Source organism: Dendrobates tinctorius, unplaced genomic scaffold (genome assembly GCF_039654945.1).
Source record: "Dendrobates tinctorius isolate UK_male_01 unplaced genomic scaffold, ASM3965494v1 ptg000122l, whole genome shotgun sequence".
Classification (NCBI taxonomy): Eukaryota; Metazoa; Chordata; class Amphibia; order Anura; family Dendrobatidae; genus Dendrobates; species Dendrobates tinctorius.
The window spans coordinates 2,655,242-2,727,330 of NW_027361790.1; the positions used below are offsets into that span (position 1 = coordinate 2,655,242).

At 44.2% G+C, this 72,089-nt stretch overlaps 1 protein-coding gene across 1 annotated transcript; it reads left to right on the forward strand.

The window, feature by feature from the left end:
- The first annotated feature begins 17,389 nt into the window (after positions 1-17,389).
- Positions 17,390-57,100, forward strand: LOC141046860 (uncharacterized). The gene is made up of 3 exons (XM_073541531.1): positions 17,390-17,641; positions 17,754-18,865; positions 56,523-57,100. The coding sequence occupies exons 1-3, from the start codon at positions 17,424-17,426 to the stop codon at positions 57,098-57,100; spliced, it is 1,908 nt and encodes a 635-aa protein (XP_073397632.1). The 5' UTR covers positions 17,390-17,423.
- Positions 57,101-72,089: the final 14,989 nt, after the last annotated feature.

Below are 72,089 nucleotides of genomic sequence, written 5' to 3' on the forward strand. Positions count from 1 at the left end.
TAAGTGCCAAGCGGCACTTAGAAACCGGCTGTTTACCTTGGATACCAGCTTGCAGCGCCTGCACACTGGTATCTAAGGTACACAGCGGGTAACTAAGCGACGTGCACTCTTGTTACCCGCGTCGTCGCTGGTCCTGATCTCTGGTGAGATATGCCTGTTTGGCAGCTCAGCAGCGATCATGTAGGGACACACCAGCTATCCTGATTAGGTCATATCGTTGTCGGGATCGTTGGTGCATCGCTATGTGTGACGGGGGCCTTAGGCTACAAGTCTGCAGTCACTCTAAGTAAGTGCAGACTTGTGAATCCACACTGTCTGGTTTGAGGATTCTCTGGTGCTCAGAGTGGCAGCTACATGACTGCAAGTATGTGATTTCCTTACATAACTTTGAATATACAGTAACTTGGAGACCTCTGTGCCAATGGTTGGACTCTGTCATTAAGCCATTCACAAATGTTCCCTAGCAAGTATCTGATTCCAGACACTATAAGTCTGAATGGGGGTGGAAATTTCTCTGTGTGCATTTTTGGGAGAACATAAAAAAAGAGGTATTTTTGGAAATAAAGGATTTAGATATTCAGTTTTTTGATGTTTATGAAAAAGGTGTAATCTTTGTTTGAGGAGTTTTAACAAAGATTCCCTTATTTGTTAAGTGGGATCAGAAGGAATAGAGTGGTAAACCTTTCAATCCTTTAACATATTCAGAATTTCCTTTTCATACAGTCCTTTATAAATGAGTACAATAAAGTACTAGAGTTGAGCGAAACAGGTCGGCCAGATTCATAAGTCGTCGACTTATGCCAATGTCGGGTTTCGCCGACCGAAACCCGACCACAGCGTGAAGTCAGCCATGCAGTCGGCAAAACGAGCGCCAAAGTCGGATTTCCCAGAATGATTGCACGTGACTTTTTTTCAGCCAACGAGCAAGGATGTACACTGTGGGCAACGAGATGACATGTGCAGCGTCCGGAGAGAGAGAGTTTTCGCGCACTTTAAAAAAGCGGTCCGGCATGTAGGTGTGTTTACTGTCCTCCACTTCCTGCCGAGTTTGCTTCCCCATTGATTTGCATTGAGTTTCGTGTTTCAGTCGGACCTTCGACTTTTCCCGATAGTCAGACGATTTCGTTCGACTCGACTTTCGAGAAAGTCGGGTTTCATGAAACCCGACTCGACCCTAAAAAAGGCAAAGTCGCTCATCTCTATAGAGCACCCTTTGTCAGATTTTTTCTTATGATGATATTGTCATTGGAGTGTATACAGTGTCTTGTGAAAGTATTCGGCTCCCTGGAACTTTTCAACCTTTTCCCACATATCATGCTTCAAACATAAAGATATCAAATGTAAATTTTGGTGAAGAATCAACAACAAGTGGGACACAATTGTGAAGTTGAATGAAATGTATTGGTTATTTTAAATTTTTGTGGAAATTCAAAAACTGAAAAGTGAGGCGTGCAATATTATTCGGCCCCTTTACTTTCAGTACAGCAAACTCACTCCAGAAGTTCATTATGCATCTCTGAATGATTCAGTGTTGTCATAAAGGACTAATGATGATAAATATTATCCACCTGTGTGTATTCAAGTGTCCGTATAAATTTACCTGCTCTGTGATAGTCTCAGGGTTCTGTTTGAAGCACAAAGAGCATCATGAAGACCAAGGAACACAACAGGCCGGTCCATGATACTGTTGTGGAGAAGTTTAAAGCCATATTAGGATACAAATGATTTCAAAAGCTTTAAACATCCCAAGGAGCACTGTGCAAGCGATCATATTGAAATGGAAGGCGTCTCATACCACTGCAAATCTACTAAGACCTGGCCGTCACTCGAAACTTTCATCTCAAACAAGGAGAAGACTAATCAGAGATGCAGCCAAGAGGCCCATAATCACTCTGGATGAACTGCAGAGATCTACAGGTGAGGTGGGACAGTCTGTCCATAGGACAACAATCAGTCGTACACTACACAAATATGGCCTTTATAAAAGAGTGGCAAGAAGAAAGCCATTTCTCAAAGATATCCATAAAAAGTGTAATTTAAAGTTTGCAACAAGCCACCTGGGAGACACACCAAACATGTGAAAGAAGGTGCTCTGGTCAGATTAATCCAAAATCGAACTTTTTGGCAACAATGCCAAACGATATGTTTGACGTAAAGACAACACAGCTCATCACCCTGAACTCACCATCCCCACTGTCAAACATAGTGGTGGCAGCATCATGGTTTGGGCCTGCTTTTCTTCAGCAGGGACAGGGAAGATGGTCAAAACTGATGGGAAAATGGATGGAGTCAAATACAGGACCATTGTTGAAGAAAACCTGTTGGAGTCTGCAAAACACCTGAGACTGGGACAGAGATTTGTCTTCCAACAAGACAATGATCCCAAACATAAAGCACAATCTACAATGGAATGGTTCACAAATAAACATATCAAGGTGTTAGAATGGCCAAGTCAAAGTCCAGGCCTGAATCAAATTGAGAATCTGTGGAAAGAGCTGAAAACTGCTGTTCAGAAGAGATCTCCATCAACCTCACTGAGCTCGAGCTGTTTGCCAAGGAAGAATGGGCAAGAATTTCATTCTCTCGATGTACAAAACTGATAGAGACATACCCCAAGCGAATTGCAGCTGTAATCGCAGCAAAAGGTAGCGCAACAAAGTATTAAGTTAAAGGAGCCGAATAATATTGCACGCCCCACTTTTCAGTTTTTGAATTTCCACGAAAATTTAAAATAACCAATACATTTCGTCCAACTTCACAATTGTGTCCCACTTGTTGATTCTTCACCAAAAATTTACATTTGGTATCTTTATGTTTGAAGCATGATATGTGGGAAAAGGTTGAAAAGTTCCAGGGAGCCGAATACTTTCGCAAGGCACTGTATTTTTCAACTCTTGTTTATCTCTAGTAAGATTTTGTTGGGAATGTTTTTTTGCTGTTATGAAGCTTTTTTTAACTTTTCTTGGCACAGATGTCTTCAAGTTATATTCAAGACTCAAAACATGTTGTCATGAGGGTGTAACTTCCCGCTGAAATACCTGGAGTTAAATGGTCACATGGGGTAATGAATCAGAGGTCTTCTTTTAAGATGGTGTAATTTGTGTCCCATATGAAATGGATTTATTTTTTCTGGTGCTGAAGAGGTTAACGACCCTTTCTATGCTGGTCAGAAGCATGCATCTCCATTTCAGTTGCTTCTGATCTGGTCATTACCTCATCCTATATAAACTGGTCAGACTGTCTTGTCCCTGCCAGTGAAAGGTTTGTCTTCCTGTGCTGAGTGCTAACGCTATGTGGTTGGAATAAAATTGTTGTAGAAGTAGAAAGGAATGTTCTCCAACATAGAAAGAAAAAATTTAAAGTTTATTCAGTACTTGTTTAAAAAAGGACATGATGGCAACACAAAGGGAATCCCAGGGGGTGCAAGACCACCTTGTTTCAACTAGATAGCCTTAGTCATGGTCTGTCGCATTATTCTGAGATAATGACTTAAATGCTTTCTTGTGAGGTTAACAGCTGTTTCAAGGTACAATCAAGAAAGGGATACAGTTTAATTCTATATTGGATGCCAAATGAGAGCAAAATAGATATATAACAAAAAAAATTATATAAACATCACAGTATCAAAGGAGAGAAAAATGAACAAGATTATGCCAGTTACTGTATATTGAAGTATCAAATCATGTTGTTAAGACCGAGTGGTACTCTGGTTTGTAAATTAAAAATCCAATAGGATTCTCTGTTAATAATTTTCCCTCTTAAGTCCCCACCTCTAAGTGATTTAAATATTTTTTTCTATGCCTGTGACTTTTAAACAGCTGGTATTACCTTTATACATGTGTGAACAGTATCTTGAAACCGCAGATGGATTGACTGCTGTAGTGCAAGTCGCATCAGAAAGGTGTCTTCTGATGCATGTTTTTAGTGGTGCTGAAGTGCATCCAACATATTAGAGCTTGAATAAAGTGCAGTCTACAAGGTATACCACACCGGTGTGGTAGCATTGCAGTTGATGAAACTTTTTAGAGGGGAATTCTTGCCCTGTCACATTAGAAGAAGAGGAAAAGGTAGTAGTTTTATTAACATGATTGCATGTTTTGCATGGAGTATGGCCGCATTGGTAGAAGCCTTTGTGTGTCAGCCATGTTTTCCCTATCGCCAGGTTATTACTTTTAAATAACCTGAGTGACAACATGCCTCCTAGTGTGGGTGTTTTTTTTTGCTACAAAGCGTATATCAGACTTCCTTGTGATATTTGCAAGTTATTCATCTTGATATAAAATAGGGACGTGTTTTTTTTATTATAGCTGTAATTTTCTGGTATTGATGACTAAAGGTAGTGGATAAAGTGATAGGTACATTCGGTTTAATATTTTTATGCCAATTTTCTTCGAGTGTTATTAATTTTATTTGTTGAATTGTCTAATAAGGTGCTTCTATCAATGTGACTGACAATAGATTTGGCTCTATGTAAAGATCCTTGCAAATAGCCTCTTCACCTCAATCTATTCACCACCATGTTTTACTCCTTCTCATATGTGATGGAAGAAGAGCAATTTCTTTTAGTTCAGATTAATTCCCCAATAGGTACATTGTTAATAACATGTTTGTTATGAAAGGAATGTGCTTCTTGAATGGAATTAGTATCAGTGGGTTTTTTGTAAGGGAGAATAACTCTGGATTGCGTATGTACCTCCCCAGTTAAAGTAATATCTATATAGCTAGCTTTGGCATTGGAGAGATGATAAGTAAATGTGAGATTGTAATCATTACATATTTAGCAAATTTATCAGCTTCTTCTTCAGTACCCTTCCATACCATGATTACGTCGTCTATGTAACGGCCATAAAAGGTAATAAGATGTTTGAAAGTATTAAGATCAGTAACAATATATTTCTCTTCCCAAACTGTTATGGTAATTTTGGCCAAGGAGGGGGAGCATTTTCCACCCATACTGACTCCCAATTTTGAAGAAAAAAATGTCCATCGAAAGAAAAATAATTGTGAGTTAATAATAAAAAAACGCATCTAGAATAAATTCTTGGATCTCACTTTTATATGAACTGTATTTGTGAAGAAAATATGAAAGGCTGGAGAGAGTCATATGGTAGGGAAAAGATGGATAGAGCCTGATAATGTCACATGTAAGCCATTTAAAAGAAGGAAGACAGGTAAATTTATCAAAGATGGATACACTCATTTTCATGTTCCTAATATTTTCTGGGAGATGTACCACGAGAGTTTGGAGGCAATGGTCCACCCATTCCTCAAGTTTCTCACTCAGCGATCCGATCCCTGAAATTATGGGTCTAGGGGTTTGAAAAATTTAAATACTCCCTTGTGGATTTTGGGTAATGTGTGGTAAACAGGGATAGCCAGGAGTTGGATATAAAGATAATCAAAAATGTTTTGGTCAATGGCATTCATACTCAGTCCTGTATTAAGAAGTGATTTCAATGCTGAAATAGATACATTTTCCCTGCAATATAGTGAGGTGAATCTAACTGCCCTGAGTGATCTGGAAGCGGAATCACTTACTAAAGAGAGTAGTCTTAATGCATTTTTTCATATGTCCAATCCAGCAATTTATCCTGTCCAATCCAGACCTTCCATTCTCGATTTCTTCCAAAAATGTATTGAAAAAGAACTGATTCTCTTGGATGAGCAAAAATCCACATTGACTTACAGTTTGACTAAGGCTACTTTCACACATCAGTTTTTTGCCGTCAGGCAGGATCCGGCTTTTTTTAGAAAAAACGGATCCGGCATAAATTTTGGAGAACTGTAGAATCTAGTGTTGAGCATTCCGATACCGCAAGTATCGGGTATCGGCCGATACTTGCTGTATCGGAATTCCGATACCGACTTCCGATATTTTTTCAATATCGGAAGTCGGCATCGGAATCGGAAGTTCAAAGTTGATTGACAGCCGAAATTACGTCATCATGATGCGCGGTGTGTGCGCATCATGATGCGCCGTCATTTCGGGCCTTCCGGGGGTCTCTGCCGGCCTGCCGGGGGGCTGTGTGGACTGCCCGGGGTCTGTACCGGCCTGCCGGGGGGCTGTGCCGGCCTGCCGGTGGTCTGTGCACCCTGTGGGGGTCTGTACCGGCCTGCCGGGGGGCTGTGCCGGCCTGCCGGTGGTCTGTGCACCCTGTGGGGGTCTGTACCGGCCTGTCGGGGGGCTGTGCCGGCCTGCCGGGGGGCTGTGCTGATGTCCGGGGGTCTGTGCAAGCATCGTCCGATGGGACTATAAGTCCCATCTGGCAATGCCTGCTACCATGACAGTGATTGGCACATTAGCCAATGATGGGACAGTAGTAGTCCCATCATCCGGCTAATGTGTTAAATGTTAAAAAAAAAAAAAATACTACATACATACTACATGCATGCTACATACATACTACATGCTACATACATACTACATATATACTACATGCATGCTACATACATACTACATGCTACATACATACTACATATATACTACATGCATGCTACATACATACTACATGCTACATACATACTACATATATACTACATGCATGCTACATATATACTGCATGCTACATACATACTACATACATACTACATACCACATATATACTACATACATACTACATGCATGCTACATACATACTACATACATACTACATACATACCACATATATACTACATACATACTACATGCATGCTACATACATACTACATACATACTACATACATACTACATGCATGCTACATACATAACACATATATACTACATGCATGCTACATACATACTACATGCTACATACATACTACATATATACTACATACATACTACATACATACTACATGCATGCTACATACATACTACATGCTACATACATACTACATATATACTACATGCATGCTACATACATACTACATGCTACATACATACTACATATATACTACATACATACTACATACATACTACATGCATGCTACATACATACTACATGCTACATACATACTACATATATACTACATGCATGCTACATACATACTACATGCTACATACATACTACATACATACTACATACATACTACATACATGCTACATACATACTGCATGCTACATACATACTACATACATACTACATACATACTACATACAGTGCCTACAAGTAGTATTCAACCCCCTGCAGATTTAGCAGGTTTGATAAGATGCAAATAAGTTAGAGCCTTCAAACTTCACACAACAGCAGGATTTATTAACAGATGCATAAATCTTACAAACCAAAAAATTATGTTGCTCAGTTAAATTTTAATACATTTTAAACATAAAAGTGTGGGTCAATTATTATTCAACCCCTAGGTTTAATATTTTGTGGAATAACCCTTGTTTGCAATTACAGCTAATAATCGTCTTTTATAAGACCTGATCAGGCCGGCACAGGTCTCTGGAGTTATCTTGGCCCACTCCTCCATGCAGATCTTCTCCAAGTTATCTAGGTTCTTTGGGTGTCTCATGTGGACTTTAATCTTGAGCTCCTTCCACAAGTTTTCAGTTGGGTTAAGGTCAGGAGACTGACTAGGCCACTCCAACACCTTGATTTTTTGCCTCTTGAACCAGGCCTTGGTTTTCTTGGCTGTGTGCTTTGGGTCGTTGTCTTGTTGGAAGATGAAATGACGACCCATCTTAAGATCCTTGATGGAGGAGCGGAGGTTCTTGGCCAAAATCTCCAGGTAGGCCGTGCTATCCATCTTCCCATGGATGCGGACCAGATGGCCAGGCCCCTTGGCTGAGAAACAGCCCCACAGCATGATGCTGCCACCACCATGCTTGACTGTAGGGATGGTATTCTTGGGGTCGTATGCAGTGCCATCCAGTCTCCAAACGTCACGTGTGTGGTTGGCACCAAAGATCTCGATCTTGGTCTCATCAGACCAGAGAACCTTGAACCAGTCTGTCTCAGAGTCCTCCAAGTGATCATGAGCAAACTGTAGACGAGCCTTGACATGACGCTTTGAAAGTAAAGGTACCTTATGGGCTCGTCTGGAACGGAGACCATTGCGGTGGAGTACGTTACTTATGGTATTGACTGAAACCAATGTCCCCACTGCCATGAGATCTTCCCGGAGCTCCTTCCTTGTTGTCCTTGGGTTAGCCTTGACTCTTCGGACAAGCCTGGCCTCGGCACGGGAGGAAACTTTCAAAGGCGGTCCAGGCCGTGGAAGGCTAACAGTAGTTCCATAAGCCTTCCACTTCCGGATGATGCTCCCAACAGTGGAGACAGGTAGGCCCAAATCCTTGGAAAGGGTTTTGTACCCCTTGCCAGCCTTGTGACCCTCCACGATCTTGTCTCTGATGGCCTTGGAATGCTCCTTTGTCTTTCCCATGTTGACCATGTATGAGTGCTGTTCACAAGTTTGGGGAGGGTCTTAAATAGTCAGAAAAGGCTGGAAAAAGAGATAATTAATCCAAACATGTGAAGCTCATTGTTCTTTGTGCCTGAAATACTTCTTAATACTTTAGGGGAACCAAACAGAATTCTGGTGGTTTGAGGGGTTGAATAATAAATGACCCTCTGAATAAACTTTTCACAATTTAAAAAAAAATTAAACAAAGAAATAACATTCTTTTTTGCTGCAGTGCATTTCACACTTCCAGGCTGATCTACAGTCCAAATGTCACAATGCCAAGTTAATTCCGAATGTGTAAACCTGCTAAATCTGCAGGGGGTTGAATACTACTTGTAGGCACTGTACATACCACAAATATACTACATACATACTACATGCATGCTACATACATACCACATACATACTACATACGTACTACATACATACTACATGCATGCTACATACATAACACATATATACTACATGCATGCTACATACATACTACATGCTACATACATACCACATACATACTACATACATACTACATACATACTACATGCATGCTACATACATACTACATGCTACATACATACTACATATATACTACATGCATGCTACATACATACTACATGCTACATACATACTACATATATACTACATACATACTACATACATACTACATGCATGCTACATACATACTACATGCTACATACATACCACATACATACTACATACATACTACATGCTACATACATACTACATATATACTACATGCATGCTACATACATACTGCATGCTACATGCATGCTACATACATACTACATACATACTACATGCTACATACATACCACATATATACTACATACATACTACATACAATACATTCATACAATACATACATAGACATACAGTACATATAACATAGAGTAACATACTTACCAATACTTGTCACATTGTTCCCCGAAGCCATTGTCTTTTACGGAATAAATATTAACATAACAAACCACAAAAATACTCACCCACGATCCGAAGCAGTCCACGAGTGTGTCCCACGACGATCTTGGGTAGAGAACTGCAGCATCAGCTGATGCTGCCGTTCTCTACGGGCTGCAGGAATCCAATGACGGAAGGTAGGTATCCTTCCGCACTGTATTCCTCCGCCACTTAAAAAAAAAAAGTCCCTAGTCTCACTTTATGCCATTGCTGTGTGGGAATTTCCCACGCAGCAATGGCATAAAGTGAGACTAGGGACTTTTTTTTTTTAAGTGGCGGAGGAATACAGTGCGGAAGGATACCTACCTTCCGTCATTGGATTCCTGCAGCCCGTAGAGAACGGCAGCATCAGCTGATGCTGCAGTTCTCTACCCAAGATCGTCGTGGGACACACTCGTGGACTGCTTCGGATCGTGGGTGAGTATTTTTGTGGTTTGTTATGTTAATATTTATTCCGTAAAAGACAATGGCTTCGGGGAACAATGTGACAAGTATTGGTAAGTATGTTACTCTATGTTATATGTACTGTATGTCTATGTATGTATTGTATGAATGTATTGTATGTAGTATGTATGTAGTATATATGTGGTATGTATGTAGCATGTAGTATGTATGTAGTATGTATGTAGCATGCATGTAGCATGCAGTATGTATGTAGCATGCATGTAGTATATATGTAGTATGTATGTGGTATGTATGTAGCATGTAGCATGCATGTAGTATGTATGTAGTATGTATGTAGCATGCATGTAGTATATATGTAATATGTATGTAGCATGTAGTATGTATGTATGTAGCATGCATGTAGTATATATGTAGTATGTATGTAGCATGTAGTATGTATGTAGCATGCATGTAGTATGTATGTAGTATGTATGTGGTATGTATGTAGCATGTAGTATGTATGTAGCATGCATGTAGTATATATGTGTTATGTATGTAGCATGTAGCATGCATGTAGCATGCATGTAGTATGTATGTAGTATGTATGTAGTATGTATGTGGTATGTATGTAGCATGTAGCATGCATGTAGTATGTATGTAGTATATATGTGGTATGTATGTAGCATGTAGTATGTATGTAGCATGCAGTATGTATGTAGCATGCATGTAGTATATATGTAGTATGTATGTAGCATATATGTAGTATGTATGTAGTATGTATGTAGCATGCAGTATGTATGTAGCATGCATGTAGTATATATGTAGTATGTATGTAGCATATATGTAGTATGTATGTAGCATGTAGTATATATGTAGTATGCATGTTGCATGCATGTAGTATATATGTAGTATGTATGTTGCATGTAGTATATATGTAGTATGCATGTTGCATGCATATAGTATATATGTAGTATGTATGTTGCATGTAGTATATATGTAGTATGAATGTAGCATGTATGTAGTATGAATGTAGCATGTATGTAGTATGCATGTTGTATGTATGTAGCATGTATGTAGCATGTAATTTTTTTTTTTTTTTACATTCAACACATTAGCCGGATGATGGGACTACTACTGTCCCATCATTGGCTAATGTGTCAATCACTGTCATGGTAGCAGGCATCGCCCGATGGGACTTGTAGTCCCATCGGACGATGCCTGCACAGACCCCCGAAGCCTGCACAGACCACCGGCAGGCCGGCACAGCCCTCCGGCAGGCCGGCACAGCCCACCGGAGCCTGCACAGACCACCGGCAGGCCGGCACAGCCCCCCGGCAGGCCGGCACAGCCCACCGGAGCCTGCACAGACCACCGGCAGGCCGGCACAGCCCCCCGGCAGGCCGGCACAGACCACCGGAGCCTGCACAGACCCCCTGGCAGGCCAGCACAGCCCCCCAGAGAGGCTGTACAAGGCAAAAACAGGGTTTTTCTTATTCCGATACCGGAAGTCCCATAGACTTGAATGGGACTTCCGGTATCGGAATTGGCGATACCGATACTTTTTTTTAAGATCGGCCGATCCATTCCGATCCGATACTTTGAAGTATCGGACGGTATCGCTCAACTCTAGTAGAAACGGATCCGTTTTTTTGCTGGATCCGTCTCTGTTCCTGGAGGCTGGCCAATTGGATCTGAGCATGCGCAGACTTAAAAAAACCGGATCCGGTGGCTGGATCCATCTTTTTCTGGATCCGGCGCATTCCGGCGCCCATAGACTTTCATTGTAGCAAAAAGCTGGAAGCGCCGGATCCGGCGCTTCCGGCTTTTTCGCAGGAGACAAAAAACGTTTTTTCCAGACGCCGGAATGAGACAAGTTGCCGGATCCGGCAAAAAACGGATGAAACGCAATGCCATCCGGCACGATCCGGCGCTAATGCAAGTCAATGGGGAAAAACCGGATCCGGCATTGCATTTTGCCGGATCCGGTTTTACAAAAAAAAGCCGGATCGCGCCTGAAGGCAAAAAACTGATGTGTGAAAGAGGCCTAAGGAAGAAAAATTAGCTTCACAAGAACTATCTGACAACAGTGAATTCCTCATTCGAGCTGCAGACAAGGGGTAGGCATTGTCATTTTGGATGCCTCACTATATCACAAGGAAAATTTCAAGCTAGTGTTATAAAGTATTCTAATTTCCTGAGTTAATGACTTGTGGGTTTTCATTGCCTGTAAGCCATAATCATCAACATTAACAGAAAGAAACACATGAAATAGATCACTCTGTTTGTAATGACTCTATATAATGTATGAGTTTCATTTTTTGTATTGAAGAAGTGAAATAAATTAACTTTTTGATGATATTCGAATTTTGTGAGAAGCACCTGTAAGTGTGGAAAAAAAATCACATGGTTTATGCACCTATAAAGTTAATGCTAATACATGCACCTCCAGTTCTACTAATTAAGAATCTAATATATAAAGCTCAATGTGTATGTATGTGTGTATGTCCGGGATTGGCATCTGCTCCGTCACAGCTACAGCCACAAAATTTTGCACAGTCACACGTCTGGACCCCGAGAGCGTCATAGGCTATGTTGTGAGGCAAAATTTTAATCCCGCATGTTCCAATTCACCAAACAATTTTGCCCCTATCTACATACTGGGGAAAAAGTGAAAGGAAAAGTGTTGGAGGCAAATTGACAGCCGCCAGATGTGAACAAGGGGGACTTAAAGAATGAGAGCGATGGCGTTAAAGAGTATATACCATACAGTTGCTAAGGTGGGGCCCTGACATGGGATACTCACCACACACGGGGATATAAACACACACACAAAATGCACCACACACTACCACGTGCTTCAACACATATACCACCCTCAGCACACATTTCACCACACATACACCAACCTCGCCACATAAAAGTCAAAACACAAAAGTCGCCACTCAAAACTCGCCACACTGTCCCAGAGCTGTTTAAAAGATGAAAAATGAGCTGTAATTGGTTGCTATCAGCAACAGCTTTCTTTGTAGACAGTTGTGATAACTGAGGCCTATTATTCTTATCATTTCTATGGTGTTATCGTCCTTCTGTAAAGCTGGAAATAACACAATTTATTACCGTGCCAACACAGACCACCCTCTGACACAGACTGCAGGGGGAGCCCAGTATCACACAGGATAGGATTAGATACACAGCTCAGCAGTCAGTATCACACAGGATAGGATTAGATACACGGCTCAGCAGGCAGTATCACACAGGATAGGATTAGATATGCAGCTCAGCACACAGTATAAACAGAATAGTATTAGATACACGGCTCAGCAGACAGTACCATACAGAATAGGATTAGATACACGGCTCAGCAGTCAGTATCACGCAGGATAGGATTAGATACACAGCTCAGCAGATGGTATCACACAGGATAGGATTAGATACGCTGCTCAGCAGACAGTATCACATAGGATAGGATTAGATACACGGCTCAGCAGTCAGTATCACACAGGATAGGATTAGATACACAGCTCAGCAGTCTGTATCACACAGAAGAGGATTAGACACAAGGCTCAGCAGGCAGTATCACACAGGATAGGATTAGATACGCAGCTCAGCACACTGTATCACACAGAATAGTATTAGATACACGGCTCAGCAGACAGTATCATACAGAATAGGATTAGATACACGGCTCAGCAGTCAGTATCACACAGGATAGGGTTAGATACACAGCTCAGCAGATGGTATCACACAGGATAGGATTAGATACGCTGCTCAGCAGACAGTATCACACAGGATAGGATTAGATACACGGCTCAGCAGTCAGTATCAAACAGGATAGGATTAGATACACGGCTGAGCAGTCAGTAACACACGATAGGATTAGATACACAGCTCAGCAGAAAGTATCACACAGGATAGGGTTAGATACACAGCTCAGAAACAGGATGTGCCAAAGGAGAGTAAATTTCATTCCAAAAATTCCACTCATTCCATCTGATTTGTATTTTATTTTAAACGCCTCCAGTTTCCAGTTCAACTGCTATTTGCAATGTCCATTAACAATGCTCAGGGACAGTCCTTGAAAGTAGTAGGGATCGATTTAAGTAGCAGGGATCGATTTGCAATCTCCATGCTTTTCTCATGGTCAACTTTACGTGATCTGTTCAAGAGTTGGAACTGCCAAAAATCTGTTAATCTTTGCACCGAAAGGAAAAACCAAAAATGTTGTTTATCAAAAGGCTCTTGAATGAGTTGAAAATAAAATACTATCAATACTTGGGTAATCGTTTAGGTAATTTGTGTTGCAAATCTGTAGTGTTGAATATATGATGTGAAATGGTTTTATGTGCAATATAATCATTATAATTTGTTATAACTAACCACAGATGGTTACTATGCCCAGGCAACGCCAGGCTCTTCAGCTAGTATAAAATAAAATCTTTTATTAATTGTGAAACTGCCTACTCTATTTATGTGATCACACGTGAATCATGTAAACTACAATACATAGGTTGCACCATACGTCGACTTAGACGGATAGTTAAACATATTTACAATGCGCAAAATAAAACTACATAAAGTTTACCTGGTGTTTCTCAAAACTTCTTACAAATCGGGTTCTCAGACAGACCAACGAGCCCAATATAAGTCTATGGGAGACCCGTGCATTTTTAACGCGATCCCCCGTGGGGTCCTTTTAAGATTTGAAAACATCCAAAAATGATGGAAACACTGCTCAAATGACACAGGGACATCATGGGGATCGCCCCTGAAAGCATTCCTGACGCCTAGTTCACAGCTTTAAACAATTTTTTCAGAGTTTCATGCCATTTTTACCGGTGTACTAAAAAACATACCAAAACTAAACCAAAACAGATTTTGCTGGGAAATACGTTACGGTACATCCTTTCCAGGTTAATGACTTGTATAAAAGCCAAAATAAATAACCCCAGACCAAAATGTTTCTCCACCACTATGTTCAGATGCAGAGTTTTTGAAGCGTTTTTTCAACTTTAACATTGCTTTCAACCAAAACAAATGCATTCACTGGGAAATGTCATTGTAACATTTACCAACCCTAGCTGGCCATGTGGTGTGTGACACATAAGCAGACACATCTTGTTTCATTTTCGAAGGAGGGACTCTTAAAGTCACAGAGCCTATTTTTACAGGGGCATCAGGCAGCATTAATCTTCTTAAAGGGCCATTATTAAACAGTGGGTCTCCTAAACTGTTATAGCCTATGCAGTGATATGGATGGGCTGCCAAGAATTATGATGCACCACAATACCCCTTTCAGGAGATGTCCAGGAGGGCTTCCATAAAAAATGTTGCATAGAATGCAAGGTCTGCCCTGCTACCAAGTCATATGCACTCCAATAAGCCTTTGAACCCACATACTGAATGGGGCCAGGAAAATCCACCTTATATTATTCATTTTGTACTTCCATACTCTTTTCTTATGCATTGACTGTAAGGCCTGCCCTGCTGCCAAGTCATCTGCACCCCAATATGCCTTTGAACCCGGGTACTGGATGGCCACAGGAAACAAAAGTTTCCATTATTATTTTATTTTTTATTACAATAAAGTTTGTGCATGAAGTAAATGCAAGGCCTGGCCCTAATTTGCGTGTACCACAATCCCCCTTGGAAGAAATGTGGGGGAGGATTTTATAAAAAATTCACATTGTAAAGGAGCATTTCAACTATACTTGGAACGCCCATACACTAAGTGTATGGGCTGACAAACATTTCCCCCTGGGGGTACATATCAACATAGTGTGTAAATTTTTTTTAGGGGCATCATATACAACTTGCAAAACTGTAATGTGGTTTCCTACACAGTTGCTGCTGGGAAGGTGCAGGTTTTTAGTTAAAATATGGCAGACGAATCGTTGGATGAAGTGATCAGGAAAAGCGGCATGGTGATGACAGGAATGGGAACGTACATGATTAATAGCAGCAGTGGCTATGGGAGGTATGAGATCCAGGATACAGCCTACAATGATTCGTCGTTTAGCCACCATCAATTACCAGAATGGGTTTCATGCCCTTCAGAAGATCGGTGTAACAGATGCACGTGTGAGACTCTGCCTTAGGCCTCTTTCACACATCAGGTTTTCGCCGTCAGGCGCGATCCGGCGCTTTTGACAGAAACCGGATCCGGCGAAATGCAATGCCGGATCCGGTTTCCCCCCATTGACTTGCATTTGCGCCGGATCGCGCCGGATGGCCATGCGTTTCATCCGGTTTTCGCCGGATCCGGCAATGTGTCGCAATCCGGCGTCTGGAAAAAACGGCTACTGTAACGTTTTTTGTCTCCGGCGAAAAAGCCGGACACACCGGATCCGGCGCGTCCGTCTTTTTCACACAATGAAAGCCTATGAGCGCCGCAATGTGCCTGATCCGGCGAAAGCCGGATCCGGTGGCCGGATCCGGTTTTTTTGGTCTGAGCATGCTCAGTAGCTCTGCCCACAAGACATATATAAAAGCAAGACAGTGGGACCCACAGCCACACCCAACATGCCACCCAAGAAAGCAACCAAGCGCAGCAGGAGAAGGCAGGAGACCACTGCAGCACCATCAGCACCACCACCACCCCAAATGGAGCAGCAAATGGAACATGCTGAGGAGGGGAGGCCAGCAGCAGATGAGAGACAGTAATTATCAAATCCCCCATTCCTCCAAACTAGGGCTATTGAATATCAAGATATTCATTGGCCCTTTGTTTCTCTTTATTCAACAGCCGCCCAATAGATGCAGCAGCAGCAGCAGCAATGGCAGCAGCTGGAACACCACCCACAGGCATGGAGTGTGGCCACCAGGAAGACAGCACATCATCTTCTGGGAGCCCTCCCTCGCATCGTCAGCGTTTGACGGTAAGTTTTTATTTCCAAAATCCATCATCTCTGTAATATATGTCTATTCATTGCCTTTTATTTCAAAACAGGATTCACAAGATGAAGAGGAGCTCCCAGAAGAAGAAGGAAGGGGTGGACAGACACCTGGAGTGGGCTCACAATTGGTAAGTTTTTTGCATCAAACGCAGAAACACAACATCACACTACACACAACACATAGAAAACAATGTTCTGCAGACCACACACAGCAAACAAATGCCTACATCCAAAGACATAACATTTTTTGTTTTCTTCTCTAGTCTTCCCAATCTGGTGCTCGGCCAAGAGGTCCTCGCACTGCCTCCCAGGGTCGTCGGCGACAGCAACGCGGCGGTCACCAGCGTGTAAGTATAAATATTTTTGCTTTGTTTTTTTGCACTTTTTATTTCATTTCTTTTGTGGAGGCTAATTATGTTATTTTTGTCTTTTTCTTTAACAGCCTTCACAGCATGCTCCCGACTCTGACGGTGAGGATGGAGGACTCGATGTGGACCACCTCATCGATCTCGTCAGAGAAAGGGAGCCGCTCTGGAATATGGCTGACCGCCGCCACGCTGACCTTATCGTTACCCGACGACTCTGGGAGGAAATCTGTTCGCTCCTTGTGGGCCGCTGGGAGGACTTCGATGTTCGGGCCCAGATTAAAGAGCGTAAGTATATACAGTACCGGTTGCTTGATGTAAACCAGTGTTTCCCGAACTCCAGTCCTCGTGGTCCCCACGGATCATGTGTTCAGGATTTCTATTTACTATGGAAATCCTGAAAACATGACCCCTGGGGACCATGAGGACTGGAGTTTGTGAAACACTGATGTTGTATACTAACCACTCCTTTCTCGTTTCAGGGAACAGAATTGTGAATCGGTGGCGGTCTGTGAGGGATCGTTTCAAGAAGGAGTTCAATAAAGAGATGCGGGCCCCGAGTGGATCTGGAGGACGCAGGAGCAAGTACAAGTACACACAAGCCCTGTCGTTCCTCCGGGAAACAATGGTCACTAGAAGGTAAATATTACACACCACATGTGAAAAAAAATGTTAGATGTAACTTTTTTTTTTCAGCCAGGGCCATACCATGTCAGTATTTTAATTGTTTTTTTTTCTCTTTATTCCACAGCACGGTGAGCAGCACTCGGGAGCCTGCACGATTGGACCCTTCTGAGGCGATCCCTGAGGAGACCGGCACCGAGGGACACTTCGACCGCCCCGGTACATCTGCACCTTCCCAGCCTTCCCACACATTCGACCCATCTGTCCCATCCACCAGCACAGGAGCATCGTGGCCGCCTACATTACATGAAGCTGCTGGTGAGGAGATCGCTTTCCCTTTACCCCACCCTTCTGCCCCTGCCACCTCTAGTACACCTGCGGGTACTGGGCGGCAGCGGCAGAGGGGTCAGGAAAAGAGTTATGCGCCAGAGTTCTTGCATCTGAATGCATCTTTCCAGAACTGTCTAAAAGTCTTGTCAGAGCAAATCTCCGCAGGCTTTCAGCAGATCAACTCCAGCATTCTGGAGGTGAAGACACTTCTGCAAACCATGCATTCAGAAGCAAGATCTTCGCCAAACCACACCTTTTTCAGGTCTGTTGTGGAGCGCATGGCAACACTATCTCCTACCCAGCAGATGCATGTAATGCATTCGTGCCACGGTGCTCTACAGCAGGTTACCTCCCAACCTCCACCTCCCACCACTGTAGTTCCTCCACCTGCACCCCCTCCAGCCACTTTCCATCCTCCCCCTCCTATTACATCTGCACCCCCTCCAGCCACTTTCCATCCTCCCCCTCCTATTACATCTGCACCCCTTCCAGCCACTTTCCATCCTCCCCCTCCTATTACATACCAGCAACCTCACCAGTACCAGCAACCTTCCCAGTACCAGCAACCTCCCCAGTACCAGACATCTCCCCACTTCCAGCAACCTGCCCCGTACCAAACTCCTTCCCCGTACCAAACTCCTTCCCCGTACCAAACTCCTTCCCCATACAACTTTCCATCAACATCATCTGCTCCTACAGTCCCTGCCCAACCCTCCACTCCACCGCCCACCACCTCTTCTGCCTCCCACATGTCCACCCATTCTGTAGCTTTTTCCACACCATCACCTCTAACTGTTCCTTCCCCACCACGATCCCTGTCCTCTCTCCACACTCCCATTGTCGAAGTGTCCCGCAGCCCCTCCAGCAGTATTTCCACCCCACACTACACCGAGTTAAAATGTTTTTTTTGTAATAAAAATGCCCATTTGGTTGGTTTCAAACCTTTATTAAAAAAGTTTTTTTAACTTTAAAAACAGTTTACACAAAAAAAAATATTTTAAATAAAAGTTAAATTATTGTTTACACTGGTTGTCTGTCATTTCTTTCTGCGGCGAAATATGTTTAAAAAAAAGGTTAAATACAGGGTATTTAAAAGGTAAAAAGGTATTCAAAACCAGGTATATAACTGTGGGTAAATTTTAGCTTTTTGCCACAGTTGTGTTCCTGGTTGTGTTTGAAGCAAAGTATTTCACCTGAAAAGTTGTGTTTATTGTTGGTGATTTCCTAACAATATACACAACTTTTGTTAAAAGGTGAAATACTTTGCATAAAACACAACCAGGTACACACCTGTGGCCTAAAGCTAAAAATAGTAAGACCATGACAAGATAGCCAACTTTGGTTGGCAAAGGTATATACTGTTGGTCCAGAAGGTACACAAGTTTGGTTAGGGCACAAATCTTTCACACTCTGTCATCCTGCCAGTGTACTCTGCCTTGAGGTGACATAAAGTATAGTGCAAAATTGTCCCTCATTACTGAAACCGTCACAGAACTTCTAGTGGTAATATTTCCAATGACAACATCCATCTTCGCCAGTAACTTGCTCTTCTCTCCAACCTGCACTTTCTCCTCTACAACCTGTCAAAGAAGGGCTGTAGGAACATGCTATATATAGTTTTCCAGTAGCCAATCCCGTTCGGAAGGCCACAAGGGTCAATTTTAAAAACCAGATCCGGGTTAATCCGTCGAAAAACGGATAGAAAAACGGATGAACCGGATGAGACGGATCCGGTTTTGTCTGTCAAGAACAAGACGGATCCGGCAGAAAACCGGATCCGGCACATCAGGTTTTACAAGACATTTGCCGGATCCGGCATTCCGGCACGACGCCGGATCGCGCCTGACGCCGAAAACCTGATGTGTGAAAGTAGCCTAAGAAATGCCCATCCAAAATATGTTGCCAAAGATGCACATGTCTGTTTACAGGGCAAAGTGCAACATGTTTGTGAGATGCTGAATTAGAGAAAGCAGATCAGTGTGGGAGGAAAACCAAACTGGTGGATGCTCGTGAAAAACTAAGTTGAAAGAGGAGTGCACATTTGTAACTATAAACACACCAGTGGCACAAGCGTCTTCATCTTCACCCATATACTGTATATTACCAATAATATCCAAATGTCCCAGTCGAAAATTATTTGTCCTAGTGTAATGAACTCTGTTAAAGGAATGCCACTACATGTACATAACCACGACCCTTGGAAACACCAGATTTCCTCTTCACAAGATATGGACGATGATGGTACTGATGCCAACTTTGAAATTTACCACATCCAGCGTCGGTCTAGCCTGGTGGGGTACCGGGGATTCCCCTGGTAGACCCAGGAAGGAGAGAAGAAGCAGAAGAAGAAGAAAAAAAAAAAATTCTGTGGTTTTAAGGGGCGAGGGCCCTTTAAAAGCGCAGGCCGCCGCTATGTGCAGGGATGCGCGCTCGCAGCGTTCATTACCTGAACCGCTGCTGCGCACGTCCCGAGCCATACTAACAAGTGTGCGCCCGGCGTATGACGTCAGTGTCATGCGCCGGGTGCACACATTCACCGGCCTCTGCTATGTCGGCGGCCATTTTAGTACGAGCGCTCTGCCATGCAGAGGAGGAGGACGCCGCCGGGAGGTCAGGCAGGTAAGAGCAATGTTTTTTTTTTACTTCTTTCTCTCTCTCATACGGGGAAGGGGCCAGGCAGGATGGATCATATATATACAGGGGAAGGGGCCCAGGATATATATATATATATATATACAGGGGGAAGGGGCCAGGATGAATATATACAGGAGCAAGGGGCCCAGGTTGGATATATATACAGGGGGAAGGGGCCCAGGACATATATAAATACAGGGGGAAGGGGCCCAGGATGGATATATATACAGGGGGAAGGGGCCCAGGATGGATATATATACGGGGGAAGGGGCCAGGATGGATATATGTATATAGGGGAAGGGGCCAGGATGGATATATATACATAGGGGAAGGGGCCCAGGATAAATATATATAGGGTTAATGGGCCTAAGATGGATATATATGCCGGGGGAAGGGGCCCAGGATATATATATATATATATATATATATATATATGGGATGACTTAGCGAATCCTGCTTTGAGCAAGGGGTTGGACCAGATGGCCCAGGAGGTCCCTTCCAACTCTACGATTCTATGATTCTATGATATATATATATATATATATATACAGGGGGAAGGGGCCCAGGATGGATATATATGGGGAAGGGGCCAGGATGGATATATATACAGGGGGAAGGGGCCCAGGATGGATATATTTACAGGGGGAAGGGGCCCAGGATGGCTATATATATGGGGGGAAGGGGCCCAAGATATATATATATATATACAGGGGGAAGGGGCCCAGGATGGATATATATATATGGGGGGAAGGGGCCCAGGATGGATATATATACAGGGGGAAGGGGCCCAGGATATATATATATATATATATATATATATACACGGGGAAGGGACCCAGGATGGATACATATATGGAGGAAGGGGCCCAGGATCGATATATATATACTGGGGAAGGGGCCAGGATGTATACACATACGGGGGTGAAGGGGGCCAGGATGGATACACATATGGGGTGGCCAGGATGGATACACATGGGGTCCAGGGGCAGGACAAGGGGCCAGGATGGATACACATACGGGGGGCAGGATGGATTTTTGGGGGGCAGGACAAGGGACCAGGATGCATTTATATGGGGGGCCGGGATTGATATATGGGGCATAGAATGGAAATATGGATGGGGGGTAGGATGGGTCTATGGATGGGAGGCAGGATGGGTATATATGAGGGGGCAAGAATTCATATATGGGGAGCCAGGATAGCTATATGGTGGGTGAGGGGCAGGCCAAGGAACCAGGATGTACATATGGAGAGGCAGGATGCATATATATGGGGGACCAAGATGGATTTATGGGGGAGGGGGGCAGGACAAGGGACCAGGATGCATATATATGGGGGGGCCAGGTTGCATATATTTGGGGCCAGGATGGTTATATTTTGGGGGGGCATTACAAGAGACCAGGAAGCATATATATGGGGGGAGGAAGGATATATGGGGGGGAAGTACAAGAGACCAGGAAGCATATATATGGGGGGCCAGGACATGGGACATATGTGGGCCAGTATGTATAGCTGAGGAAGCGGGATGGATATCTGGGGCAAGGCAGGACAAAGGACACAGGGGGCCAGGCTGGGGTATACTATAAAATAAAGGTGGCCAGGCTGGGGCATGTTATAAAATAAAGGGAGCCAGGCTGGGTGAGATTATTAAATAAAGGGGGCCAGGATGAGGGACTTAATTACTGTTTGAGGGCCAGAATGAGGAACATGATATATTAGTTTATGGTGACAAGTGGGGAGCATAATTTCTTTAAGGTTCCAATTAGGGACATTATTACTACTGTAATATAATTTACTTTTTAGGAAACGGTTTTCCATGTAGGGAGCAAAAGGGAGGTCCTGTTACTGTGCAGGGTGGTACTATATCGCTTTTCTTCTTCATCTGACAGTGTAGAAGTCAGGGGAAAAGTGGGGAACGTGCGCTGGAAGCAATCAGCTATTGATGACTATGTTATTTTTTGCAGAGACAAGTCCTGGCTGGAAGAAGTAATGGCAGTCTGTGCTGGTTGAAGAAAAGTGAGGATGGAGGACTTTAACTACAGACGTCACTGGTGAGTCAGTGTATTACATGTACACGAAAAAGTAGAAGTCCAGCTCAAGGAATAAAAATGATGAAGCTTTATTGCAAAAATCCAATAAAAACAATTTTTCAAGAAAAGGCTGCTATGTCCATAGAAAGTATACCCCAAAGGGATTACTTGGAACTGATCTGCAAAGCACCTGGATGCATTTCGAAGATCTAGTGTTCTTAAACTACCTGAGTTTAAGAACACTAGATATCTTCGAAACGCGTCCAAGTGCCTTGCAGATCAGTTCCAAGTAATCCCTTCTGGGTATACTTTCTATGGACATAGCTGCCTTTTCTTGAAAAATTGTTTTTATTGGATTTTTGCAATAAAGCTTAATCATTTTTATTCATTGAGCTGGACTTCTACTTTTCTTTGATATTTCTGATGTTGGTGGAGACAGGTCTGTGCTCGTATAGAATACATCTCATGGAAAACAAATGGGGGTGAGCTGAAACAATTTTCTTTGCGCATATATTACATGTACATGCACACTATACACTGTGTACAGAGCTCCTGTGTATAATGTCACTAGTGATCACTGTATTACCTGTGCATTTACACTATATATAGAGCTCCTGTGTATAATGTAACTGGTGGTAATAACAGTGTTGTTAGTATTGTGGTTTGTATTCATAATCAGTATTGTGGTATTCGGTCAGTATGTGGTGGTAATTTGTGGTCAGGTCACGGTGTGGCAGTATTTCTCCTTGTATGTGGTATTATTTGGTCCCTATATGCTGGTAATATGTCATATTATTTGGTCACTATGTGGTGGTAATATGTGGTCTGGTGATGGTGTGGCAGTACTTTTCCTTGTAAGTAGTATTATTCGGTCACTATGTGGTCTGGTCATGGTGTGGCGGTATTTGGCCCTTGTGTGTAGTATTATTCGGTCACTATGTGGTCTGGTCATGGTGTGATTTCTCCCCTGTATGTGGTAGTATTGGTCTTGGTATAGGGGATTGTGTTGTGTATGGCAGTCATTTGTTCTATTAATTAGGAGAAGATTCTTTATTTCCATTAGAGATTAAATACTTTGTACACAGCTGCAGAGATGCACTTACAGGGGTTTCCTGTAGAAAAAAGTAATCACCTCTCCACAGGATAAGTGATAACTAGAGCTGAGCGAAACGGGTCGGTCAATTTCAAAAGTTGCCGACTTTCACAAAAGTCGGGTTTCATGAAACGAAACCCAACCAAAGCGTGAGGTCAGCCACGAGGTCGGCGACCATGGCACCAAAGTCGCGTTTCAAACGATGCTTCAGCGCCCTTTTTCAGCCAATGATGGAGGACGCACACTGTGGGCAACGTGATGACATAGGCAGCGGTCACCACCATCTTTGAGAAGGGCATGCAAGTGATTGGCTTGCTTTGTGTGGCGTCACAGGGGCTATAAAAGGGCGTGCACGCCGACCGCCATCTTACTTCTGCTGATCTCAGATTAGGGAGAGCTGCTGCTGATTCTGTAGGGATAGCGTTAGGCAGGGAAGAAGATACAAAAAAAACTGCTTCTGCTGCTAGCGATTTTGCCTGTACAACACACCAGTTAGTGTGCAGTGCAAGGGGAGGCTATATTTTGGTGCATCAGCTCTGTTGGTTATTAGGCTGCCTTATAAGACTCCCTGATAGCTGCATTGCTGTTTTCACACTGCTGTGCAAACTGCTTTTTTAAAAGCAAAAATACTTTTCATCCTCTTTTTTGCCAAGTTACCAAGCGTTCATTTTTCCACACTTTTGTGTGCAGCAGTCCTGCTTATTAAGCTGCCTGCTGCCATACTTGGGACTGAAAGCATCATTGTCAGCTTGCTAAAATCTCTAAGGAGATTTAAATTCTCCCCAGTCCTATATAGACATTTTATACACCATCCAATTTCAGCCTGTTATATTGAGGCGTAATCTACACTGGGCATGAGATAATAGTTCAGTGTCCTCAAGTCTGTAGGGAGATTCAAATTCTCCTCAGTCCTATATAGACATTTTATACACCATCCAATTTCAGCCTGTTATATTGAGGTGTAATCTACACTGGGCCTGAGATAATAGTTCAGTTTCCTCAAGTCTGTAGGGAGATTCAAATTCTCCCCAGTCCTATATAGACATTTTATAAACCATTCAATTTCAGCCTGTTATATTGAGGTGTAATCTACACTGGTCCTGAGATAATAGTTCAGTTTCCTCAAGTCTGTAGGGAGATTCAAATTCTCCCCAGTCCTATATAGACATTTTATACACCATCCAATTTCAGCCTGTTATATTGAGGTGTAATCTACACTGGGCCTGAGATAATAGTTCAGTGTCCTCAAGTCTGTAGGGAGATTCAAATTCTCCCCAATACTATATACACCTTGTACCTTGTTTTACAGTACCATATTGCTGGTGGTATTTTGGGTACATTTTCCCAAAAATGAGGAAGTGTGTTGGAAGAGGCCATGGAAGTGGGCGGGGATTGCCAGCTGGTAATGATGGTGTTGGTGGTGGATCTGCCGGTAGTGGCAAAAGCACAATAGCACCTAAAGCAGGAGGTGTTGAGCCTGCGTCATTGTCTGGCTCCACAAGGCCTCGAAGGCTCCCTTTTCTGGGAGTAGGTAAACCACTTTTAAAGCCGGAGCTTCAGGAACAAGTTTTGGCTTACATTGCTGACACAGTCGCCAGCTCTATCGCCTCCTCTTCTGAACTTTCAAAAAATAAAAGTACTGAGTCGTCATTGGAGGCTCATGGTCAGGAACCACACCTTTCCTTGTGTCCTTCACCCCTACCAAAAGTAAAGGATGTGGCAGGCCACACTACAGATTACTCCATGGAGCTCTTCACATACCATGCCTGGGTTATCAAGTCAAATTGTGAATTACCCAGGCCAAGAAGAATCTGACATGCAGTGCACTGATGCACAGCCACTGCTAGATTTATCTGCTGGTACATTTACTCAGAGCACTATATTGTCCTCGCAGTGTACTGAGCCAGAATCTGACCCTGATGAAACTCAGTTGCCCCTTCCAGCATACTATACCACCTTACATGGTGACACAGAGGAAGGTGCACATGACATTGAAGATGAGGTGATGGATGACCCAGTTGTTGACCCAGATTGGCATCCATTGGGGGAAGAGGGTGCCGCTGCCAATACCTCAGAAGAGGAGGAGCATCCACAGCAGGCATCGACATCGCAACAGCTGTTATCTGGCAGGGCCGGAGCAGTCCAAAAGCAGGTTACAAAAACCAAAAGAGTTGCAGGACAGCTAGGCCAGACGGTCAAATTAGCACAGCGTGCAAGGCCTCAAAAAGTCTTCCATAGTAGGACGAGTGCAGTGTGGCACTTTTTTGAACAAAATCCTAATGATCAGGCAAAGGTTATCTGTAAGAAGTGCGCAAAGACCTTTTGCAGAGAGAAAAATCTGAGAAATTTGAATACCAGTTGCATGCTTAGATATTTAACCACCATGCACTTGCAAGCATGGACGGACTACCAAACCTCACGTACCACATGTGCAACTGCTCCCAATGAAGGTAGTCAGCAACGCTACATCGTTTCCCCCACTGTAAGCCCACCGGTAAGCACACCACCAGCAGCAAATGTTAAGGTGTCGTTGCAAGGCCAAAGCAGTCAGGGAGTCACAATGTTATTGCTGCGAAAGACTGAATCTAGGCCATCAGAAAGAACACCAACTCCATCACAATCATCAACCCTCTCTCAGTCCGCCATGTCCACTGCTAGTTCCACCATATGCAGCTCTCAAGTCCAGTTCACCCTACCAGAGACTCTGAGTAGGACAAGAAAGTACTCATCCTCTCATCCGCGCACACTGGCTTTGAACGCCCACATTGCCAAACTAATCTCGTTAGAGATGATGCTCTACCGGTTGGTTGAAAGCGAAGCTTTCCGCGAACTTATGGCCTACACAGTATCACGCTATGACCTACCCAGTCGGCACTTCTTTTCTCGCAAAGCCATCCCAGCCCTCCACCTTCATGTGAAAGACTGCATTGTCCATGCACTCAAGCAATCAGTGAGTGGAAAGGTGCACCTCACAACAGATGCATGGTCCAGTAGGCATGGCCAGGGTTGTTACGTGTCCATCACTGCGCACTGGGTTTATGTGGTGGATGCAGGGTCCACAGGGGACAGTGGCGGTGGGACAGTGCTGCCTAGCCCACGGTATAGGAAACAGTTGGCTGTAGGCGTTCGACCTGCCTCCTCCTCCTCCTGCAGAAGCGAAAGCTCGTCCACAGAGCGCAGTCACATGGGCACTCCATCCGCAGCTGCCAGTGTTGCACACGAGTTGTCCCACTATCGAACAGCTAGTGGTAAGCGTCAGCAGGCTGTGTTGAAGATGATGTGTTTGGGCAACAACAGACACACCGCAGAGGTACTGGCCGACTACTTGCAGGGACAAACTGTGTCATGGGAGTTTCAGTCTTCCAACTAGAAATCGTCCAGACCTGAATAAGTAAGATGCTTCTTTATTGGACATGCCGGCATGGAGAGAGAATGACGACCACACAAGATGTGAGGAGTCCTCTGTCTAACTCAATACATATTCTTAAGAGTTTAAATAGCAAAGCCAAAAGGGTGTTGGAACATTGCGTTTGCAAAAAAGAGTACATACAATATGCTGAGCTTGTTAGAAATCCTTATCTACAGTTACCAGAGAAGTCATGTAAGACAAGGAAACCTGCTAACGTTCACAAAAAGTAACACCCAAAAGTAACACCCATGTATTACATCAGCTGAAAAGAGTTTCAAAGTCTTAAGCAAAAATAAATGGCATATATGCAGTCATGTGCATAGATACATATATACATACATATATATATATATACATATACACACACTCATGCATACATACACGCATGGGTATATATATACACATATATATATACACATACACCCATGCACACAAAAGAAAGAAGTTTATTACAATTATTATAACATTCCCTCATCTTGTAATAAAATCATCTATCTGTACACATTGGGGACAGATTTCTTTTTGTCAGATTTCACAGAAGATCTTCATATAATCTAGAGGGAGAGTAATACGTTCAGTATATTTATCATTAAGTCCAAAAATTTTCATTCTTTCGTTGGATTCCAAGGTCTCCATTCCTTGATACATAGGTTTTTGTTATGGCAGAGTCAATCAGTCTTTGAACAAGTCCTCTAATGCATAGAATAGCGCAGCGTCCACAAACAATCAGCACTCCGGCCACGATGGTAAGAGATGTCAACGCAGAAATGAATAATCCGGACCATTTCCCAAACCATCCTTCAATCCAGGAATATGTCATCATATCCAGAGTTCTCTGCTAATTCATTAGATATGGCAGTCAGTCCATCAAGAGCTTTGGAGATACTTCCATCAGGATCTGTATTAAGGATAAAGGGTGCAACAAAAATCCTCCAAACATTTTATATACACCTCCCTTTTCTGCTAAGAACTTGTCTAATGCCATCCTATTCTACCAAGCCATAAGAGGAGATGGTCCTAATTGCTCAGTTATCCCTTTAACTGCATCTCAGGTATAATTAACAAATCTCTGCTGGTTATAGTATAAGTAGTTTATCCAATCTACATTCATTTTTATAATCACCCACCAAATTATGGATTCCCACCCGGCTGCTACCTGGTTCCTAGCCTTGTACTCGTTGGTCACTCCCCTGGGAACTCCAATGTCATCTCTGTAGATACTAGAATGGAAGGATCCTTGCGGAGTTTCATGCTTCTGTCTCTTCCACTACGTACCTTTGGCCATATCCCTGTTGACAACAGGTGGAATGGCATGATTGGCTGGACCACCGCACAATCCCTTCGGGAACCATGTGGTAGTCTGGCTCTTATCCTTTTATCACCGCATAACCACCATATATCCGCTCTCAGGATAGTGTGGTCTGACCATATGGCTGAGTACTTGGCACTGTGGGAGACAATGATCCATTCTCTACAAGAGTCGCCTTGGAGCTCTCCGAAGTCGTACCCATGCCCTGGAAGACTAGAACAAGTATAGTTACCAGGATTAGCAATCACCTGTGGTGGGACATCCGGTTTCTCAAGTGGAGGATTTAAAAATGATAACATTTTACATTTTCCTTCCCTTTCTGAGGAGACATAAGTTTTACTATACAACTTAATTTTTTAAACCTTTTTGCAATGTATTTAAGCCATTCTAACCTTTCATTCTTCTCCTCATAGCCTCTCTCCCTAAAGCTAGTTTATCTTCATAAGTTAGGTTAGACAATCTAACTATGAACCCTATAGACTCTGTTATGGTTCTCTCTGGCATACCTTCCTTGGGTCTATGTATGCTATTATTCTGAACTTCTATGTAGAAATATCATATTGGCTCTAATCCGGACATATCAGCTCTTCTAACCTTTGATCCCTCATCTTAGGGTTTTTTAAAAATTCTCAGTAGCTGATTACAATTATTCTTATTTGTGTAAGGGGATCTCCTTTTTCCTACTGGGGAATCTGGCTTTTAAATCTATGTAGCCTTAAGGCTTATACCTATAGTCTCGGGCTGCAGTTGTCCATGCTGCTTTACTCCAGTCACACACATCCATCACCTCTGCTATTAGAGCTCATAACACAAACATACTTATCAGACTGCTAGTTTCACAGCTTGTTCCCTGTCTCTGTATCATTTATACAACAGACAGAAATCCACTAACATGGCGGCCTCCTGCCCAATTTCAAAAGTAAGATTGAAAGTCTTAAATCTGAAACCATTCTACCACCCTGGACTTTCCTCTCCTGCTGGGTCTATTACCCTCCAATCTCCCATCACCATGGTCACGAAGAATATACCTGTGACTAACCCTGATGTACACATCCTAGATCTGACCGTCTTGTCCGGGTAGGGGGATGAATGGGAGACTTCACCAGTTTGAGACAAGCTTTCCCTTGTGGAAAAACCTCCCTTTGTAGCTGGACTTTGACAAGCAAGTCAGATCCTACTCTGTCCCTACCTGTCTGACAAGTTTACAATATGAGAGATGGATCCAAGAATCTTGACCGCAGTAGGAGAAGTCCACAGGACTTGGTAAGGACCTTCCCACTTAGGATGGTGCTGGTGTCTCTTCTTTATCACCTTCACAAGGACCCAGTCTGCAGGTTTCATGATCTCAGGTTTTGTTAGTGGGTTTTCCTGGAACAAAACTACGAGTAGAAACTTCTTTGTGAGTTAATATCTTAGCCATATATTCTGCTAATGTACAATCAACTTCCTCATCTATCCTTTTAGAGGATTTTAGCTGAGGTAACAGAAAAGATCTCCCGTATATGATGTCAAAGCCTGTCAGCACTACAGATGTCCATGTGACATACATATTTAGTACAACCAATAGGAGACAGTACAACCAATTTTTCCTGTTTCCTGCATGGTCTTCGTCAACCTGTTTTTCAAGCTCCCACTGTGTCTCCCAACCAGTCCGGCTGACTGAGGATGACAGGCACAGCGGTTTCCTAACTCAATTGACAATGTTTTTGGTAATAATAACATTACTTAGTTTACTATATATTTTCTGGAACCCCAAATCTGGGTATGATTTCCTTTAGAAGGACCTTCGGTACCATTAATGCACCAGGGTGGACAGCTTCAATCCACCTGCTGAAAGCATCCATAATAACAAGGCCGTACTTTTTCCCTACACTTGTTCCATAAAATCCATACAAATGTGTTGGAATAAGTATTCAGGGTGAGGACATTGTCCTCTCTCTGGTCTCAGATTCCTTTAGGAATTATTTTTGCACAAGTAATGCAGATTAAACAAAAATTTTAATAGTTAGTAAAGCCATACATCATAAATACGTAAGATATGACCTCTACCATCCCTCCTGTTGAGACATAGCTTATGCCATTGCTCAATACTGTGACATATCTTAGGAGGTCACTGGGCAGTTCATACATATAGGGCATCTTTAAAGAACCCCTTTTGTTACCAATTTTTTTTTTCTTTTTTTTTTAAATGCTAATAGCATGTTACCCACATATAAGAGCATCTGGCTACCTTCTGGTGACTCACATTCAGCTAGGTTAGCCAATTTTACCTGGAAAACAATATTAGGTAGTTCACAGTACCCTTGTGGGATTCTAGTGAATGTATACCTGCTCCCCTTATATGTGAATACAAACCAAACCTGGCTATCTGATGTACCAGGATGCTGAAGAAGACATTACTGATATCACTGTAAAGACCTTATGTTCCGGCCTCCAGTCATTCAGCAGAGTATGGGGGTCCGGCACTGTGGGGTTCTTGTTATCACTGCCTTGTTTACAGATGGGGGCGCCCTCCCTACTGGAAACAAGGCTGTGTTACAAGGTGAGCTGGACAGAGTATAATCACCCCTATTATCAATCCCACATCTGCAGGTCATGAGGACCACAAAGATTCTGGGTATGTGGTCAATTCTTCCTCTAATTCTAGGAAAGGATCAGCATTTCTCACTCGTTCCCCTGCCTCGCTGCAGGTGGACACTGGGTTTAGAAATGGTGTTCCACGTTAGTACTTGTGAATATGCCTGCAGTCTGGCATTGTAAAATTAGCCATCACCCAAATCCTCCCATCGTTACTTTCCTTACACTCTTCAACAAAATCACCAAGGAATTTCCATGATCTACCTTTACATCTGGAAAGGGAAACATGTGGCACAGTACCTCTAAAAAGCAAAAACAACAATTTAATTTGTTCTGACAGTTTACACCTGACGGCACAGTCCCCTTTATAATTCCAGTATATGGTGTGCAAAGAACAATCTAGAGCATGAAAATTCTCATATTTTACATCAGGACCCCTGAAATACCTGTAGTACATGGTGCAGTGTAGTTCTTCAGTTGTGTGAATATCTACATTTGTATACCTTTATCTATTGCTTCCTTGATGAAGGACTCAGTAATAAAGGATGGTCCTGCAGTTATTAGATCTAGACTGTAATAATATCTGGATTCTCCATACCCCTGGAGCACCACTGTCTCAGCCATGGATTTCACCTATAGTCCGGCAGCAGTAGGAATTATTCCCAGGCTCAGGGCTTGCATCATATCCCTCCCACACAGCTGATATTATAATTTGTGTAATTGCACTTTTACCTGTGCCGAGGGACCGGTGTCTCCACAGGTGTAGACAATGGTTCTGTGTGTCTTACCACTTGCTCCTTTTACCACTATGCAGGCAGCAGACAGTCCAATAGTCGGTATCTCTTCTGGATGGACTAAGGTTCTAGTGGCTCCTGAATCAACAAGAAAAGTGACCTCATGGCTTCCCACAAGGACGGTTACTTCTGGAAATACAGTGTTTTTTATAAATGTATTTCTACTTTAGCCAAATTAAATATTTCCTCTCATTACACATTTCTTGTACCAAATTTTAAACTAAGTTTATCATCCAATACGACCCATCTGTCAAAGGACAAATTCAGGGTCTCCTAGTGGCCCCTTCTTATCTCCAAACCACAAACACATTCCACAACAATCCTCATGTTAACAGCTTATCTCCCCACCCTCAGGACTGTGTGCTCTGGGTGGTGCCTACTCCTTGTTTGTCAAGACTAAAAAGACAATGTCAGGGATCTACAATGTTTACTCTCTATTTGTTACAATATATAAGAGGTAGGCCTATAAGTTACCAATAAGGACACATTACACATTGGATCTGAAGACTGTTCTCTCTGGGTACCTGATGAGAAAGGACCATATCCAGTCTCATTCCAGGGATACCCTCTTGGTACAATATTAATAACTTTCCAGCCATCAGATGAAATGGTCAATAACAATCCTGCCTTACAATGAGGACAAGGTCTTAAAATATATATCTATGGGATAAAGTCGCATAATGATGTTACATAAAATTCTTAAACACAAAAAGACAAACAACAAAATAAGGACTATACACAATATAAACCCTGGAGCACAATGGATTTCTACCCACTTATAAGAAATTTGACAAATATCAATGGAATTCATATGTCAACAAGAAGACAAAAAAAAACAATAGAAACAATACAATTACTGCTCCTAATATCCAGGATCTAAATAATCCTCACTGATTACACTATGTCCCAGATATTTACCTGCTTGTATCTCTATATCTTGCCATCTCCGTCCAATGAAGGCCTGTAAGGGCCTAGTATGACAACACAGTGTGACAAACGTGAACGGTCCCCAAGGAATGGGGTCACGATGATAAATGTGGTCACTGATCTGAACGAGATAAATATGCTCACAGGGACTTCTGACCAGTGTAACAGTACAAACACACAACATACAACAGCTTCCACAGTTAGGGATTGGACAGACACACGTATACAGAGACATAAGACAGGAGTAAAGTTCCCTCGTACTCCTAGACCTGAAGTGCTGAGATAAAGTCTAATGACACCGCCTCTTTATATCCAGAGACGTTCCCGTTCTTAAAATCAGGTATTCAGAGCACCACCGGCGCGGACTCTACTAACTCCTCAGTGATCGTGATAAGGTCCCATTTGACCGCCACAAATCTGACTTTGTGTCCACTTTTTAAACGAGGAGGGTTCAGTCACTCTGTGTTATTAAAAGAAAAACATATAACAAAACAACATAGAATATTCTCTATGGGTATCAGGTGACATGTACCTAGGTGATTTATACCACTATAATAACCTATGATTTGTCTCCAGTCCACAGATGACTGTTGACCACGCCTACTGGACGTATACATTTATTGGACGTATACATTTATTATTTCAATCCTCATACATTCACTCAAGATAACATTCAAGGAGTCTCATGTGTAACATAAAACATATATTTATGGCGTTTTAGTTCTATGTAGTTTTAAAAGACAGACAAAACAGCACACTTAACAGAAAACAACATTCAACAAAGTACAGAAGACAAAACAGAATACCGGCAAAAATTTATCTTATACCGGATTCCTTAACCCCTTAGTAGCCTTTTTTAAAAACAGCACCCCCTGACATATTGAAAACTTCTGTCAGATAGTTTATTAACCCTTCAGGTGATTTACAGGAATTAATGCAAAGTGGTATAGCAGGATACAGCAAGTTGTCAGCTATAGTAGACAGCCGACAGCTGCTGGATCGTCACCTGTGTGGGGATGATATTCTCTTATATCTCAGGTCAGAAAAAAGATATACTGGCTGTCATTAAGGGGTTAATCTAACGAGAATCTCCCTCGATTCTCCCATCTAGATCAATTTAACGTGCACACGGAGTTTTTTATTCCACAGTAGCCTTCTCACACTGGCTTTGTACCCATTCAAAAAATAAAAAATAAAATAAATAGAGATTATTGTTATTTAGCGGAATATCTTAAAAGAACAAACAAACTCCAAATCTATGGAGCTTCGCAACTTACAAGAGCCTCTCACAAACCCCAATTGGAAAAAGTCTACCATCACAGTTCCCATTCAATTCCAAGAATAACATTCATACTGGATTAACAAGGTTACCGAATATAATGAAAATTATTAAATGGTCTTACCTGTATTCAGATACAGACGATTCCCAGAGATCCTTAGACTATACGAAATCCGTCACTTTCCCTCAGACCGGGATAACTGATTAATGCCCCTGGTGACGCCTAATGTCAAGGCGGAGGACTTACTTAAGGAGTCCCAGACTCCCCCGTGCACAGTTTACAGTACTCACCGGTGAGGGAAAGGTGTTGGATTCCCGGCCAACGCACCAAAATGTCATGGGAGTTTCAGTCTTCCAATTAGAAATCGCCCAGACCTGAATAAGTAAGATGCTTCTTTATTGGACATGCCGGCATGGAGCGAGAATGACGACCACACAAGATGTGAGGAGTCCTCTGTCTAACTCAATACATATTCTTAAGAGTTTAAATAGCAAAGCCAAAAGGGTGTTGGAACATTGCGTTTGCAAAAAAGAGTACATACAGTATGCTGAGCTTGTTAGAAATCCTTATCTAGAGTTACCAGAGAAGTCATGTAAGACAAGGAAACGTGCTAACGTTCACAAAAAGTAACACCCAAAAGTAACACCCATGTATTACATCAGCTGAAAAGAGTTTCAAAGTCTTAAGCAAAAATAAATGGCATATATGCAGTCATGTGCATAGATACATATATACATACATATATATATATACATATACACACACACTCATACATACATACACGCATGGGTATATATATACACATACACCCATGCACACAAAAGAAAGAAGTTTATTACAATTATTATAACAAACTGAGTCGTGGCTGAGCAGTCTACATCTTGAGGCAGGCAAGGTAGTTAGTGATAATGGCAGGAATTTTATGGCAGCCATAGCCCTTTCAAAACTCTGACACATACCTTGCCTGGCTCACACCTTGAACCTGATGGTGCAGTGCTTCATCAATAATTATCCAGAGTTAACAGGCCTGCTCCAGAAGGTCCAAAGACTGTGCTCGCACATCCGCTGGTCGCCCGTACTCTCCAGTCATATGCAGAAGCTGCAGCGATTGCTCCAACTTCCCAAGCACCGCCTAATTATCGACGTTGCAACAAGGTGGAACTCCACCCTGCACATGGTTGAGAGCCTGTGCGAACAGAGGCAGGCTGTAATGCATTTGTGGGAGGATTCATAGCCATTCACTTTGAGGGCAGATATGGAGTTGTCGGGTGTGCAGTGGTCGAAGCTGTAAAGTCCTTCAGTGTTTTGAGGAATGCACACGACTGGTAAGCGCAGACGACGCCATCATAAGCATGAGCATCCCACTTATGCATCTGCTCATGCAAACTTTGACGCACATTAAGAAGCAGGCGTCTGCAGCCGAGGAGGATGAGGAAGAGGAGGAGGGAAGCCTTGATGACAGTCAGCCATTGTCTGCTCCAGGACCTCTCCTGGACGAGGTGGAGGAAGCAGAGGAAGAGGAGGAGGAGGATGATGATGGGGATGATTATTTAGGGGAGGAGGATGCTTCTCGTGGGGCAAGAGAAAATATTGGCGTGGCAAGGTCTGGTACAGGGTTTGTGCGTGACTGGAGGGATGTGGATTTGCCTGAAAGTGCTCCTCCACCCAGCACTCGCAGTGCATCATTGACACCTGGAACATTGACCCACATGTCAGATTATGCCTTGCTGATCCTAAAAAGGGACCCCCGCATTGCCAAAATGATGAACGATGACGACTACTGGTTGACCAGCATCCAAGATCCACGCTATAAAGGCAAATTCCAAAACATCATGCCACAGGAGAACCTTGACCTAATATTGGCTAACAAACAAGCAACTCTGGTAAACCGTTTGTTTGAGGCATTCCCAGCACACATCAGCGGTGATGGTTCTCACGAGCCATAGGGGGCAACATGTAAGAGGTGTTCGTGGTGCACACATCAGAAGTGGCGTTGGAGACAGGGGTTTCATGACCATGTTGTGGACTGATTTCTCAAGTCCTGCTCACACGACTGGTAATACTGCATCGATTGAAAGTGACAGGAGACAGCAGTTGTCAACTATGGTTACAAACTACTTCTCGTCCCATATCGATGTTCTCCCTCACAGGTCATTCCACTTTGACTACTGGGCCTCTAAACTGGACACCTGGCCTGAATTGGCACAATATGCCTTACAGGAGCTTGCTTGCCCTGCTGCTAGTGTGCTATCGGAAAGAGTCTTCAGTGCTGCTGGCTCAATCCTGACAGAAAAAAGGACCCGTCTGTCGACCCAAAATGTTGATGATCTAACCTTCATTAAAATGAACCATGCATGGGTTTCAAAGGATTTTGTCCCACCTTTCCCTGATGACACATAGGTTGCCAGAAAAATGGCTCGCTTTTTCCCTACTCTTTCTCGGACTTCTCCAATTCCTCCATTTGCAGCCGCTGAATGTCCAACATCAAGATATGCCATTTTTTAAACCTCCCTAACTGGGCTGTCTTCCGCCCCATGGCCGGGTCACCACCTAGCGCATGCAACCGTGCGAGTGGCATTGCCCTGGACAGGTGGTTGGGCCAACTCTTGGGTGCCGGCACTGGCACAGGGTCCCTCATAGTGCAATCAAGTGTCTCTGATGGTGGGGGTGCACACCTGCCATCACACACACCGGTGTACTATGAGGGGCCCAGTGCTAGTACCGACGCCCACGAGTGGGCCCCCCTTGCTTGGGCAGGGCCCCAGCATTTGCAATATATACCTCTCCCTGCTCCTCCACTGTGTTGTCTGGGCTGTCAAATCCTTCCCTGGGACTGCAACTACAAATTTGGTGAACTGATAGATGATGGTTAAGATGTAGCTATGCCCTGTCCTGCTGGCCGGACTCTAGCTTCAGATGATCAATGGCTTCCATTTCTTATGGACGTCGACTCACAATGAGATGCAGTGGTGGTTTATCATCAGCTTTCACAGTTTTCCTACTCACAGACTTGTGACATTCCTGCCCTCATTTTTAAATGTGCCCTCTCATGCCAATCCAATAGAATCGCCTACAGCCTGTGGCTTCTGTCTTTTGCACTCCAAAGTTACCTGACAGATCATGATAGGCAGTGAGGACCATGTCTACATCTCTCCCTGTGATCAAAATTTGATGGAGATGAGTAACGGTGATGGGATCAACGGTACTGCGATACAGCAACCCTTTCTTCACAAAGAACTGTTTTCGCTGTCTCCACACACAAAGTAATTGAGGGTCAACATCGCCACTGAGAATTCTCCCGGGAGTTTTTCCCGTGATTAGTAATTCCTAAATTTCTGCAATCACTCGACTTTATGTCTGTACTTTTATCCATCTCATTTCCTCTTGCGGAGAGTCTGGACTGTCTTACTGAGACAGAAATATATATGAAGATTTAAAAATACCCCAACAGTGTATACTGGTGTACACTTCAAAAACATTTCCTTTTTTCTACTTTTTAGATTGTTGTCTGAAGCTGTGAGTGTCTTTGTTGGACTCCGGAAATAAACACGGAGATTTTAAATGTTTAAACTATGCTATATATACCTGTTATCCGGTGATACTGTACCCTTTCTCAACTTTCTGCAATCTTGTCGAATCCATACTGTGCCTGAGACTGTCTGAGTCTGCCTCCTGATTACAGATGAGTGGTGTTTGAGTGGAACTGTTGGCCAAGTTCAAATTCTAGCTGTTTTGGGCGGTGTTTTATCCGTTCGTCGAACTACAACACTTTGATTAAAATTAGGCTGTTCGAGTTTCCATTCGAGAACGTTTCGTTAAACAAAAGCGTATTTTTTTTTCACATTAATAATGGTTTTCAATGATAATAGTCAGTTTTAGGGCATAGTAGCGGTGTCTGGTAGCCAGCGGTGTAGTACACCTTTGAAGGAGCAACACCGTGTGTGTTTCTAATAATTTTTTACCACATATTGTCCTGAAAATCCTTTTGGGCCTAGTAACTGTGTCTGCTACTCAGAAGAGGAGCCCACCCGTGAACCGAACTATGCCGCCTGTTTATGAAAGAACTAGTTTTTAACTGCATTTACACCACTTAATACTTTGGGCCTAGTAACTCTGTATGCTACTCAGCAGAGTTGGCCACCCGTGAACCAAGCTATGCCGCCTGTTTATGTAAGAACTGTGTGCTACTCAGCAGAGGAGCCCTGCTGTTAAGCAAGCTACAGCACCTGTGGTTTGGATACTTAATTTTTTCACATTCTTTCTGGAATCCCATTTAGGCCTAATTCCAGAATTATGGTTGACCTGCACTTACTGGGAAATGCTTGTTCGCGGGGAAGAATTGTAATCCCAGATCCCCATCAATAATGGGGTTCAGCATGTTATCCGCACCTGTAAGCGATACACGCTGGTCCTTTTATTGTAGCATGCGTGCAGCCCCAGACATGTAAGGGCATGACAGACCTGTTATTGGCCGATCTCGCGTGTCCCTCTAGTAAGCTGGACACGGACCGCGGGGGCATGCCTGTGTCTCGTTCGTTAATGGAATTAAGCTTGCAATCTGTGCAGCTTTTTTGTGGATGGCATGGTTGAGGTTGCCCGTGTTGAGTCCAATTAAGCCGCAGGCTCCACTCCTGGTGGTGCCCTTCTAGACATTCCTTTAAGGTTCAGCTTTGCAACCATACTGCCCCCGGAAACCAAACACTTTTCCTGACAGTGACATTCTGGTCAAAGTGCGCCATGACATCACGTCTGTACGCCCTCTGCCTAAACAGTCCAAGTGCAGAGAGATGGAAGATGGGGACGATGAGGAGTCAGAGTACAGGGATTCCCTAGCAAGGAGACTTATTTAATTGTTTTAAAGGTTGGGAGCAATTTTTTGGGAGCACGATACTCTGGAGAATGATATCTGGGGCCCACCATACACTGGAGCATTCCAAAGGTGGACATCAGTCACTGGAGCAGCATTTACAGGGCCCATTATACACTGGAGCATTAGAAATGGGGTCCATTATATATGGAGCATTATTTGGGCTCATAAGACACTGGAGCTTCATTCATGGTGAACAACATATACTGTAACATTATGTGGAGCTCATTATATACTGTATGGAACATTATATGGGACCAATGTTTTTGTATGGAAAAATATATGGGCCTCATTACTCTGTATGGTGCTCTATGCGGTGGCCATAATACTGTATGGAGGAATATACTGTCTGTTTTTGGAGCTATTGGAGAATTTAAAATGGATATCAGTCATGTGATGTAAGAAGTGAAGTATTTTTCATTGTACTATACCGCTATTTCTCTGCCGTATCAGAGGATCATGAATTGTGGCATGTGTTAAAGGAGCCCAATGACACTCTTTGGCCCTGGGCCCACAAAAATCTGGAGCCAGCACTACCCCGCCACACCACTTTAGCCAAATAATCCCCAGTTTTCAATGCCTAACTATTATTATAAAGTAAATTAAGGTTGACAAGTTTAAGGAATACGAATTGATGTTTTTGGCATTAAAATGGGCACTCTAGTTGTGTTTCCTGTCCTCCACTCACTGCCGACTTTTCTTCCCCATTGACTTACATTGGGTTTCGCGTTTCAGTCGGACTTCGACTTTTCACAATAGTTGGCCAATTTCGTTCGACCCTACTTTTGCGAAAGTCAGGTTTCGTGAAAACCAACTCGACCCGAAAAAAGGCAAAGTCACTCATCTCTAGTGATAAGGTATTGATTGGTGGGGGTCTAACTGCTGGGACCCATTCGGCAAAATGTGAAACTTTTTATCCCCATTAGACTGGAGTGGCATGTCTGACTTGACCACTGATCCATTCATTCCCTCCGTGGCTGCACTTATTTTTTTCTAGAAGCCCCAAAGAGAATGAATGGAGATGTGGTCAGACATCCCACCTACCGCTCCATTTTAAAATGGGGATAAGTGTTCTATCAACGATAAAACTTCGTCATTCTTCCAATCGGTGCAGTTTCTAATGGTCGGACCTAAGCGATCACCTATCCTGTGAAGCCCATGGATTGGTGATAACTTGTTTCAACCAAAGAACCCCATTAATGTAAACTACCATAATTATACATCCCAGTTATGGGGGCGCACAGTGGATGTACAGGAGCCACCTGTGTTTTACAGTCGAAGCTCCACTATAATGGGGATAACGACTGACAGATATTTGCATATAGCTGTAGGGTGGGCCCCTAGAGTCCATTCCCCTGGTGGGCCCCAGACACCTCAGTCCGACCCTGACCACATCCACACCAAGAAGATGAAGATCACAGCTGCAAAAAAAAAAAGGCCATGAATTTCTGGAAAATCATTTTCTCTTGGGCAAAGTTTCCCTCTTGCTAAAGGGGTACCGAATGATGCAAACTCAGCTCTCATGTCTACTCAGCGTGAGATGATTGAACGATGATGTATTCTCATTTTTCCATGTCCACTTTTTGAAAGCGAGCAGAAAAGAAGGATGATATAGCGGGAACACTTGTGATTTTGGTCTGTAACGAGGTTATGTCAGGTACAGATAGATATATCTGCGTGTCATTGGTGTAGTGATGATATTGCACACCATGCCATTACATCAGCTGTCCCAGGCTAAAGGTGTATATGGAGAAGAATAGCGGTCCTAGAACTGAGCCTTGGGGAACACCGAAAGACAGGTGTCAAGGTGATGAGGTGGTGTGGGAGAGGGAGACAATGAATGTCCACCTAACAGTCTTGTTGTTTTTAAAGACTCGGACGATAACCCCAAAAAGGCCATTTGCACCACCACCATGCGCGCATCAGCAGGGGTAGCAAAACTACCAGCCTTACCACCACCAGCATGATCAGGCACATGGCAGCAAAGCACCCGACTTTTTGGTTGAACACCAGGCTTCATGAAGTGTCTGTGGGTGATACCACTGCAAGCCAATCCCCTGTCCATGGTGCATGCAAAGATGCCTTCCTGCCCTGCATCTGTAGATGCACACAAACTTAACTAGCACCATTAACAAGCACGTCCACGTCCTTGTCCCAATGCAGCGTTCAGTTGTCCATACCCCAGTACATGGAACGCAAGAGGAAATACGCAGCCAACGCCACAGGACTAAATTCACACCTTTCTCGTCTGCTTGCACTCAAAATGTTGCATTTTAGGCTCGTGGTAGATGGAAGCTTTCCACAACCTGTTGGCGGTGACCGTCACAAGGTACTCGGTCCCCACCTGCCATATTTTCTCCATGTCTGCCATTACGACATTACACAAGCAAGCACGCGTCCCATATTACCAGGGCCCTCAACAATGCTGTTACAGGGAAAGTGCACCTAATCACGGACACGTGGACAAGTCCTTGTGGGCAGGGATGGTATATCTCACTGACTGCACACTGGGTTAGCGTAGAACAAGTCATGACCCAGTTGGACATTTGAAGACCATGTCATAGATGTATGGAGGAGACAGATTGTGGAAGGCTTTGTATGTCATAGTTAGGGTTTTAAACTGTAGCCTATGGGCAATAGGAAGGCAATGAAGGGCCTGGCAGAGAGGAGAGGCTGGGGAATAACAGAGGGACAGTTGGATTACTCTAGCAGCAGAGTTTAGGATGGATTTGGGTGGTTCCAGAATGCTATAGGGGAGGCCAGAGAGTAGAAGGTTGCAATAGTCGAGGCGGGAGATCATGAGGGCATGCACAAACATTTTTGAGTTGTAGTGGGCAGGAGGAGGCAAGGGCTTGGATATGTAGCTTTTTCCTGGTATGCAGTCCCGGCATTACACTGGCACGTGTCCCACAACATTACCCCTGCCCTCCACAATGCTGTTACTTGGAAAGTCCACTTAACCACAAACACGTGGACAAGTGCATGTGGTCAGGGATGGTACATCTCATTGAGGGCACACTGGGTTAACATAGTGGACCCACTCCGACCTTGGTATGGTGCACGTCCTCCCAACCCTGAGTATTGTGGGCCCTACATCAATCTGGGTTGCCCCCCAGTCTACAGCTTCTGCACCTCCTCCCCCTCCTCCTTCGCCTCCTCTTCAGCCTTCATCTCCAAAAGTAGAACATCAGTCACAAGCTGAAAGCACTGCAGCACTGCCTCATCAAAGCGGCATCAGGCTCTGCTGAAGCTAATATGTTTAGGTGACAAACCGCACAATGATGAAGAGTTGTGGACAGCTCTGAAAGTGCAGGCAGATCTGTGGCTGACACCGCTGAACCCACAGCCAGGCATGGTTGTGTATGACAATGGCTGGAACCCGGTGGTTGCTTTTGTGGCGAGGCGAGCTTACACACATGCCATACCTGGCTCATGTGTTTAACCTCATTGGTAACGTTTTCTGAAAAGCGACACGGAGCTGCCAGATCTGCTAGGAAAAGTACAATGCTTTTCATACCTACTTTAGAAAGTCAGCTACATCCGCCCTTGCCCAGCTTCAGCAGCACTTGCAGCTTCTGGCTCACTGAATGGTGTGTGATGTCCCCAGGCATTGGAACTCTACATTGCAGATGTTGGAAAGTGTTAGGCGTCGGATTTCTGAGACTGCACAACAGGAATCCAGAGCCGTACATCCAGCAGTCTCCCATTCCCCTCCGACCGCTCAGGGACCTGCTCAGCAATCTCGGCGATCCAGGCGTTCTGATCAGGCCCACTCTCTGAGTCTGGATGTTGCTGCCACCTCTGGTCCAACAATGGTAGCGCAACCTGCTTTGCAGGGAACCGCTCCAGAGGCTAAGTCCTCTCACTGTGCTACTGGGCATGCCCACAAGACGACCTCTCACTGGAGAGCAGGGGTCACATGCTCAGGTCCTGCTTTGGATCTGATTGGTCCTTCTCAGAAGATTGGTAGGTCCCGGAAGCGCATGGCTATAAAAAGCCCGCATGGCGGCTCGGCCATGCGCTAGTGTAGACCTTATTTGCTATGTGTGTATGGTGACGGATGCATGTGTCTGGTGACTGACTCATTGAAAACCCCTACCATCTGATATTATGAATGTGGACAGAATGTATGTTTTAGTCAGTGCCAGGTAGTGGCAAGCTATGTGCCACTGTGCTTACCGCACCTTACATTAGCGTCAGACGGTGTCCGGTTCCCCAGCACTGTCGTTAAGCGGCTGTACCTTCCACCGTCCTGCACTCTGCAGCACCTCTTGGCGTTCGTGGCTGCGACGCCACATGCCAGCTGGCCCTGTGAAGTAACAGGCCCGGCGTCTATGCCTTATTTTACTCTAGGGTGTCTCTGTGTCCAAAACAGAGTCTGTCCTAGCACCTCGGGTGACGTCAACCTGAGCGCAGTACTCCGCCTCCTAGCGAGTCTGACATTATCCAGCAGCGGTCTTTACATCTACCACACGGTGGACCCTGGGCGGCGAACGCACCTCCTATTATTTATATTTGGTGCCTTCCGCCGTCCCTAACACTACACTAGCGCCAGGGTCTGGCTGGTAATGGCAGACCTGCAGCAGCTGCAGCGCTACATTCGGCAGCTGGAGAGCAGGTTGGTGGATATTGAGAGCACCACCTCAGCCGCGAATGCTGCGCTAGCTGCTGCTCAGACAGTCACAGAGGCTGTCTCACGCGTGCCCGCACTTACGCCCACACCGACAACTTCTCGCCTCCTGCTCCCCCACAAGTTTTTGGGTGACAGCGCCACCTGTAGGGGATTCATGAGCCAGTGCTCTATTCAGCTCGAGTTACTGGCTGCATGGTTCCCTACAGAGCGGGCTAAGGTGGGGTTTATTGTCTCTCTTTTGTCTGGCAGGGTATTAGAATGGGCTACGTCATTGTGGGAACGTGATGATCCCGTGGTTCAGGGTGCTGCTCAGTTCCTCGCGGCCCTGAAGCAGGTCTTTTTGGGACCACAGATCACGCACGATACCTCTCTCCAATTATTATCCCTAACACAGGGGTCGCTCTCGGTTAGCCATTATGTCGTCTGGTTCCGGACACTGACTTCCGAATTAGAGTGGTCGGACAAAGCATTAGTCCCGGTATTTTGAAGAGGGTTAGCTGAACACGTCAAAGATGCTCTAGCTACTAGAGAGGTTCCCACAAGTCTGGAGGAACTGATTGCCGTCTCCACCCACATTGACCTCCGGTTTACGGAGCGCGGATTAGAACGGCCGCAATCCAGACGTAGGGTTAACTTGGCTCCCACCTTCACCGAGCCGCTTAGATATCCCACTCAGGAGCTCTCATCCTCGAACCTATGGAGGTGTCTCGCACCGGCCCCAAGCGAAGCTCCGTACGTTGTTATCAGTGCCGACAGTTTGGTCACTCGGCTAGCACATGTCCTCAGCTGTCGAAAAAACGACCACGTCCAGTGGCCGTAGTTGGTGGTCAGTCCAATAGGGAACCCTTTTCACCCAAACCGGTATTCCGAGGCACTTTAAATAGTGGGGCTTCCACCTGGGAGGCAGAGGTTACCGTGGATTCCGGGGCCGAGGGGAACTTTATGTCCTCGATCTTCACCCAGAAACACGCTATTCCACTGGTGATACTGCCCCAACCTCTGAACATCAGGGTGGTTAACGGTGCACCTTTACCATCCCAAGTGACCCACTAGACAGCTCCACTTGGGCTTTCTATCTCACCCTCTCATCATGAGATTCTGTCCCTGCTCATTTTGCCAGATGGCATCGACCAGGTGCTTCTTGGACTTCCCTGGCTCCGTTGTCACTCCCCTCATATTGATTGGGCTTCAGGGAGTATACAGGGTTGGAGCAAGGACTGTGAGGGAAGGTGCCTGAGGGGCAGTGTTCAGGTAGCTTTCACTGAAGTGCCTGCGGATCTCACGGCGCTTCCTAAACCTTATCACCAGTACGCAGACGTCTTCTCTAAGAATTCTGCGGAGACGCTCCCGCCGCACCGCCCTTATGATTGTCCGATAGATCTCCTGCCAGGCACAGAACCTCCTAGAGGCTGTGTGTATCCGCTATCACTCACTGAGACAGAGGCGATGTCTCAATATATCCGGGAGAACCTGGATAGAGGTTTTATCAGAAAGTCGGTGTCGCCGGCTGGTGCAGGGTTCTTCTTCGTACAGAAGAGTGGAGAGTTACGTCCCTGCATTGACTACAGAGGTATCAACGCTATAATAGTCAAAAACAAATACCCTCTTCCACTGATCTCGGAATTATTTGACAGGTTGCGAGGGGCCCGGATCTTTATGAAATTAGATCTACGGGGGCGTACAACTTGATCCGCATTCGCGAAGGAGACGAATGGAAGACAGCTTTTAATACCAGGGATGGCCACTATGAATATCTGGTCATGCCCTTTGGCCTTTGTAATTCGCCTGCTGTCTTCCAGAATTTCGTCAACGACGTCTTCCGTGACAAGCTTTCTACCTCGGTGGAGGTCTTTCTGGATGACATACTAATTTTCTCGCCAGATTTGACCACCCACCGGAGAGACGTCTGCAGGGTCTTTGACCGTCTGCGGGCGAACTCTCTCTTCGCCAAGCTGGAGAAGTGCCAGTTTGAGCAGGAGTCCTTTCCGTTCCTGGGCTACATCATCTCGGCCCAGGGGTTGGCTATGGATCTGGCCAAACTACAAGCGGTAATGGACTGGCAGGAACCCCATTCACTCAAAGCAGTGCAGTGCTTCTTGGGGTTCGTCAATTATTACCGTCAGTTTATACCTCACTTCTCCACACTGGTAGCTCCTTTGGTTGCTCTCACGAAGAAAGGAGCTAATCCTAATGCTTGGTCTGAACAGGTCTCCAAGGCCTTCTCCGCTATAAAATCTCACTTTGCTGGCGCTCCCATCTTACATCGTCCCGATGTGGATAAACTGTTTATCCTGGAGGTAGATGCCTCTTCCGTCGGTGCAGGAGCAGTCCTTTTCCAGAAGGATGCTCAAGGTCAGAAGCATCCCTGATTCTTCTTCTCTAAGACCTTCACCCTGGCGGAGAAGAATTACTCCATCGGCGACAGGGAGCTGCTAGCGATGAAATTGGCCTTCTCCGAGTGGAGACATCTCCTGGAAGGAGCACAGTTTCCCTTCCAGGTGTACACGGACAATAAAAATCTGGTCTATTTACAAACGGCCCAGCGCTTGAACTCTCGTCAAGCTAGGTGGTCGCTCTCCTTTTCACGCTTCCGCTTCACCTTGCACTACCTCTCAGGAGAGAAGAACGTCCGTGCGGATGCTGTCTCGCGCTCGGTGGTTTCAGCGGAAGAAGGAGAGGCTGAGCCATGGCTATTTCTCCCGCCGGAGAGCTTTACAACCGTGGCTCCAGTTGCTCTCGAGTCACTGCCACCGGGCAAGACCTTGGTGCCTCCTCAGCTACGGCCGGAGGTTCTCACCTGGGCACACGCCTCCAGGTTGGGTGGTCACTTTGGCAATAAGTGGACCACAGAACTCCTGGCAAGGTCGTATTGGTGGCCGCATATGGCTCGAGATATTAAGGAATACATACAAGCATGTGTCTCGTGTGCACGGAACAGATCCTCTAGACAGAGGCCGGCGGGGTTATTGTATCCTCTGCCACTGGTGGAAAGACCTTGGGAGATGGTTGGCATGGACTTTGTGGTTGACTTGCCCAAGTCTGGTGGCAGTACGGTCATCTGGGTGGTCACCGACCATTTTTCCAAAATGGTGCATCTGGTGCCACTCGCACAGTTGCCTTCCGCTCGTGGTCTTGCCACTCTGTTCATAAAACATGTATTCTGTCTACATGGCATGCCGGATAAAATTGTCAGTGATCAAGGTCCCCAGTTTGCGTCTCGGTTTTGAGGGAGCTCTACAGTCTACTCAGCATTGAGCTAAACCTGTCCTCCGCTTACCATCCCGAGACGAACTGCTTGGTTGAGAGAGCCAATCAAACCTTGGTCACGGACCTGCGGCATTTTGTCTCTGCCAGGCAGGATGACTGAGCTTCCTTGCTACCATGGACTAAGTTTGCCCTGAACAATGCAGTGGCTGATTCCACTGGTCAGACGCCCTTTCTTCTAAACTACGGCCAACACCCACGCGTCCCTGTCCCAATGCCAGTGTTCTCCGCTGACTCCAGGGTGGCAGACTGGGCAGTGGAGGCTCGCAACATTTGGGATCGCACACAGGATGCTATCCATGCCTCTAAAGAAAGGATGAGGGTGTCTGCCGACACGCATCGGCAACCTGCTCCAAGTTTCTCCCCCGGCGACATGGTGTTGCTCTCTACTCGAAACATTAAGCTGCTAGTCGAGTTCCCCAAGTTCGCGCCGCGATATATTGGACCTTTCAAGGTTCTCGAGCGAGTTAGTTCTGTGGTCTACCGCCTGGCTCTTCCTCCACATTTAGCCATTTCGGACATTTCCATGTGTCCCTCCTCAAACCAGTTCACATGGCCGTGTTTTCCGAGTCATCTGCCGGGTCATCAGACTTGTCATCTGACGAGTTCGAGGTTAACACCATTGTGGGATGCATGTTTGTCCGTGGCAAAAAATTTTATTTGGTGGATTGGAAGGGTCATGGGCCGGAGGCTCGGACTTGGGAACAGGTGGAGAACATCCATGCCCCGCTCCTGATTGTGGCCTTTGAGCATAGCGAGGCTCAGAGGGGGGGCCTTGGGAGGGGGGGTAATGTTAGGCGTCGGATTTCTGAGATTGCACAACAGGAATCCAGAGCCGTACATCCAGCGGTCTCCCATTACCCCTCCAACCGCTCAGGGACCTGCTCAGCAATCTTGGCGATCCAGGCGTTCTGCTCAGACCCACTCTCTGAGTCTGGATGTTGCTGCCACCTCTGGTCCAACAATGGTAGCGCAACCTGCTTTGCAGGGAACCGCTCCAGAGGCTAAGTCTTCTCGCCGTGTTACTGGGCATGCCCACAAGATGACCTCTCACTGGAGAGCAGGGGTCACATGCTCAGGTCCTGCTTCGGATCTGATTGGTCCTTCTCAGAAGACTGGAAGGTCCCGGAAGCGCATGGCTATAAAAAGCCCTCATGGCGGCTCGGCCATGCGCTAGTGTAGACCTTATTTGCTTATGGTGACGGATGCATGTGTCTGGTGACTGACTCATTGGAAACCCCTGCCCTCTGATATTATGAATGTGGACAGAGTGTATGTTTTAGTCAGTGCCAGGTAGTGGCAAGCTATGCGCCACTGTGCTTACCGCACCTTACATTAGCATCCGACGGTGCACTCTGCAGCACCTCTTGGCGTTCGCGGCTGCAACGTCACACGCCAGCTGGCCCTGTGAAGTAACAGGCCTGACGTCTACGCCTTATTTTACTCTAGGGTATCTCTGTGCCTAAAACAAAGTCTGTCCTAGCACCTCAGGTGACGTCAACCCAAGTGCAGTACTCCGCCTCCTAGCGAGTCTGACATTATCCAGCAGCGGTCTTTACATCTACCGCACGGTGGACCCCGGGCGGCGAACACACCTCCTATTATTTAAACTTGGTGCGTTCCGCCATACCTAACAGGAAAGGATTTGTGAGCAGAAGAGGGCAGCTGGTGACTAGTCTACCAGCATCAACAAGGTTGTTGGTATTCAGTTCTGACTTCACACATAAGATCTCAGGAGTGGACATGGATGTCTGACATGTATTCCATCCTCCAAAACATTGAGGAATCCACCAAGAGCATGAGCGTCAATTACACCATAATTAACGTCTCTATCCTGCTTATCTGTGTTCTAATTTGAAAATTGAAAGTTATTATAGAGCGAAAACATATTTACAGTTTAACAGTTTCAAACACAACAGTCCTATATAACAACAATAACAATAATAAAATAATTAAGCCCAAATAAAACTACCCTGCTCGTGGCAGCTTAAAATCTACACTAAGTAACAACGATAACAAAAATTTAACCCAAACAAAACTATTCTGCTCGTGACAACTTACAATCTAAAATGAGGTGGGGGAGCTTAAAAATACAGAGGTGTTTTTACAAGAAGGTATTTACAATGATATTTGTATTATGATCTTACTGAGGTTCATTGTAAGTGTTGTAGGCCTGAGGACAAGGAGGAGGACAGCATGGTCAGTCATCCCCTTGGTGACGACGCGGAAGTGTTGCCTGTTAGCAGTCTGGGACGCATTGGGCTGACTTTATGTTGCGCTGAGTTTTCCGTGACCCTCGCATTACCAAAATTTTCGGTGACACTCATTACTCGTTGGTGACACTTCTAGACCCATGCTACAAAGAGAACTTTCAGTCTCTTCTTCCAGAGCCAGAGAGGTGTACAAAAATATTGCTGTACCAGAGGGCCCTTGTAGCGGAATTACTGAAAAAATTCCCATGTGAGAACACTGGCAACAGACATCAGAATTTGTTGTATAACCAAGGAGTCCAAGTGAGAGAGACAGAAGTACAATCCAGCTCAGGCAGTGGAACAATGGCAAAGTTCTGGGACAGTTTTCTCAGACCCTCCAATCGTGCCGGCACAGAGGCAAGAGGTGCTGACACAAGAAGTGCAATGTTTGAGAAGATGCTGAAGGAGTACTTTGCAGATCGTACAAACGTTCTCCGGGATTTCTCTGTGCCTTTTAATTATTGGGTATCCACGCTGGATACGTGGCATGAACTGACTCTCTACGCCTTGGAGGTCCTGGCCTGCCCTGCTGCTAGCGTTCTGTCAAAGCAGGTTTTTAGTGCCACTGGGGGAATTATAACAGATAAGCGCATCCGCCTGTCAACTGACAATGCTGACAGGCTGACTTATAAAAATGAACAAGGGCTGGATTGGGCAAGACTTCTGTACACCACCAAATGAAAACAGCGAAACATAACCTCAAATACATTGTCTTTTTTGTGGATGTGTATTCTCATGCACCTCTTCACAACCACACAGTGGTATCCGCTTCCTGATTTTGTCTGTTTGTTGTTATCCTCCTCCTTATCCTCATCATCCACAACCAGTAGAACACCAGGGTGAACGTATTCCGTGATGCAAAAGTCACTCAATTTTTGTGCAAGGGTGTTTTTATGATGCCCGTTACTAATTTGAAACCAAAACAAATGTTACTCCCCCAGGGGGAACTGTCATAAAAATGAGATGTACGTATATTCTTCCCATTTATTCTTATATTTTCCAGTTTTACTATCTCTGGACCATCCTCTTAAGACCTAGTGTATACCTCTACGATAGAAAAATATTGAAATACTATTATATTTTATTTTAATTTATATCCCTGTCTCTGAGCTGTTGCTAGGGACAAACACATCTCGTTGGACACATTCTGGCTTCATATCTATGAACCTGTGTTCGCCCCTCCCTTTTCTTATTTTCTTTCATAGGTGGATTCACATTTTTTATTTATTTGTTTGATTTCAGTATGCTTTATCATTATGTTTCCTCATTCTTCACCACTAAATCACTAGGGTTAACGTGTTCTGTGCTGCTATAGGCATCCAATTTTTAGCAAGGGTGTCTATGATGCCCATAGTATATTTTTAAAAAATGTACCCCCATGGGGAAAAGTTTGTCAGCCCAGGCACTTCGTGTACATAACGAGAGTGACAGATTGCCCAAAAAAGGGAATTTTGGCCTAAAATGCCTCCGCTTTGGCACAAGGATGTGTGAGGCATGTCAGAGATAGACCCCACTGTGAAATATATTTCTTTGCTTTTTGGTGGATGCAAAAGACTGCTGGATATAACGAGAGTGACAGGCTGCCCAAAAAAAGGGATTTTTGGCCTAAAATGCCTCAATTATTGGCACACAGATGTATGAAGCATGTCAGAGATAGACCTCACTGTAAAATGTGGCCTGTTTTTTGTAAAAATACAACATAGTGCTGTATATAACTTGAGTACCAGACAAGCAAATAAAATTTTATCACACGGACGTATGAGGCGTGTCACAGAGGTACCACACTGTAAAATGTTTCTTTGTTTTTTGGTGAATGCAAAAGACTGATGGATATGAGGAGAGTGACAGACTACCTAAAAAGGGATTTTGGTCTAAAATGCCTCAATTTTTGGCACATGGATGTATAAGGCATGTCAGAGATAGACCCCACTGTGAAATGTGGCCTGCTTTTTTCAAAAAATGCAACATACTGCTGTATATAAGTACAGTTTCACCCAGGACAAAAAAAGAAAACTTCTGTAAACTGGCAAAACTTTGAGGACACACAGATATGAGCTGGAACGGAGATACCACTACGACAAATGTGTGCCCTGTTTGTTTGTTTTTGGGCTAACTAGTGCTATATTTAACCAAAAGTGACAGGCAGGCAAAAAAAAGAAAACAGCCGTAAACTGGCCAAACTTTGAGCACGCACAGATATGAGCCGGCACGGAGATACCACACCAAAAAATATGTGACCTGTATTCCAATTACACCTGGGGCTAGCTATATACGGCTAATATATCCCACAGGTAACAGCAGCAGCACCAGAACACAAAAAGGGAATGGACCCTCTTGATGTATGCAATGCTCTATATACACACATACAGTGCCTGCAGACATTGCACTGATGTGTATAGAGCGACGTACACTACCCTTCCTGCCTAACACTGGAACCTATATACTCTGGAATTAGTTCTTAGAAGGACTGTTGGTTTAGCTGGATGTGAGTATTTAGAATGGTAGACCCCACACTAACTAAGAAACCCCCAATTTTGACCCTATCAAGGCAGCCGCTCTCCCTACACTATCTCAATCCGGAGCTGAATGTGCCGAGCAGGGTGGAGTCCGATCACTTATAACCCTGATGATGCTGTGCAGCCAGCCATTCACTGCACGACCACAACAAAGATGGCTGTGGCGTTTCATAGCCTGGCAGACAATCCCTGCAGTGTGACTAGGTCTCTAAAGTCCACCAAAAATGCTGGGTGGAGACCTGAGTTCCCGTCGAGTAATCCCGGAAATGCTCGGTGCTCGCCGAGTACACCAAGTACAGTGATACTCAGGTGAGTACCAAGTAGTGGAGAGCACGTTCACTCATCACTAGATGTTAGCATTTTAAGAGCTAATGTGGTTGAAAAAGTATTCACACCTAAATTGCGTACTCTTAAATACAAGGAAATTTCCTGGATCTTTAATTTGGATACTCAAATTCCAAAAGCCATAAATATTAGATCTGACCTCATGTATATATTGAAATAACACATTGAAATGCTACAGTATATTCCATAATTTTATTTTTTATTACGCTATTCTGTTTATCATTATAGAAACGCCATTTCCTTTTTCCCTGCTATGAAATTAAGTCTGTATAATGGAATTGCACAATGTGTAAGAACATATCTGTTCAAAACACATAAGGAGGTTCATTCCTACATATTTTCTACTTCATTTTTTCATGGATTTTTAACCACTTAGATTTTAACATGAACTAAATAAAGTTTTCTGTTTTTCATCCCTCTCCTGTGGATGAGATGCTGGATACACACATTTCCTTGTAACTCTGCCCGCTGTCGACACAGACTTTATCCATGCACTGCCCTGCCACCATGTACACAAACTGAATATACCATTAGTTGAGCTGGATATATCTATATCTAATGTTTTCATCCACTATTGATATAAATTGGTACAATTTCATATAGAAACAGCTTTTTTCATTCCAATAATTATGCTATCAATGAGGATTTTTTGGGGAGGGAACAATAAATAATGCTAATATATTTAATTATTGTACTGTATTTTAGAAGATCAAAAGGGATTTACTCCAATGAATTATTTAATTGGGGTTAACAGTGGAATGCTTGTTTTCATGTATTGTTTGTATTTTTTGCATATTCCCGTATACCAATTTAGCATAGCAATATGCAGAGACCTCAGGCACAGCATCTATGCCTACGGAGTTTATAATTAATTGTGTTGCACTTCATACATAAAAAGATCAAATGACTTATTAAGGTCACAGTTCTAGAATTTAGACAGTGGCCTCTAGAAGATTCCTTGGTATTATTGTTATACTGTCAGATAACCTTTGTGCCAACACTTCCAAATGGGGTTTTGTGAATTCTCCTCATTATGCAATTGAAAATGTGAGCAATTTACTTTTTTTATATATAAATTTTTTGTTCTTTTTTAGTCTTGGAACTAGATGGTCACCTCTTTAATATGGAATCTATTACATCTGCAATGGGATGAAACTGAATGGGAGGAGACACACATTAGATATTAGAAAAAACTTTTTGACAGTTAGAGTGATCAATGAGTGGAACAGGCTGCCACGAGAAGTGGTGAGTTCTCCTTCAATGGAAGTCTTCAAACAGAGGCTGGACAGACATCTGACTGGGATGATTTAGCGAATCCTGCTTTGAGCAGGGGGTTGGACCAGATGGCCCAGGAGGTCCCTTCCAACTCTACGATTCTATGATCCTATGACATCTGCACAACAGAGTAATTGTTTTCTAAATTGAATGAATATTGGTTAAAATACCCTCAAAACAGTATGTGCAGTTCTGCTCATTGTTATTAGCACCCATGAAGTATAAGTACATGATGTGGAATATCTCCTGAAGAAATGAATCAAGTGAAACAGTTTTTGTTTAGAGCACTCATGGTAAATGCAAAAGAGGAAATGCTAAACAATAATTTAAAACAATAAATGTTCTGCCCATTCATGTGCAGCAAGACATTTCTTAGGTGCTGTTCCAGCTATGGTCATTCGATGTCATAGTTGCCCTTTTTTTTCCTGTTCATGGATTTAGAATCCTGTACCTTTAATGGTTAATCTGTTCAGAACCACACCACCAGATTCTGGGTTAGCAGCATGTAACCATTTCTCCCGGACCTCTGAGGTACTCACATGTGCTCAGCTCCCTGCAAAACCACTGCTCATATCAAGCAGATTCTGGTAAAGTTTAATGCAATTATGTGCTATGCATCTGTGTTAGCTGCCATAATGTGGCCCCCCATGATATTTGCAATGCATTTTCAGCTTCTGTAATGCTCTTGCTCTGCATGTAGTTATATGCATTTTCTGTTCAGTTAATGTAATGCTTGCAGCCTAAGTTTGTTTCACTGCATTGTATTTTGTATTGCTCATCCTCTGTATAATGCATGCTATTAATATAACAGCACTCTGTATCACTGCTTTACTGTTATGATAGCACCTTGTGTATTGCTGTGATATTATCTGCTAGCACTGACATACTGTATTATCTGTTTCTTATAGTTTTTACCCGAATCATCCACAACTTTGTACAACAATCTCTGAAATCATCCACAATTGTGTCCAACAACCTCTGATATCATCTACTACTGTGTTCTACTATACCATCTGTTATCATCTCCCATTGCTGTCCATATCATCCCAATAAACATAGACTTAAGCAGCCATACAGTCTTCTTACTGGGAGTGGATGAAGGGTTTAGCTGTATGCTGAAATCCACACAGTGTCATATGTGCAAGAAGGCAGAACAATAAACAATGGGATGGAAAAATAGAAAAGCGTAAAGCTTGCTGTGACACTGGTATTGGCACCCTTTGCATTAAGTTAGTATGGAAAATTGCCTGTGGTAAATCACAAATCAACTGTGATTATTTGTCGATTCCCATGTGACATGAATTAGCCAATGAATGATGACATCAGTGTTTTAAAAAGCCACATGCTAGGCCCTGTTCCTTTGGCACAATGATAAAAACAAAGGAGCTGTCTGAGGACTTCAGAACTGATATTATTTGCAAACCCAAGACTTTCAAAGGGTATAAGGCCATCTCCAAAGATCTCGGTATCCCTGTTTCAACAGTGCACAATATTATTAAGAAGTTTGCCAAGCAAGGTAGCGTCAAGAACCTGCTTAGATGTGGGGATAAAGAGATAAATTGACTAGTAAGACCTCCTGCACAGAAAAAACACATTTCTCTAATTTATCAATCAGAGAGTTCTCCTTCAGTCTCTGTAACACAACACGGACATGTTCCTGGTGAGTGTCCAAGTCTGGCGAGAAAATTAGAATGTCATTGAGGTATATTAAAACAAGTCTTCCAATGCAATCAGAGAAAATATCATTCATAAAATTTTGAAACACAGCAGGTGCATTAGATAATCCGAAAGGCATGACAAGGTTTTCAAACAGACCCTCAGACATTAAAAATGCCATTTTCCACTCATCACCCTTCCAGATGCGTATCAAATTGAAAGCCAATCTCAGATCAAGTTTAGAAAACACCTTGGCCCCCAGAAGCTGATTATATAGGTCGGGGATGAGTGGAAGTGGGTAGATATTTTTAACGGTGATCTTATTTAGTTCTCAGAAATCAAGGCAAGGACTGAGACCCCCATTTTTCTTTGTAACAATGAAAAATCCAGCAGCTACAGGGGAGGAGGAAGGAAGGATATGACCCTTCTGTAAACTTTCATTAACCCTCCGTCAGGAACAATATTCGCACTAACTTGTAATGGAACAATGTGCCTGTCAAGCGCAGGCTAGAAAAATGCCTAGAATATCTAATTTTCTCAATTTCAGTGATCTAAAAGTGATCAGAGACCTTCATAGGGATGTAATAAAAGAGACTACACATTATCAGGTGCAAAACAAACCCATTTACTCAGCATAAAAGTAATAACTTTGATATACACAAATTTCAAAACTCCTGAGAAGTACACTTTCATTTGTAAGAAAATCTGCCTTATTTATATGAAATATCCACAAACCTTTCTCTATCAATTCATAAAACAAGCTAAATAAACAATAGTAATGACTAAAAACATTACATACCATCCTTATAAAGTGTGATGTGTTCGGGACCAATGAGCCTGAGAAGCCAGCACAGCTATATCTTCCTTCCTGAAGCTCTGCAGACCAACTGTGGTATCAGGTTTCACACAGCAGCTAGAGCCAGGAGACTATCTAGAGGGAGGGGGTTTCCTGAAAATCTGGTGAGAAGGGAGAAATGAAAGTAGAAGAGCTGCGCCTGTCAGAACCATTGTTCCTGATGGAGGGTTAACATATTCTTTCATGGCGGCCCATTCAGGCCCCAGGCAAATTGTAAACATGAGCTTTTAGCAACCTTGCGCTAGGAATAAGGTCAATAGCACAATCTTAGGGATGATGTGGATGTAGTATCTCCGCCTCTTTTTCTGAGAACACATTTCGAAGTTCTTCAGGTACCCCTCCAGGCCAGCGGAGTATATTTGTATATTCTTTAGACATTTCTTGCAACAACTGGGGCACCATTTCACAATCTCACAGTGAAAGAACCTAGAGGACCGTTGTAAACAGGAGAAGGAGGAGGTGACAGGTACCCAGGCCAGTGTGCAGGAGCTGTCATACTGCTGTGGATGTCAGAGAAGACACCCAATAAAAAGGACTTGATTGAACATGCATCTGCGTCTGAGTCCAGTCTTTTCGGAACTGGAAGAGACCACCCCCCCGGTCGGCACACGATCCTACAAGTGGCGTAGTCAGCAGGATCATAACTGCCCAACACAGGCAATGAGACCGCGCCGGAAGATTTAAAGGACCCAAGCTGAGCGGGTTGAAGATTTTGCTGGAGAAAAATTGAAAATTTGCACTGTGATTGGGATTGCCAGATTTGACCAAGAAAACCCAGAAAGAGACTCTGTGAACCCACAGAAATGACGGCCATTGGCATGGAGGAATTTGGAACCAGAATTGACTGTCAGGGGCAGCTAAGTCGGGCTCGCCCCGGGGGGAGCAGTGTACATCGAGTGACAAGCGCCCTTTCCCTCTGAACACTGGAAAATGGGTGGAGAGGCCGGAGGAGGCCCCACCCTGGAACAGGAGTGACATTGCTGGGAAAGCTGGGTGCCGATACAGGAAAGCTGGGGACCCTTCCACGTTGAAAGACTACAGTGGGAGGTGGAGTCCCCGACAGCCAGACCTGCAGAGTTGGGAGCAGACACAGAAGCAGCAAGCTCTCACCCGCCCTGAAGATCTGCCGCAGATGGAGTCCCCTGCATCTGAGCCTGCTGTCCTGGAGCCGGATCGTCCAGCGGAGATGCATCCATGCTCTCCACACTCCATGCCGGAGACAGCGCAGGAGGTGGAACCCGTTCTTCAGCCGGAGGAACTACCGCTCATGCTTCCCGCGGAACCATCGCGCCTGGAGGCTGCTCCTGCCAGACAGCAGGAAAAAGAACCACAGTGCACCCCAGACGGCGGGATGCTCATCTGGAGAGTCCATGACGGTCTACGGGACCTAAGGAAAATTGTCTGTGGGGTGCCTGTTGCGCTCCTGTAGCCGAAATACTATGGGGGAAGTGGACACTCATGAACCTGGAATTGGCAGTCATCCTGGGAGCTCCGCGGCGATGGATTTCCCTGCTACCTGCAGCCATGGTCGGTCAGCAGGGGAGACCCGTAGCACTGCTGAACCATCCAATGGCGGGACTGATGTGCACGGATGCACAGGCTGGGGACTGTTCTGTGTCCCCTCGGGGTAAGAAAAAATCCCTGGCTCCGGCAGCGTGGACATGCGCTGTGCTCAGCGCCAAGCAAGGGGGCGCACTAATGTTTGACAATGTTTAATATATAAATGTTAGACAATATTGTAGAAGTTAAAAGTGTTATAAGGAAAAAAGGTTTGAAAAGGTCCAAGATGCGTATATATAGGAATATGCCTGCCATGATACAAATGTAAAAGAAGGTTTAAGACGGTTTGTGGTTTGGAACAGATAGCGGTCCACAGGTCAAGTCCTTGGTGGGAGATACCCAAAACGAAGGAGAGGGGAAAAAGGTGACCTGGTAGGCCCATGACAGCCTCGGTCATTTCGTCTCTAGAACTAAACACAGTTCTGAAAGTGGGAAAAGTGGAGGAGAGCACCCGTTGAGGTGTCCGGCTGGTCCTACTCCAATCAAAGATGGTTCCAGAAGTGTAAGATACATGGGGGAGAGTACCCATTGACAAGTCTGGGTGGTCCTACCCCAATGAATGGAGATTGTCATAGAGGCGGAAGCGCCTACAAGTAGCCATCAGCTACTCGGAGCTTATTAAATGCTCCCGGCTCTGCCCAGCACCCCGTGTACAGCAAGAGTGCTCCAGGCTCTGCTCGGCAACCGGCCATATAGACAAAAGAAAGTGGAGAAGTACTAAAAAAAAGGATACAGGAATGTCGGAGATGACAATGGTCAAAGGAAGGAGTATGTAGGAGGGTGGACTGATATTTGGACCTGTCTGATGGAGAAAGATAAAATGTAAAATGTGTTGTGTACAAAGCTTTATTGTAACGTGCATATACACTGTGTTCCAAATTATTATGCAAAAAATATTTCCTCATATTTTCTCCAAATTACCTATATGAATTGCAGTCATTGTTAATATTCTAGTATAATTGCAATGTTTTTGAACAAACTGCCTATGAAAACAGTATATTTTAAAAAATAAGAAACACTCAAAATGCATGTTCCAAATTATTATGCACAGCAGAGTTTTCAACCTTTTTATTTTTATTTTGAACAAAAAAATGGTCAATTGTCAAATTATAAGCATTATCAGCATATTACAAAACGAAATCAAACAGTTTTCAAGTCAAAACTTTATTCTAGGTGATGTTACATTTGCACATAGGACCCCTTGTTGGAAAGAAGCTTCTGAACTCTCTCGTCCATTGAATTTGTCAGTTTTTGGATGGTTTGTGCTTCAATTGTTTTGCATGTGGACAGAATACCCTCCCAGAGCTCTTGCTTAGATGTGAACTGCCTCCCGCCATCATAGACACTCCTTTTGATGATGCTCCAGAGGTTATCAATGGGGTTGAGGTCAGGGGAAGATGGTGGCCACACCATAAGTTTGTCCTCTTTTATGCCCATAGCAGCCAGAGATGCAGATGTGTTATTTGCAGCATGAGACGGTGCATTTTCATGCATGAAAATGATCTTGCTGTGGAAAGCACGGTTCTTCCTCTTGAACCATGGCAGGAAGTGCTGTTTTAGAAACTCCACATAGATTATGGAGTTCATCTTTACCCCTTCAGGGATCCTAAAGAGGCCGACAATCTCTCTCCCCATGATTCCAGCCCAAAACATTACTCCACCTCCTCCTTGTTGGCGCCTTAGCCGTGTTTTCATGGGGTGTCCATCAACCAGCCATCCTCCACTCCATCCATCTGGACCATCGAGCGTTGCACGGCACTCATCGGTGAACAAAACAGTTTGGAAGTCAGTCTTCATGTATCGTTTGCCTCACTGGAGCCGTTTCTGCTTGTGTGCAGTGGATAGAGGTGGTCGACAGGATGGCTTACGCACAGCTGCAAACATCTGAAGGACCCTGCATCTTGTTGTTCGGGGGACGTTGGAGGCACCAGCAGCCTCAAAAACTTGTCTGCTGCTATGACAAGGCATTTTTGCAGCTGCTCTTTTAACCTGACGCAATTGCCTGTTGGAAAGAGTCCTCAATTTTTCCTTATAAGCACGCACACGTGTGTGCTGGGAATCAACTACATACTTCTTGATTGTGCGATGATCACGATGAAGTGTCTTGGCAATGTTGATTGTAGCCATGCCTTGACCTAAATACTCCACAATTTGTTGCTTCTCAGCAGCCGACACATCCTTTTTCTTTCCCATTTTGGCAACAAATGTAGGCTGCTTAATAATGTGGAACAGCCTTCTAAAGTAGGCTTGCCTTTATTTGGACACACCTGCCAAGCTAATTTGCACAGGTATCTGCAATTGCTTTCAGTGATATAAAGAGCCCTGACACACATCACCGTCAATGAGTTTAAATGACAAACAAAAAATTCTAGCCTTATCACTCCTAAACTCTTTTTGCATAATAATTTGGAACACAGTTTATGTGTGGGGAAAACAGCTAGAATTGGCTAGTGACGGTGTAGTACAGAGTTTTGGCCACTAGAGAGAGACGCAAGACAGTGAGTAAAGGACCTAACAGCAGCTGAAGCTAGGAAATGCAAAGTCATGGTGGGCAGAGTTACAGGAACTAAGAAGGGGAATTCCAGCAGAAGGGAATAAAAGGAGGGAGAGTTCCAGAAGGAGTCAGACAGTTAGGGGGTGACCCTGAAAGGACAGCTGCAGACTGAGGACGCCTGGGGTACCGGACAGCTGGACACCGAAGAGGTAGTAAGTGACGCAGCGGACGGACGGACTCAACCAGGGGAAGCACTGTGGCCGTGGGCCTAACGGCAGCCACAGTGAAAGAACCTAGTGGACTATCGTAAACAGGAGAAGAAGGAGGTGACATGTACCCAGGCCAGTGTGCAGGAGCTGTCGTGCTGCTGTGGATGTTGGAGAAGACACCCAATAAAAAGGACCTTATTGAACATGCATCTGCATCTGACTCCAGTCTTTTCAGAACCGGAAGGGACCACCCCCCGGTCAGCACACGATCCTACAGCTGCATCTCGTTCATTCCAATGCCAGCAGCATTTCTGGCTGAGCGATCATGTGGCCCCGCTCATTAAGGTAATGACTGTGCCCGCCTCTCCACTCCCATAGGGGTAGAGTGAATATTCATTACCTTAATAAGTGGGGCCACGTGATCACTTGGCAGGAACAGCTGCTGGCGCCGGAACGAGATGCAGCAAGGGAGCACAGGAAAGTGAGTAGGATGTTTTTTTTGTTTTGTTTTTAAATAGGAACCATGCATACAAGGATAGGGGATAAGGAGCCATGTATACAAGGATACGTGATAAGGAGCCATGCATACAAGGATAGGGGATAAGGAGTCATGCATACCAGGACCAGAGGGGAGAGCCATGCATATAAGAACTGGACGGGGAACCATGCATACCAGGATAGGGATGAGGGGACAATGCTTACCCGGCTTATACTTGAGTCAAAAAGTTTACCCAGTTTTTCGAGGCAAAATTAGGTGCCTCAGCTTATACTCAAGTGTATATGGTATATATACATATTTTTAACGTTTTGCTGCTTTTAGGCTAGTTTCACACTTGCTTTTTTTTGCAGCGCGTTTTTCCCGCAAAAAAACACATTGAAAAAACGCATACAAAAGCATACAACTGCTGCGATTTTTTCAAGCATTTTTATGAGCATGCATGAAAAAAACGCAGCGTTTTTAAGCATTTGTATGCGTTTTTAGTGCGTTTTTACCGCGTTTGCGTTTTTTCCCAACATTTTTAGGTGGCCCCTCACACTACCCAAACCATGACTTTACTAACCCTAACCCTGACCCTAACCCTAACCCTGACCCTAACCCTAACCCTAACCCTGACCCTAACCCTTAACCAAATCATACTTAACCCTAACCCAAACCCTAAACCCTAACTAACCCTAACCCTAACCCTAACCCTGACCCTAACCCTAACCCTAACCCTGACCCTAACCCTAACCCTAACCCTAACCCTAACCCTGACCCTAACCCTAACCCTGACCCTAACCCTTAACAAAACCATACTTAACCCTAACCCTGACCCTAACCCTAACCCTAACCCTGACCCTAACCCTTAACCAAACCATACTTAACCCTAATCCTGACCCTAACCCTGACCCTAACCCTAACCCTAACCCTAACCCTGACCCTAACCCTTAACAAAACCATACTTAACCCTAATCCTGACCCTAACCCTGACCCTAACCCTTAACAAAACCATACTTAACCCTAACCCTGACCCTAACCCTAACCCTGACCCTAACCCTAACCCTAACCCTGACCCTAACCCTAACCCTAACCCTGACCCTAACCCTTAACCAAACCATACTTAACCCTAATCCTGACCCTAACCCTGACCCTAACCCTAACCCTAACCCTGACCCTAACCCTTAACAAAACCATACTTAACCCTAATCCTGACCCTAACCCTGACCCTAACCCTTAACAAAACCATACTTAACCCTAACCCTGACCCTAACCCTAACCCTGACCCTAACCCTAACCCTAACCCTGACCCTAACCCTAACCCTAACCCTGACCCTAACCCTTAAGCAAACCATACTTAACCCTAATCCTGACCCTAACCCTGACCCTAATCCTTAACAAAACCATACTTAACCCTAACCCTGACCCTAACCCTAACCCTAACCCTAACCCTGACCCTAACCCTAACCCTAACCCTAACCCTGACCCTAACCCTTAACAAAACCATACTTAACCCTAATCCTGACCCTAACCCTAACCCTTAACCAAACCATACTTAACCCTAACCCTGACCCAAAACCCAACCCTAACCCTGACCCTGACCCTAACCCTAACCCTAAACCCCCTTAACTAACCCTAACTCTAACCCAAACCCCTAAATTCCATGGTTAAAAAAAAAAACGCATATGCAAAAAAACGCTTACATGAGCATGCCAGTGCGCACATATGCGCATCCATAGGCTATAATGGCCATTTTTAGCGCAAAACGTGCGCATATGTGCGCATGCGCTTTTTTGCAGGGCCAAAAAATGCAACATGATGCGTCTGGAAAATCCAATCGCACACCCCAAAAAAACGCAGCGCATGAAAATCGCATACATGCGCTTACAAGCGCGCAGGTATGCGCACCCATGTTAAATATAGGGGAAAAAACGCATGCGCAGGTTAGCGTTTTTTTCCAGCGCTAAAAAACGCAAATGTGAAACCAGCCTTACACAATAAAATCTCTTTTATAGAAAAAATAATTGTATTTGCATCGATTTATTCTGAAAGCTATAGCTTTTTTTTCTCCACTCATTGAGCTGTATGTCAGCTTTTTTTGTGGAACAAGAGATAACATTTTCAGCGACACCATTTTAATTTCAATCTGTCTTTCGATAGCGTTTTAGTCCACATTTTGCTTGGCATTATGATGGAAAAGCATATTTTTTTGCCAATTTTTTTATGGTCTTCACTGAAGGGGTTAACTAGTGTAAGAGTCTTGCAGCTCTATTCATTCTGGACGCGGTGATACCGAATACGACTACTTTTTAGTATTTTTTTAGCATAAATACATGTATTTATGGAAATAATATTATTTTATTTTTTATTTATGTTGTGATACTTTTTTAAAATATTTTTACAATTTTTGTTACTTTTTTATATTTTTACTTAGTCCTTCTATGGGATTTTAACTTTTATGACTCTGATCACTGGTATAATGCATTGCTCATCATGATGACCACGGGTTTTCATGGCAATGAGTGGGCCCTTGCAATGATGATCCTGAATTGCTGATTGGACAGGAGAGGGAGTCCCCTCCCTCTACTAGCCTCCCAAATCCTGCGATCGATATCGATCACAGCATTTAGGGGTTTAACGAATGGATATTAGAAGTGCAGCATTTTAGAACTGCAGAACAGCAACATATTCATAAGGAGTCAAAGAGGTAACTCTCTATATATTTTTACTCTGCATTTAAGTGGAACTCTGCACCACAGTGTTTCTTTATTGACCTAACTGACAAAACCGGTTAGCTCATTATATTGAGCACAGCAGTATAATTATAAGGAGACCAAGAGGTAACTCTCTTTATATATTTTTACCCTGCATTTAAGTGGAACTCTGCACCACAGTGTGATTTTATTGACTAAACTGAAAATAATCAGCTAGCTCATTATATTGAGAAATCACTGAGGACTGCAACTACAACTGTATTCCCTAGTAATAAAACCACGGTTTCTGGTATATACTCTTATCCCCCTTGTCTAATTATGGAAGTGGACCCTAGCGCAAATAAGCACATTTACACTTTACTTTATAATTGAGACTGCTGTGGTTATGGTCCTATTTTGCAGCTGATTCTTCCCTCTTATATCAGCACCACTGTTTGTAAAAAAAACGTAAAAATAAAAAACAAGAATATCTATCACTTGTCTGATATTGAAAGTTTACCTCCGGTCACAGGCGTTGTCGGATCGGACTACTATTTCCTTCAACCTACATCTGCTGTTGCTGAAAACAGCGAGAGCATGAGGCGGCTGATGGGAGTATTCATCAGTCGGTGCCAGCGCTATAAAAAAAAAGACATGTAATCTCCAGTATTTTTAATAACCATTCAGGCAAAACTCACAGCTGTAACCCTCAGCTGTCAGCTTTAGGAAGACTGGTTATCAAGAATAGAAGGTTCCCCATGCCATTTTTTAAAATGATTTAATTCATGGAACTAGCCATGCTAAAGCAGACAGCTTGGGGCTGGTATTCTCATGGTAAGGGGCCATGGATATTGGTCCCTCCAGCCTAAAAATAGCAGGCCGCAGCCTAATTTTCTCAGACGCCGATACGTGTAATACTGATGCAGCACATAGTTACCACACGTATGCCACATGTATGAAACACACAGACACGAATACCTCCGGTACTGGATTTGCTAGCGTGGGTGGTCTGAAGCCGGAATCTCCAGGAGTAGACCCTCTGGACCATGGTACTGAGGGGCCCCGGGCCAGCTGCCAGGTGGAACCGACCCCTATACAGTGACCGTTAGGAGCAGGACCAGGGGTTCAAGTACCACGGTAGCCGGTACCAAGGGGGGAAGCTCAGGATGGACTGGAGTAGGACTGTTGGACTGAAGTGTAGATGACAGAACAGAGCTGGAACACAGGAGACAGGAGTGGAGTAAGACTGTAGACTGGAACGTGGAGGGACTGAAGTGTAGATGACAGGACAGAGCTGGAACACAGGAGACAGGAATGGAGTAAGACAGTAGACTGGAACATGGATGGATGGCTGGAGCAGGAACACAGGAGACAGGTTTAGAGGAGGACAGAAGGACTGGAGCAGGATGGAACAGGAACACCAGAGGCAGGACTGGAGTAGGATGGCAGGACTGGAGCAGGATGAAACAGGAACACCAGAGGCAGGACTGGAGTAGGATGGCAGGACTGGAGCAGGATGGAACAGGAACACCGGATTCAGGACTGGAGTAGGACGGCAGGACTGGAGTAGGCCGGAAAAGGAACACAGGAACAGGGCAAGAGACGGAGGAAACAGGAACACTGGAGCATGACTGAGAATACTGCAGGGAAGACAGGCTGCGAGGCTGCTGCAGGAAGCACCAAGGACAGCACTGAGAGGCTGCAGAGAGCACAGGAGGAAGCAGGGCCCAGTGTGCAAGGTAACACAACGATCAGGCGCCTCCCTCAGGGGGAGGCGGCCTGATATGGCCCCGTATGGTCTGCCATTGGTCCGAAGGTGCTTACGGGTCATGGCACAGCCAGAGCACAAGAAGCAGAAGGGAGGCACGGCCGCGGCCTATGGCGCATGCGCATTGCATGCAGAGATGGCATCGGCTGCGAGCCTGTCAGAGGTGACCGCCGAGGCCGTCAGGTGGCGAGAGGCTGCGGCGTGGGAGCGGAGGCTGGGTGAGTATGTTGGAGCGGTGTAACAGGATTTTCCAGTACCAGAAATATTAGGATGTGTGAAACAGCCCTAAGAGCTTAAAAGAGGTTGGATACAGTTCTAGTAGACGTCAGTGTAGGACACATTAAATTTCAGAGTATTTGAAGACTTTGCCATATTGAAATTTGCAGCAAATCTGCTTTTTTGCATTTCAAAAGATTCTATGATTTCCAGCAATAATATTAGGGTCCATATTATCAGAAGCAATTCATAGATTGTGTCTTCTTACTGCATTGTAGAGGTGCAATAGGATACAATAAATGTTTGAATAACAGCACAACTTTGATTCCAATGGCTTTGTGTACTAGTGTGTGTAAGTGACTGATCTGTGCTGGCATTGTGATCAATGACCATATAGATTTTTGCGAAGGGCTAAATTTTTCTTTAAATTAGCTTAATTTCATGTTTGCTTAGGATAATTAATCTTGTCATGCAATTTAAACAATCAATTCCTTGAGATTGGCACCATGACTTAAAGGGAACTTCTTTTCAGAAAATGTCTTTTGTTTAATTGACAATTAATTGATAAAAGGACATTCAATTCAAAAAAGTTAAACAACATTTCTCTGCTGAGTCGGTATTGAAAAATCTGGAAAATGTCAGCTTTTATGCCTCCTACTGAAGCTTCATAATAGGCTGATACTTCCTATAGAGATTATTTCTCAGCAATGTCCTTATCATCACAGGTAGAGTTGCTATGAAAGGTAACTCTGCTATTATAAAGCTGTAGTCGCATAACACCAAATCACTCCAGGATTCTAGCATAACAAAATTTGACAGATGATCTTCGGTAACAATCAACTCCGAAAGAGAAATGAGAGTATTCTTTAATGCAGAAAAATTCACTGAAGCCCATCATTATTGTGTTGATAATGATGACCTGAAACATACTTACTCTATCATTGCACCTTAATAAGTTCAAATTCTTTCAGAATTCTTGCTGCAGATTTCTACTCATAGTAATGAGTGGGGAAAAATCTGCACCAAAAGTCCATGTGAAAAACTCATAAAAAACAGCATAAATGCATGTATTATACTCTGCGTTTTTTCGCAGAAAAATTACAGCGCTTTCTGCACCAAATACTTAACGTGTGCACATAGCCTAAGAGACAACTTATGCTGACAGTGTCATAGGGTCTAGAAAGTATAGAACACTCAATTTTGATACTTCTTCATTTCCATATTAAAATATTAAGAAGTGCTCGAATTTTACTTGAAAAAGTACAGGGAAAGCAATAATTATTGTCCTAAAAAATATGCAAGATACACTGGAGGACCATCAATTTAATAACCACTATGTAGACAGCACAAGAATTAAACTATTTGCCAAATTCTCTAAGAGGGATAAATGTTACTAAGATAAATACAGGATAAGGCCACATTCACTATTTGATCAGTATTTTACAAAAGTATTTGTAAGCCAAAACCAGAACAGGAACAATCAGAGGAATAGTGTAAAAGAAACGTCACTACTTCTGTATTTTTACCCACTCCTGGTTTTGGCTTACAAATACTCATGTAAAATATTGACCAATTACTGAACATGTGAATGTGGCACCCCTGAGGGTCCAGTCACCACAGAGGTACTGCACCTCATCCAGAGGTGTGGTATCCCACTCTCAGGTAAGGAAGGAGCACCACCCAGGACTCTAAAACCTGCACCAAACACACACTATAGCAGCAGGGCACCCTGGATGTACTCTACGCAAGGATGGTCTCATCGCTGGCTGGGTAGTAAAGGGTGTTGGGAGGTGGGTGGAGTTTGTAGGTAAAAGGGGAGGAGCTTAGACTATGAGTGTGAGTGAGCAATGACAGTCAGTCAGTGAGAGACGGAGAAGGAGAAGGACTGCAGTAGGAAGAGCTGGAGAGAGAGTTGTGAGGGGAGCCTGATGGAAGCTACTGGGAGGACAGAAGGGGTCCTTAGGGCACAGGAAGTGCAGAAGCCAACCGTGGGGCCCATATGCAGAAGTGGAGGGAACAGGTCGCAGTGAGGGAGCCGGCCCCTAAGACTAGTGGAGGACTACAAGACTCAGTTAGCAAGTCGGAGGCTGAGTTAACTGTACGTACCTCAGCCACAACCACATCCATTCACTGAAAAGGTAGCCATATAGGATCCCGGGGCCTGACCAACTTTGCTGATAAGGTCCATGACTGCTGGCTTAGGGACACTGTTTGTGAAGGTGCTTGGCAGAAGAAGTGGAAACCAGAACAGTGAGATGGCCAGGAGAGAAATACACAGAAGGAAGTCCTGGAAAGGTGTATCCCAATCTACCTGGGAGCTTGCTGGATCCCTCACCTGGAAGACATGGCACCAAGCGGGCACGTGTGTACACAAGAACTGTGAGTAAAACTCTGGAAACTGCACCCAGCTGTGTCATCTGTCATTTTATGTCTCACCTGCCCTGCACTGCATTCACCACAACAGCCACCATCTTTACTTATAACTAGAGTTGAGCGATACCGTCCGATACTTCAAAGTATCGGATCGGAATGGATCGGCCGATCTTTAAAAAAAGTATCGGTATCGCCGATTCCGATACCGGAAGTCCCATTCAAGTCTATGGGACTTCCGGTATCGGAATAAGAAAAACCCTGTTTTTGCCTTGTACAGCCTCTCTGGGGTCTGTACGGGCCTTTCGGGGGGCTGTGCCGGCCTGCCAAGGGGTCTGTGCAGGCTCCGGTGGTCTGTGCCCGCCTGCCGGGGGGCTGTGCCGGCCTGCCGGTGGTCTGTGCAGGCTCCGGTGGGCTGTGCCGGCCTGCTGGGGGGCTGTGCCGGCCTGCCGGTGGTCTGTGCAGGCTCCGGGGGGCTGTGCCGGCCTGCCGGGGGGCTGTGCCGGCCTGCCGGTGGTCTGTGCAGGCTCCGGTGGGCTGTGCCGGCCTGCCGGGGGGGCTGTGCCGGCCTGCCGGTGGTCTGTGCAGGCTCCGGGGGGCTGTGCCGGCCTGCCGGGGGGCTGTGCTGGCCTGCCGGTGGTCTGTGCAGGCTCCGAGGGGCTGTGCCGGCCTGCCAGGGGGCTGTGCCGGCCTGCCGGTGGTCTGTGCAGGCTCCGGGGGGCTGTGCCGGCCTGCCGGGGGGCTGTGCCGGCCTGCCGGTGGGCTGTGCAGGCTTCGGGGGTCTGTGCAGGCATCGTCCGATGGGACTACAAGTCCCATCGGGCGATGCCTGCTACCATGACAGTGATTGACACATTAGCCAATGATGGGACAGTAGTAGTCCCATCATCCGGCTAATGTGTTGAATGTAAAAAAAAAAAAAAAAAAAAAAAATTACATGCTACATACATACTACATATATACATACTACATACATACTACATACATACTACATGCATGCTACATACATACTACATGCATGCTACATGCATGCTACATACATACTACATATATACATACTACATACATACTACATATATACTACATGCATGCTACATACATACTGCATGCTACATGCATGCTACATACATACTACATACATACTACATGCTACATACATACCACATATATACTACATACATACAATACATTCATACAATACATACATAGACATACAGTACATATAACATAGAGTAACATACTTACCAATACTTGTCACATTGTTCCCCGAAGCCATTGTCTTTTCCGGAATAAATATTAACATAACAAACCACAAAAATACTCACCCACGATCCGAAGCAGTCCACGAGTGTGTCCCACGACGATCTTGGGTAGAGAACTGCAGCATCAGCTGATGCTGCCGTTCTCTACGGGCTGCAGGAATCCAATGACGGAAGGTAGGTATCCTTCCGCACTGTATTCCTCCGCCACTTAAAAAAAAAAAAGTCCCTAGTCTCACTTTATGCCATTGCTGTGTGGGAATTTCCCACGCAGCAATGGCATAAAGTGAGACTAGGGACTTTTTTTTTTTTAAGTGGCGGAGGAATACAGTGCGGAAGGATACCTACCTTCCGTCATTGGATTCCTGCAGCCCGTAGAGAACGGCAGCATCATCTGATGCTGCCGTTCTCTACCCAAGATCGTCGTGGGACACACTCGTGGACTGCTTCGGATCGTGGGTGAGTATTTTTGTGGTTTGTTATGTTAATATTTATTCCGGAAAAGACAATGGCTTCGGGGAACAATGTGACAAGTATTGGTAAGTATGTTACTCTATGTTATATGTACTGTATGTCTATGTATGTATTGTATGAATGTATTGTATGTATGTAGTATATATGTGGTATGTATGTAGCATGTAGTATGTATGTAGTATGTATGTAGTATGTATGTAGCATGCATGTAGTATATATGTAGTATGTATGTAGCATGTAGTATGTATGTAGTATGTATGTAGTATATATGTAGTATATATGTAGTATGTATGTAGCATGTAGCATGCATGTAGTATATATGTAGTATGTATGTAGCATGTAGTATGTATGTAGCATGCATGTAGTATATATGTAGTATGTATGTAGCATGTAGTATGTATGTAGCATGTAGTATGTATGTAGCATGCATGTAGTATGTATGTAGCATGCATGTAGTATGTATGTAGTATGTATGTAGTATTTTTTTTTTTTTTTTTTTAACATTTAACACATTAGCCGGATGATGGGACTACTACTGTCCCATCATTGGCTAATGTGTCAATCACTGTCATGGTAGCAGGCATCGCCAGATGGGACTTGTAGTCCCATCGGACGATGCTTGCACAGACCCCCGGACATCAGCACAGCCCCCCGGCAGGCCGGCACAGCCCCCCCGGCAGGCCGGTACAGACCCCCACAGGGTGCACAGACCACCGGCAGGCCAGCACAGCCCCCCGGCAGGCCGGTACAGACCCCGGGCAGTCCACACAGCCCCCCGGCAGGCCGGCAGAGACCCCCGGAAGGCCCGAAATGACGGCGCATCATGATGCGCACACACCGCGCATCATGATGACGTCAGGCTGTCAATCAACTTTGAACTTCCGATTCCGATGCCGAATTCCGATATTGAAAAAATATCGGAAGTCGGTATCGGAATTCCGATACAGCAAGTATCGGCCGATACCCGATACTTGCGGTATCGGAATGCTCAACACTACTTATAACATCCTAACTGGCCTGGGTGGGACACAGCTCTGCCCAAGGAGAGCTGAACCATCTTTGCTGCCCTAACACCATCCCAGAGGATCTGAATTGCAGCGTTGGCTACCCTTGTTAAATACCACGGGTGGCGTAACGACTACAACCTTTTTAAGGCTATTTGATACATTCTTGCCTGTATTTTTTTTGTTTGTTTTCCACTTTGTGGACGGAGTTTAATAATAACACATGTTTTCATCAGATTTATCAGCTTTTGCTTTTTAAAGAGTTGCAGAATTTGGCTAATCTCCACTGGTGATTTTTTTAGTTTACCAGTATATTGCACGATTTTTATGTTATTTTGCCAATTGTTCGATTTTTGGATTTAGAGTCGAAAAACAGTTAAAGGTAGAAAACAAGAACACTTTGACTTTGCAGCAAATTAATTAATCTTGTACTCTATTTTGAAAAAATTGGCGCTAAAATCGTCAACTAATACCACAAAGCAAAAAAGGAAATTAAAAAACATAAATGATCAATCGGGGCCTTAGTGTTCATTTTAGATATAAAGGAAAGCTATTTTGATAATTACTGTATGCTAGCAGGGGCATCCCAACCAATATTCAGAAACTGAGACGTTAAGGTATTTATAAAGAAAGAAGTCTTTCAATAATCCTTTAAAAGTTTCTGTTTGTAGAGCGATTATTGGGTTAGTCAGAAGATAAAATAATGCCATCTGAATAAAGGATGATTTTGTAGCCATACTTCCTTACCTATAAACCCTGAATTCTGGAATTTGATTTTACCAATTCTATCAAAGTTTAAATCTTCAGGACAAAATTGAGAGGCAGCGGGGTAAGGGGCAAGGTAAGTAATCATGTTGTGATCCATATTTTCAAATGGTGCCAACATGCACCCTCTAATATCAAATGTACGGAGTATTGAGCCAACATAGAATAGATATTGCCTAGTAATCCAACCATGTCTAAAGTAACCGTAAAGTAAATGTATCACAATTTGTTAAATGTTTTTATATTTATGTAAAACAATTTATTTATAACTAGTTGAAGAGCATGGAGTTGCCTGGACATAGTAACTAACTGTGGTTAGTTATAACAAATTATAATGATTATATCTATAAATATAAAGCTAAGTGTATAGCCCCGCCCACTCCGCATAGCCACACTCATTCTAATATCCCACATCATCCTGTCAGCCAGAGCCAATGGACTACTACCCCTAATATCCCACATCATCCCATCAGCCAGAGCCACCAGACTACTACAACTAATATCCCACATCATCCCATCAGTCAGCGTCACAGGACTACTACCCCTAATATCCCACACCATCCCGTCAGAGCCACTGGACTACTACCCCTAATATCCCACATCATCCCATCAGAGCCAACATTGTCAGGTTGGCGCTGTTACATCGATTAAAATGATACCTGGAGAAATCTGTCTTGTGTTTCTTTTTTTAATCTGTGTTTGAATTTTTAAGTTAATGAGGATGCTTCGTGCCAGACAAAGAGAAGTTCCTGATTCTGGACTCCTCCTGCAGTCTGTGTCAGAGGGTGGTCTGTGTCAGCATGGTAATAAATTGTGTTATTTCTCGCTTTACAGGACTATTACATCGTAGAAATGATAAGAATAATAGGCCTAACTTACCATAACTGTCTACAAGGAAAACTGTTGCTCATAGCAACCAATCACAGCTCAGTTTTCATCTTTTATAGAGCTCTGGTGAAATGAAAGATGCTTAGTGATTGGTTGCTATGGGCAACACAGGCACTGTAACCTGATGTGGTCAAGAAGATGCGCCCATGAAATAGATATATATTTATTATATACAGTATATATATACATATATATTATATATAAATTAGATTAGATATTTATTATATATGTATATATATT

What these genes read in the sequence shown, in the direction of transcription:
- LOC141046860 (XM_073541531.1), top strand. Translation starts at nt 17,424, where the DNA reads ATGAGGACTGGAGTTTGTGAAACACTGATGTTGTATACTAACCACTCC. An exon ending in GAAACAATGGTCACTAGAAG is followed by an intron (nt 17,642 to 17,753) that starts GTAAATATTACA and finishes TTTATTCCACAG; the next exon opens with CACGGTGAGCAGCACTCGGG. An exon ending in CGAGTTAAAATGTTTTTTTT is followed by an intron (nt 18,866 to 56,522) that starts GTAATAAAAATG and finishes ATTGACTGTCAG; the next exon opens with GGGCAGCTAAGTCGGGCTCG.